This window comes from Cynocephalus volans, chromosome 2, assembly GCF_027409185.1.
Source record: "Cynocephalus volans isolate mCynVol1 chromosome 2, mCynVol1.pri, whole genome shotgun sequence".
NCBI lineage: Eukaryota > Metazoa > Chordata > Mammalia > Dermoptera > Cynocephalidae > Cynocephalus > Cynocephalus volans.
The window spans coordinates 91209401-91281489 of NC_084461.1; positions in this window are offsets into that span (position 1 = coordinate 91209401).

Genomic DNA, 72089 nt, shown 5'->3' on the forward strand with positions numbered 1-72089 from the left:
TGTTAGGAGAAACAGTCTACAGAGTCACATGATTTCTTCAAGGTCACACAGAGAATCGGTAAACTAAGCTAAGTTAGACAAGTTCATTGCCTGTAAAGTCACATTCACTGAGCTCCTTTTGTGTGCCAAGCCTTGTGTTTGGGGCTGTGACTAGATAGCTAAATAAGATGAAGCCTGCAATCCTCAAGGTATAGTTCTCAAGGTACATTTAAGGTATATTATTTGACAGAACAGGGCAGGATGAGGCCAAATGAGCAATGAGACGCAGAACGGCCTCAGCAGAGTGCACTTTATGAAAAGCATGTTCATAGCTCATGACTGCATTTGTAGTATTTAGTGATTGGTGCATTGAATATTTGATAAACCTACGTTTGTAACAGCAATTAATGATCAGTTGTAACTCCACAACTAGAACCACACCTGACTAATGATTGTTGGTTAATGAAGAGTTTTTGAATGATAAAAGGAATGAATAATCTGCTCTACATGGAACCTACACTAAGGAGACTTTTCAAACCCTAGGGCCCAAGCTTTCAAGTTTTGGCTTGGGTGGCAGAGTGACTTAGTGCCATTTTGTCCATTATATAATCACTTCAATTGATCTTGGCCTCTCCTCTTGCAAGTGTATCTTCCTGATGACTGATCTCAATGGCCTTCTCTGCAAAGTTAAAGAGTTTTCCTAGCAGGTCTTTTTGACTTATTATTCCCTCTGCTTTTTGTGAAATACTAGCTATACATCATTTTGCAATTATTGAGCCTCTATTCAAGGCTCATGGTAGGCTCTGGTAAGCAAGACAGGCATGAGTTCAATACTTCACTGGCCTCACATTCTAATGAGAAAAACAGACATGTGTTGGGAAAAGAAAAAATGCAGGCTTGTTGTATGGGAAAATATAATAAACCAAATTAAATTGATCGGACAATCTAGAGACAGTGTCTCTTAAGTGATGATAAAACAAATTAGTCCACACAAATTAATTCAGTTATATTTATCCTTGAGTTATCTTTAAAAATATAATACATTTTATTGTGCTGCTAAAAGTTATGTAAATTAAGATAGTCAGGGGAAATGTACCTATAAAGATACCTCCTTCTGACCACTTCTGACCACTTCTCATGTCAAATGCTAAATGATCCCTACTCTTAAAGCAAGTTGGTGAAATCAAGCATTTATATCCACAGTCTTTCATTCCTAAATAATTATAAGGACAAAATGAATCTGAATAATGATGATAATGATAATGATAATATGTTAGATTCAGCAAATATTTTTTGAAAATGCACTATGTTCTGGATATGGCACTCAAAAGCTGACTTTCTCTCAGTCCTCCTTAGTTTAGTAGCCTAGCAGAGCACATCGCTATTGACAAATAATAATTAACCTGGAGAGCAAGTGAGGGTACCTCTGAGGAGAAAGTAGCATTAAACAGAATGGAAGATTAGGAGTCAAGCTAAAAAACATTTCCTGCAGAGCACAGAGTGTGTAAAAATTGTCTAGCTGGAAGGAAATAAGTGGACATGGAAAAAGGCTCCAGGAACATCCTTAAGCCCTAAAAACAGTAATATTGTCCCAAATAACTTAGATCAAGCCTTTATTTATTTCTATTGGGCATGGTAATAGCAGTGCCCAATTGTCTAAAGACTTGAACATTCCTTTATTTTTTTTGCTAATTTTTGTTAAAGTGATGAAGCATCTCAAATGACATCACTCTGAGTAGTGATGTCACAAGATTACACTGAAGTTCATTGGTAAAAAAATTCTTACATATCTTAATTTTAATGGGTTGCTGGATGTTGAGATTCTATAACATTGAAACGCTAAGTACTGACACTCTTATAAACCCTGAATTCTGAACTTTAAAATATATAAGGTATTATTTAAATGTCCAATAAAAAGATATATATTTTTATAATATCTCTATATTCACTTAAATAACGTATATCTCTTCAGAATGCTTTTCTACAAAATCAGTTTTTCTGTAGTCATGCACTCAGATTTTATACGACAAGCAACTTTATTAGACTATCAAGCTTTGAAGTAGAACAGCATTGAAAAGAAACTGAACAGAATACAAAATGGAGAAAAAGCATCTTTTGTGACAGCTAAAACACAGGCTTTTCACAAGAATATTTTTGATATTGATTCTTGAAGGCAAAAATCATTTCCACAATGGGGAAATCCTATTGGCTATAGCATTTAACATCTTCCTTTTCTCCTCATTGTTAGACTCTAACAGAATGGTCTAATACAAGTATGAGGAGAAAAGCTCTCAAGGAGAAAAAACAAAAAACAAAACAAACAAACAAAAACCCAAAATGTAATTGCTTGAACTAGTTGTATGTTTTTAAATGATATTCAGTATTGCTAGAGGTCTTTTTTTTTTTTTCATTTAATCTCAAATTACTACATCAGAAGACAGTTGACATTTGCACACCACTTTTCCCTCAAAGAGATATTTTAAGTTGTTAAAGAAAATGGCAAGTATATATGAGTGTGCTAAGAACAGAGGCCTTTAAACAATCTCTCAACTGTTGTAAAACTGTAGAACATTAATATGCAGAAGGAATCAAGAGTAAGGCCGCCTTGAAGGAAAGATCTTTAGAGGACTGGCTGGGAAGAAGATACGGAGACACGAAAATGGAGCAGAGCTGATTCTGGGTAGAAACAAAAGATTTGATAAAAAGGAGAAAGAAAGTGGTAATACCCAAAAATTCAAGATTTCTTTCTACATCAAAACCAGAGAAGATTTTTTGCATGTTAATTTTGATTTTGAGGACTGACTAAAGGCATTTGAAAACTGGCAGCAATGTAGGCCTGTAGAACTCTGGAGTGCCAGGAGAGGAATTGAGGTCAGTGTGAGCACTGATAAACATCCCGCCTGTTGAAGTTTTATTGTCTCCAGATAACAAAAGCAAGATGACAACAATAGCAGGTTGGGGACATGATAGCATATTAAGAGGAAAAATGGGATTACCTACAGTGCTATTACCAACTTGAAATTTAACATAAAATTATGTTAATTGAATTATTGGTAGTATTTGTGATACGCACACATGATGATGGTTCCCATCTGGGTTATATAGGCAGTTACAATTTATAATGAGAAACATTGGGCTCATCACAGTGTGAAAACCTTATTTTATGTTTTTTTTTCTTTTCTATAAGATTCAGAAAGAGTCAAAGGAAATGTATGCTTTGGAATAAGATAGATCAAGGTGAAAACCTCACTTCGTTTTATCCTCCTTGTACAAGTCATAAAACTTCTCAATTTACTCATCTCTAATATGGAAACATGTATCATCATATAAACCAGTAAAGAATGGGAAAGTGCTAAGAAGAATTTTGCTCATATTAAATGTTAACTATATCTTTCCTTCTCTTTCTGTTCCACTCCATTCCCATTGCCTCATTGAGATTCTCATCTCTTCATTGTTAAATTACAAGTTACAATTTCTATGCTTCCCGATTATCTCTCAGAACAATTTTGTAACTATATTCATTACTAGTATATGCAAAATCAATCTCATTTTTGTATCAGTTCACTAAGCAACTATGACTTCCTAAGTGAGTTGAACTGCTCTGTATAGCTTGCAAGCCCTTCTTTAAATGTATTTTCTACATTCCCATCCATTTTTATTTCCAATTGTTAGCTCACGTGAATTTCAGCCAACTTTCTCTGTTATCCAAATTTTCTTTAACATTTTCCCTTTCATCTACCCTATACTTTCATACTTTAAAAATTCTTTGAGGCTCAATTCAAGTTCTAACTCTTCCATGAAGCTGAATTGGAGGCCCAAATAATTTTCTCCAACTTTGATCACATATTGCATTTATATTCAGAACCATAAAAAATCTTTCTCCACATTAAAAAAAAAATGAATTAATTTGTCCCAACAAAGAAAGAGATCTTAAGTTCCCAGAAGAGGGTATTTTTATACTACTTTTGTATCCGTCGTAGAGACCAGCAGAGTTCTTGATACATGATCATTAATTCAATAAATACTTACAGATTAGTTTCAGATAGCTTTCTTAATATCAGAACTGTACTACCCTTGAAAGACTGTTCAGCAGAAGATACTGATTAAAATAGTCTATTCATTTACAACAAGAGGAGGTTTCCAGCTGATAGATTTTTATTGCCTGTTATTTAGACAATGCAAACACTGTAACAGGGAATATGTTGTAAACAAAATTTGCCTTGACTATTGGGCATAACCAGCTTTAACTGCTACTTTCAATCTCCTGTAAAGGTTCAGAGAGGAATGGAAATGTGAAGTGTTTAGCAAGGAGATGGACCGAAAATCAAGTCAGCGCAGAAAATAACCCAAGTTAAAAACAGAGAAGCACAGAAATCATGCCAGCCATAGGAATTTAACCTGCTCTGTGCCCCTTCACATTTCCCATTCATTCATCTTTCTGAGCCACATGTCACTCTTTTTAATACCTGCAAGTCTAAGGGTAACATGTTACAAATCTTGTCTTGAAAGAGAGGTTTTTACATTTTACCCTTCCACTGACTTACACATTCCTAGTTCTTACTGTCTGAATAATCTAAACCTTCCCAACTGGTTCTTTTGTCCCATCAACCAATTTAACCATAAATTTTATTCATAATTTATGGGGTTAAGAGATTAAGCACCACCTCCCCGCCAAAAATAAACATAGCTCTATATTAACATACTGGCAAGAGTAAACAGGATTCACAAAGTGGAAAGGTCTCCAAAAGTGAACCATACAGTTATTGGTGACCTCAGAAATACGCTAAACTTTTATTTCTTTTCCAGATTATAAGAAACAGCAACAAGAGACAAACACATGGAGCCATGACTGGACAACTTGGAGATGCATATTATTTTAGAATAATATGTACATTGAAATCAAGGGGATATGGGGGACCTCTGTTGAGGATCATCTCAAATTTCCAAATAATAGAATTTTAGATTTAGAGTGAACTTTAGAAATAATCTCGTTGAAACTTTTCACAGTAGTGGGTATATCACTTAAATTATATGACTTAGTTTCGACAGCTATATAACATGTATAACTTTATTTGCTCCTTAATCTTTACGACGATCAATGAGTAAAATACATGAAAATGACTTGTCAATTAAACGTAAGCTTTATAAATAAATTATTATTTTTTTAAATGAAATACCCTGGTTCTTCAAAAAGTTAAACACAGAATTACCATATGATCCATTAATTCCACTGCTACATATGTACCCCAAATAATTTAAAGCTGGTGTTCAAACAAATATTTGTACACAAATATTATAGCCTGATATTATGTACAATAGCCAAAAGGTCAAAACAACCCAAATGTCCATTAACAGTCTGGATAAATAAAATGTGGTATATCCATTTGATGGAATATTATTCAGCAATAAAAAAGAATGAAAAACTGGTATATGTTACAATGTGGATATGGATGAACCTCAAAAGTGTTATGCTAAATGAAAGCCAGATACAAAGGGTTATGTGTTGCGTGATTCCATTTATATGAAATATTCAAAACAGATAAATCTATAGAGACAGAAAGCTGAGTAGTGGTTAAAAGGGACTGGTGAGAAATAAGCATGATACTGTGCTTACAGGGCACACACAGGGTCTTCTTTGTGGATGATGAAAATGTTTTGAAACTAGATACAGGTGATGGTTGCACAACATTTTATATGTATGAAAGGCCATTGAATTGTATACTTTAAAAGAGTTATCTTTATGTTGTGTAAATTTCACCTCAATTGAAAAAGAAAGAAAAAAATACCAGTTTGGAACACTTCCTTTTTTCACAAAGGTCATGTAGTGTATTGAATTATGTCCCCCCCAAACTCACTGAAGTTTGAATTGTGTCCCCCAAGTTTTATGTATTAGAAACTTAGCCCCACTGTGACTGTTAAGAGGGTGGGAAATCCTATTACGGTAATTGAAAGATGTGGTCTTGAAGAGGTGATTGGATTGTAGGACCATGCCACAGTGAATGGATTAATGAAAGTGGTCCTAAGTGTGGTTTAGAGGACTTTAAAAGGACAGTGCACAAGGAGGTTAGTGCTCTCTCTGTTCTCTCTCTGCTCTCCCTGCTCTGCCATCACTGTCACCACCACCAAGACCTTCACCAGCTGTGTTCCTTGGACTTTGGACTTCCTAGCCTCAGAAACTATAAGCAATAAATTTTATTTTTTTAATAAATCACCCAGTTCTGTGTACTTTGTTATAAGTCACAGATGCAGACTAATACAGGTCATGTTGCAACTGACAGCATTACCCAGTTTAAATGCTCTCACACCACTTTCTCTTCACAGTGCATATGAATTTGACTATAATTATAATTGGCAATTCACAGAGATTTACCCAACATAAATATCTGCTTTTGCTTTTAAGTATGGCCATGTTTTCTAGTTGATAATTAGTTGATTTTAAATAAGCAGTAGTGTACATAAATTTAAGATAACGTTTATAACTCTTCTGTGGTTTACATGTGTATGCAGTTCATGTTGAGTTTGCACATACTTTGAGGAAAAAAAACCTACATGTTTCAGTTTGTAATCTGCGATATCCACCACTTTAAATTTTTGGCAAGAAATAGCTATTTAGTATTAGTCATTTTGCACAAGTTATAACATAACTATTGTAATCCAACCCAAAGGACAGAATAGTATGTTGCTAAGTATGGAATCAGGCTCACATTTATATTTTGAGGAGAAATATGTTCTATTTTAAAAATCAGAAGGTAAAACAAAAACAAAAACAAAAACAAAAAAACAACAACCAGTAATAGAGGGTCAGAGTTGGCAGAATTTGTTATAGTCTAGCTCAGGCTTTGCTTTTTGACTGTTCAACACCTAGTGAATCACCTATGACAAATCTAATTAAAATAACCTCAGTTCTATAACTGGAATACTAAGCAGATGGTAGAAATAAAGATGTGCTGAACTAGCCATAAATAATTGAGATGGGTGAAAGTAGAAGATGAAGTGCAAGCTAGTCCCAGCAGTTTGTGTAAATATGCATAGTCTCCCAATATGTTAGTATACGTCTTTAGCATTGTACATTTGCAAATATACATGGTGAGATATATGACATTATCCTTGGAAGCTGAGCATTTTCGATGTTATAAAGATAATCACATCTTTATACTATATAGAGATAATCCATAAAATGTAGCTAAGGCTTATGATATAATAATCTGTTGAGTAATGATATAAAAAGGAAAGCATACAAATGAAATAGCAACATAAGGGTTCATTGTCCCTATGAGCAGTGAATTGACAGTAGTAATTTGATTATATTATTTCTCATCATAAAACTAGTATTCATTGGTATTGTGAAATCTGTTTTTCTTGTGCTGAGCCTTCCAACAGAATGGAATTTGGCTGTGATAGGGATTTGAAATATTAAAGGGGAGAGCATGCTTTTATGATTCTCCTCTCTAAACCATACAATAGTCAGGAACACTGCACGGCACAAGCATATGGTATTGTGTTCACAGAACACACATTCCCAGGGCAGGTTCCTTGGCCTACACTATTACCCATGACACTCAACCAAGCACAGCACTTCAAGGATTCCACAGGTAGGAGTGCATGAAATAAACCTCAGATCTTCTGCGAAAAAAAAAAAAAAGTTATCAGGCACTTGAAATACAAAGCATCAGATCTGTTATATATTCTTATTTTTTTTCAATACACACCACAAATAGCAGTGAAGTTTGAATATGTTAGGCCAAACAGGAGATTTTCATCTGCTCATGGATCTCCTGGCAATGGCTGATCTAAAGGTAGGGCTGGCTTGGGAGATACAATGTAAAAGTAGCAATGAGATGTCATGGAATTTCAGAGGAATATTCAGTGTTTTCTTTACTTCTTTCAGAATGTTTCCTGGATGAATGCACAGTCCATAAGGGGAAGTTACAATCTAAAGCAATGAGAGATAAGAGTTTGAAATATAGTACAGGGCACCATTTCTTTTACTTGATGCTTATCAACACCACCACAGGGATTACCTCCACCAAGTTGACTTCCCTTGAACCTTTATTGTTCTTTCCCATTATCATAATTAAAATGTCTTGAATGTATAAGAACTTTAGTTATCAAAGGAACTAAAAACAAAATAAAATATAGTGATACACAGTGCCATGAAATTAGCCCATGGACCCCTGAAATGGTTGCCTATAATGGTTATGCTCTAAAATAATGTGCAGTTCTTTAATATCTGCTGGTTAATAAGGGACTCCTGTAAAAAAAAAAAAAAAAAAAGTCATATACTATTTCTACTCTTGTTTATTGTGAAATAATCTTTTTCTGCTCTCTTAAGACTTCTAAAACACTTCCTTTAGGCAATGTTTAGTTAGTTTGATACAACTTAAGGAATATGTGATAATTCATAAACATAATAATTCGATTACCTGCAGGTTCATTAGTGAGCACTTTTGGGGAAGGTATATTTGATTCCTGTTCTGATTAAAAGTAATTAGGGAGCATCTGAGGTTTAGTTTAGGCAACTGAGCTAAATGTATAATGAGTGGAAGAATGACATTTAGCTAAATACACTTGAGTTTTCACAGAATATTAGAATAAAAGGTACTTAAAAGTTTGAAGTACTGTGTGATACTTCATAAGAGCACAGTTGTTAGAGAACCAAATAATAATGACAGAGCAAAACAATGATTTCAGAATAGTTGTAGTAAAAATTGAATTTATTTAAAAATTCTTGTTTCTGAATAACTCTTAAATACTTACTGAAGATTGTTTTTAGGTGAAGTTTTGGCTGTTTTTTGTTTGTTTGTTTGCTTTGTTTTGTTTTTTTTCTATTGACTTTTAGAGCCCTTGTGGGATTTTGACACTTTGACATTGCTTTTTTGGGAAAATGGCCTTAATATTACTCAGCTAGGTATGCTTCTAATATGCTTACATGTATTCACTGATTGCAAAATTATTTATTATTCTTCTTAAAATAATGACAGATTAAAAATGTCTTAAGCCCCTACTTCTAATAAATTCAGCTCAGTAAAAACTGGTTAATTTGAGAGAAACTTCAGTGGGGTGGAGGGAGGAACAGTGAAATAGTTGGAAGTGGTAAGTTTCTGAAAGTGAAAACAGAAAACAAACCAATGATGAAATGTAATTTTGCTTTCATGAATGCTTAGAGAATGATAGCCTTTATGAGGAACGATAAAATTAAATTTTTTGAAGCAAGGAATGTAGAGGTCTATAGAGGAAGACTTATCCCTTCTGTTAAAACTAAAAATGATAGCTCTACTTAAATCTCTTTTGGCACTAGAAAAATCTTGTGAAATTGAGTTTCATATTCCATTGACATGTCAAGATATCTTATTCACCCGAGAAACAGTTTCAGCTAAATATATGACTTGTTCTGCACCATCACGAGGCTTAATTTAAGCATAGCACTTCTGCTTTCAAGGAGCATCATGCTTGTACCAGCTTCATCAGGGTTACAAGGCAAGTGGAGAACTGCGGCCATCAATTTTAAGGCCATAGAGTTGAAAAGTCTAGTTTTTAGAAAGTAACTTAAAACATCATGTATGGGCTATATTTATTGGCTTGGTGCCACAGCATAACGAAATTTATGAAACAATTATTTTAAGTCTGAATTTATGGCTAAATTGCTCAGCCTAACTTGCCATTCATTTATAGGAAGATCTCATATAAGAATTCAGCAATAGAAAAGACAGAGAGCATTTAAAAATGCAACTGTAGTTCACTAGTTCTAAGCCTCTCATATAATAGGGGTGAGGACAGTCTGTGTTTTAAGTAGCGACAGCAGAAAAATGAAATATAAATGGATTTTTAAAACTACAGACAAGAAAACATTAGAGGATTCTCTCATGAAGGATAACATTTTTCTTTCAAGACTCAACTAGTTTCTCTTTATTGAAATCTCACATGAAATTAGAGGAAACTAAAAAAAAAAAAAAAAAAAAGCAACCAAAGCCAAATAACCAATATTTAACCACAGGTACCCTCAGAAGGAGTAGCACAAATACACTTTCTAGAAACATTTTAATAATAAGTAGATTCACTTGGGTAGCTTTGTCTCTGTCTCAAATATGTAGGTGAAAAAAAATACAGGTAATTTATACTTTGATAATTACCATGGCCAGGGAAATGTAACTTCTTTCTTCAAATTATGGTACAGAAGAGTATCCAGAAGGTAATATGGGTAACAGTAAGATGGTAGTAAAGGAGTATCTATTAGGAACTTTTGTTGTAAGAAAAATTATATGGGGCTAATACCTTTGAAATTGAAATATGAAGCAATCTATTTTCTTTTTTTTCTTTTTTTTCTTTTTTTTATTTTTTTATTTTTTTATTTTATTTTATTTTATTTTATTTATTTATTTTTTTTAAATTTTATTTTGTCGATATACATTGTGGCTGATTATTGCTCCCCATCACCAAGACCTCCCTCCCTTCTCCCTCCCCCCCTCCCCCCCAACAATGTCCTTTCTGTTTGCTTGTCATATCAACTTCAAATAATTGTGATTGTTATATCTTCTTCCCCCCCCCGGTTTGTATGTGTGTGTGTGTGTGTGTGTGTGTGTGTGTCTGTGTGTGTGTGTGTGTGTGTGTGTGAATTTATATATTAATTTTTAGCTCCCACCAATAAGTGAGAACATGTGGTATTTCTCTTTCTGTGCCTGACTTGTTTCACTTAATATAATTCTCTCAAGGTCCATCCATGTTGTTGCAAATGGCAGTATTTCATTCGTTTTTATAGCTGAGTAGTATTCCATTGTGTAGATGTACTACATTTTCCGTATCCACTCATCCGATGATGGGCATTTGGGCTGGTTCCAACTCTTGGCTATTGTAAAGAGTGCTGCGATAAACATTGGGAAACAGGTATACCTTCGACTTGATGATTTCCATTCCTCTGGGTATATACCCAACAGTGGGATAGCTGGGTCATATGGTAGATCTATCTGCAATTGTTTGAGGAACCTCCATACCATTTTCCATAGAGGCTGCACCATTTTGCAGTCCCACCAACAATGTATGAGAGTTCCTTTTTCTCCGCAGCCTCGCCAGCATTTATCGTTCATAGTCTTTTGGATTTTAGCCATCCTAACTGGGGTTAGATGGTATCTCAATGTGGTTTTGATTTGCATTTCCCGGATGCTGAGTGATGTTGAGCATTTTTTCATATGTCTGTTGGCCATTTGGATATCTTCCTTAGAGAAATGCCTACTTAGCTCTTTTGCCCATTTTTTAATTGGGTTGCTTGTTTTCTTCTTGTAAAGTTGTTTGAGTTCCTTATATATTCTGGATATTAATCCTTTGTCAGATATATATTTTGCAAATATTTTCTCCCACTCTGTTGGTTGTCTTTTAACTCTTTTAATTGTTTCTTTTGCTGTGCAGAAGCTTTTTAGTTTGATATAATCCCATTTGTTTATTTTTCCTTTGGTTGCCCGTGCTTTTGGGGTCGTATTCATGAAGTCTGTGCCCAGTCCTATTTCCTGAAGTGTTTCTCCTATGTTTTCTTTAAGAAGTTTTATTGTTTCAGGGTGTATATTTAAATCCTTAATCCATTTTGAGTTGATTTTAGTATATGGTGAGAGGTATGGATCTAGTTTCATTCTCCTGCATATGGATATCCAGTTATCCCAGCAGCATTTGCTGAAGAGGCAGTCCCTTCGCCACTGAATAGGCTTGGTGCCTTTGTCAAAGATCAGCTGACAGTAAGTGTGTGGGTTGATTTCTGGATTCTCTATTCTATTCCATTGGTCAGTATGTCTGTTTTGATGCCAGTACCATACTGTTTTGGTTATTATAGCTTTTTAGTATAGCTTAAAGTCAGGTAGTGTTATGCCTCCAGCTTTATTTTTTTTTGCTCAGCATTGCTTTGGCTATGCGTGGTCTTTTATTGTTCCATATAAATGTCTGGATAGTTTTTTCCATTTCTGAGAAAAATGTCTTTGGAATTTTGATGGGGATTGCATTGAATTTGTATATCACTTTGGGTAGTATGGACATTTTCACTATGTTGATTCTTCCAATCCAAGAGCATGGGAAATCTTTCCATCTTCTTGTATCCTCTCTAATTTCTCTCAGCAGTGGTTTGTAGTTCTCATTATAGAGATTTTTCACCTCCTTGGTTAACTCAATTCCTAAGTATTTTATTTTTTTGGTGGCTATTGTAAATGGGCAGGCTTTCTTGACTTCTCTTTCTGCATGTTCACTATTGGAGAAAAGAAATGCTACTGATTTTTGTGTGTTGATTTTGTATCCTGCTACTGTGCTGAAATCATTTATCAATTCCAGCAGTTTTTTTGTAGAGGTTTTAGGCTGTTCGATATATAGGAGCATGTCATCTGCAAACAGGGACAGTTTGACTTCATCTTTTCCAATCTGGATGCCCTTTATTTCCTTCTCTTCTCTGATTGCTCTGGCTAGTACTTCCAACACTATGTTGAATAAGAGTGGTGAGAGTGGGCATCCTTGTCTAGTTCCTGTTCTTAAAGGAAAAGCTTTCAGCTTTTCCCCATTCAGGATGATATTGGCTGTGGGTTTGGCATATATGCCTTTAATTATGTTGAGATACTTTCCCTCTATACCTAACTTATAGAGGGTCTTTGTCATGAATGAGTGCTGAACTTTATCAAATGCTTTTTCTGCATCTATAGAGATGATCATATGGTCCTTGTGTTTGAGTTTATTAATATGGTGTATCACATTTATTGATTTGCGTATGTTGAACCAACCTTGCATCCCTGGGATGAATCCCACTTGATCGTGATGAATAATTTTACGTATGTGTTGCTGTATTCTGTTTGCTAGTAATTTAGTGAGGATTTTTGCATCTATATTCATCAAGGATATTGGCCTGTAGTTTTCTTTTTTGGTTATATCTTTACCTGGTTTTGGTATCAGGATGATGTTTGCTTCATAGAATGAGTTTGGGAGATTTGCGTCCGTTTCAATCTTTTGGAATAGTTTGTAAAGAATCGGTGTCAATTCCTGTTTGAATGTTTGGTAAAATTCTGCTGTGAATCCATCTGGTCCTGGGCTTTTCTTTGTTGGGAGCCTTCTGATAACAGCTTCAATCTCCTTTATTGTTATTGGTCTGTTCAAATTTTCTACGTCTTCACGGTTCAGTTTTGGGAGCTTGTGTGTGTCCAGAAATTTATCCATTTCCTCCAGATTTTCAAATTTGTTGGCGTATAGTTGTTTATAGTAGTCTCGAATGATTCCTTGTATTTCAGATGAATCAGTTGTAATATCGCCTTTTTCATTTCTAATTTTTGTTATTTGAGTCTTCTCTCTTCTTTTTTTTGTTAGCCATGCTAATGGTTTGTCTATTTTATTTATCTTTTCAAAAAACCAACTTTTTGATTCGTTGATCTTTTGAATTGTTTTTTGGGTTTCAATTTTATTCAGTTCTGCTCTGATCTTAATGATTTCTTTCCGTCTGCTAACTTTAGGTTTGGATTGTTCTTGTTTTTCTAGTTCTTTAAGGTGAAGTGTTAGGTTGTTCACTTGCCATCTTTCTATTCTTCTGAAGTGAGCATTTAATGCGATAAATTTTCCCCTCAATACTGCTTTTGCAGTATCCCACAGGTTTTGGTATGATGTATCATTGTTTTCATTAGTTTCAATAAACTTTTTGATTTCCTGCTTGATTTCTTCTTGGACCCATATGTCATTAAGTAGAATGCTGTTTAATTTCCATGTGTTTGTATAGTTTCCAGAGTTTTGTTTGTTATTAATTTCTAGTTTTAATCCATTGTGGTCTGAGAAGATACATGGGATAATTCCAATTTTTTTGAATTTATTGAGACTTGATTTGTGACCTAATATGTGATCTATCCTGGAGAATGATCCATGTGCTGCTGAGAAGAATGATGAAGCAATCTATTTTCATATCAGTCTCTCCACTCAGTGCCAGGATCTATCTAGCTTGGAGTGCTGTCTTTTCATTACTTAATAGTCTTCACTCAATGGAAAAGGACACTCTCGAAAGAGAAGGGACATTCTTACTTCAATGATATTATTTAATTTTCTTTATTCAAAACCTATTTATTTGTCAGGCATTTACTCTGCCAACAAAAATTCTAAGCTCTGGCAATAAGCACAACTTTACAAATGTCTTTCACTTTGTGGAAGTGTTACTTATGCAGCTTACCTTGTACTAGATATATGAGTATATTAATTTCTCTGCTAGAACTTTTGCAGCAGTGAGAAACATCAGAAAGCCACTCCAGCCCATTTACACAATGAGTCATCACTATTAATTTAGTGGTTCATAACCTGTTTTCACTGTAGTATTTCTTATAAAGAGCAATAAGACACAAACCAACAATAATGAAACAGAAAAAGAAATATACAAGTACACATCCTTTTCACTCTTAAATCTGGATTAAATTTAATACAACATTTTTTGAAACATCAACCCATTGATTAATCAGCATAATTCGCTAATGTTTTTGAATACGGAATAACATGTTCAGCAAACAAACTCTGAGAATCCTGTTAGCAGTCTTTTCCAGCCGTCATCTTTCGGGCATGCTTATTAGTCAGTACCATCCTCTCAGACTAGCCGTGTGCTTGACGGTGATAAGGTGTAACTGTGACATTCTGATAAGGTTTGTGCACTCAAATTCTCTAAACACTACTACAGTAAATATAGACCCTTTGTCAAAACCAATAATTGTTAGCTACCCACGTGTTGCAAATAACTGCAACAGAGCTGTTTAGAGTTTGAAGTGTGAGCTAGAGTTAGAAGCACTTTCCATTACTTTGAAACAAAATCTATTACAATCAAGATACACTTTCTTTTAACTGGTGCAACTCTATCAAAATGTAATCTTGACCAAGATTTTTTTGGTCAGTTTTCATGAAAAATTAGGAGATTTTGTTTGGTGAGTATACCCATGTTGAAAATGTGTAATTTTAAAAGGATATTTGAATTTGAGTCTGAGCTAAATTCTCTCTCTTTCTTTCTTTCTCATGTTATATACCAACTGAAACCCTGCTTCATAACATATTTACTCTGAGACCCATTCTAATGAAGTGGTTTCCATCTGTAATATTGCCAATCCCTGTATTATAGGACAGAGATATCTCAAGCCAAGATCTGCCATTTAAAAATAATATTCTACTAGGAATAGACACACACCAAACCATGTCTCATGGCCAGGACTGACTTCAGCAAGGTAGGGACATCTAACCTTCCCACACAGAGGAGTACTACAGAAAAGAAAATCAGAATATGGAATGCATGATAGTTACATCTACTTTGGTGATAAAATTATGGAAATGAATATCATAACATCATGTGATATTTTATAGTCAATTTTTTATATGACAGTCCTGAGTAAACATCAGCAGTGAGAAAGAGAAGTTTATGTTTATTTTTAATAAAATAGTCATTCTGATGCTTGATCATCTATATATCATATGATCATGACTCTCTAAAATGTGCACTATACTTGAAAGCCCTAGAATTAGGAAAGAAGAATCGTCATCATCATGATGAAGGAAGACTAAACTGAAGTATTTTCTAAGGAACCTTAATAAATGATGGTACTAATCCATTACTAGCATAAGATTGTGCATCCACTGAGAAAAACAAAATGACATTCTGTGGGCAAGCACAGTGCTTTGGTAAGTGGACTACACTTTTGTGTACTCTTCCTTCCAGGTAAATACAGCCCTGCGCCATGGCACATAGCTTGGACAGACTTCAGTTTCCCTCACCCCCTCAACTAGACAACTTTGAGCAGTGCAAAAATAGTACAAATGTGGGAGGCCTTATGATTAGGCATGTATGGCAATTTAATTAAAGATTAGTCTTGATGAACTTAGCGAGAACAAGTTACACAAAGATTTTGCTCCAGGAGCAAGTGTTGTGTATAAGCATTACTTAAGTGTTAATTTCATATTCTTTTTCCACTTTCTGTGATGATCTGGCCTCTACCTGAACATCTCCTGGCTTAATCTCTGTCACTTCTAACCCCACTCAAAAGTTGCATTCCAATAATGCTAGCTCTATTTGTACCTAAATCATAACTTTGCTTTACATATCTATGCATTTGCAAGTTTCGATCCTTCATTTTGACAGTTTCCCATCCCATATTCCCCCTGGTATGGTTTCTGAAAACCCAGCACAAATTCTCATGCTTTCTATGGCAGCCATGAAACACAGCATAGAAATATTTTGCTGCAGGAAAAGTAATTGATGGGTGGTTCTGCTGCTGTTCTCTGAATCTACCACAACATTTATGCCAAGACCATGCTTCTCATGGCCTCATCCTGGCATTGATATGAGGGCAGGTTCATTCTTGCAAAATATGTCTCCTCTGACAGGTGATTTTGGTTCATGAACTACGCATTGGTGTGACTCTTAGAGATGCGCTACAGTCTGAGACTATAGCTACCTAATCCTACTTTCTTCCTACTGTCCTTCTTAGGAGTCAGACATGCATACTGCCTCCTCTGTTTTTTTCTCCCTTTCCCCTTAACATGTGTTTTGCCAATATATCTCTTGAACATATAAGTCCCTTTCAGCATCTTTTGTCAGAGGATCTGAGCTTACACAAATGGTAATGAGGAAAAAAATAGGTGTCAAGATGGGGATTGGAAACAGGATCAAACACTACCCCACTGGTGAAAAAATGCTATTCTAAGTGGCAGGTGAGGCATAGAGAGCCTCTGGCACAAGATGGAAGCCTAATTACTAATGATTTCCCCACTTGCAACCTGGAAATACAAACACGTTCTAATGGAATAAAATGCCTTTTCAAGCACAATGATACAGGCATTTGAAAGATGTGAGCATAGTGGCAGCATCAAAAAAGACAGTGGGCTTCTACATGATAATAGTGCCCTGCAGAGGGATAATGAGAAACTGACGAGTGTAAACAAGTGTTAACAGCTACATATGAGCACCAGAGGGTCCCTTTGGTAGCTTAAAAGGAAATCCTTAACTTCTTTTTTTTTTTTTTTTAATTTTGTTTTGTTGATATACATTGTAGCTGATTAATGCTCCCCATCACCAAAACCTCCCTCCCTTCTCCCTCCCCCCCTCCCCCCCAACAATGTCCTTTCTGTTTGCTTGTTGTATCAACTTCAAATAATTGTGGTTGTTATATCTTCTTCCCCCCCCCCCCGGTTTGTGTGTGTATGTGTGTATGTGTGTGTGTGAATTTATATATTAATTTTTAGCTCCCACCAATAAGTGAGAACATGTGGTATTTCTCTTTCTGTGCCTGACTTGTTTCACTTAATATAATTCTCTCGAGGTCCATCCATGTTGTTGCAAATGGCAGTATTTCATTCGTTTTTATAGCTGAGTAGTATTCCATTGTGTAGATGTACCACATTTTCCGTATCCACTCATCTGATGATGGGCATTTGGGCTGGTTCCAACTCTTGGCTATTGTAAAGAGTGCTGCGATGAACATTGGGGAACAGGTATACCTTCGACTTGATGATTTCCATTCCTCTGGGTATATTCCCAACAGTGGGATGGCTGGGTCGTATGGTAGATCTATTTGCAATTGTTTAAGGAACCTCCATACCATTTTCCATAGAGGCTGCACCATTTTGCAGTCCCACCAACAATGTATGAGAGTTCCTTTTTCTCCGCAGCCTCGCCAGCATTTATCGTTCAGAGTCTTTTGGATTTTAGCCATCCTAACTGGGGTTAGATGGTATCTCAATGTGGTTTTGATTTGCATTTCCCGGATGCTGAGTGATGTTGAGCATTTTTTCATATGTCTGTTGGCCATTTGGATATCTTCCTTAGAGAAATGCCTACTTAGCTCTTTTGCCCATTTTTTAATTGGGTTGCTTGTTTTCTTCTTGTAAAGTTGTTTGAGTTCCTTATATATTCTGGATATTAATCCTTTGTCAGATGTATATTTTGCAAATATTTTCTCCCACTCTGTTGGTTGTCTTTTAACTCTTTTAATTGTTTCTTTTGCTGTGCAGAAGCTTTTTAGTTTGATATAATCCCATTTGTTTATTTTTCCTTTGGTTGCCCGTGCTTTTGGGGTCGTATTCATGAAGTCTGTGCCCAGTCCTATTTCCTGAAGTGTTTCCCCTATGTTTTCTTTAAGAAGTTTTATTGTCTCAGGGTGTATATTTAAATCCTTAATCCATTTTGAGTTGATTTTAGTATACGGTGAGAGGTATGGATCTAGTTTCATTCTCCTGCATATCGATATCCAGTTATCCCAGCACCACTTGCTGAAGAGGCAGTCCCTTCCCCAGTGAATAGGCTTGGTGCCTTTGTCAAAGATCAGATGGCAGTAAGTGTGAGGGTTGATTTCTGGATTCTCTATTCTATTCCATTGGTCAGTGTGTCTGTTTTTATGCCAGTACCATACTGTTTTGGTTATTATAGCTTTGTAGTATAGCTTAAAGTCAGGTAGTGTTATGCCTCCAGCTTTATTTTTTTTGCTGAGCATTGCTTTGGCTATTCGTGGTCTTTTATTGTTCCATATAAATGTCTGAATAGTTTTTTCCATTTCTGAGAAAAATGTCTTTGGAATTTTGATGGGGATTGCATTGAATTTGTATATCACTTTGGGTAGTATGGACATTTTCACTATGTTGATTCTTCCAATCCAAGAGCATGGAATATCTTTCCATCTTCTTGTATCCTCTCTAATTTCTCTCAGCAGTGGTTTGTAGTTCTCATTATAGAGATTTTTCACCTCCTTGGTTAACTCAATTCCTAAGTATTTTATTTTTTTGGTGGCTATTGTAAATGGGCAGGCTTTCTTGATTTCTCCTTCTGCATGTTCACTATTGGAGAAAAGAAATGCTACTGATTTTTGTGTGTTGATTTTGTATCCTGCTACTGTGCTGAAATCATTTATCAATTCCAACAGTTTTTTTGTAGAGGTTTTAGGCTGTTCAATATATAGGATCATGTCATCTGCAAACAGGGACAGTTTGACTTCATCTTTTCCAATCTGGATGCCCTTTATTTCCTTCTCTTCTCTGATTGCTCTGGCTAGTACTTCCAACACTATGTTGAATAGGAGTGGTGAGAGTGGGCATCCTTGTCTAGTGCCTGTTCTTAAAGGAAAAGCTTTCAGCTTCTCCCCATTCAGGATGATATTGGCAGTGGGTTTGTCATATATGGCTTTAATTATGTTGAGATACTTTCCCTCTATACCTAACTTATAGAGGGTCTTTGTCATGAATGAGTGCTGAACTTTATCAAATGCTTTTTCAGCATCTATAGAGATGATCATATGGTCCTTGTGTTTGAGTTTATTAATATGGTGTATCACATTTATTGATTTGCGTATGTTGAACCAACCTTGCATCCCTGGGATGAATCCCACTTGATCGTGATGAATAATTTTTCGTATGTGTTGCTGTATTCTGTTTGCTAGTATTTTAGTGAGGATTTTTGCATCTATATTCATCAAGGATATCGGCCTGTAGTTTTCTTTTTTGGTTATATCTTTACCTGGTTTTGGTATCAGGATGATGTTTGCTTCATAGAATGAGTTTGGGAGATTTGCGTCCGTTTCAATCTTTTGGAATAGTTTGTAAAGAATCGGTGTCAATTCCTCTTTGAATGTTTGGTAAAATTCTGCTGTGAATCCATCTGGTCCTGGGCTTTTCTTTGTTGGGAGCCTTCTGATAACAGCTTCAATCTCCTTTATTGTTATTGGTCTGTTCAAATTTTCTACGTCTTCACGGTTCAGTTTTGGGAGCTTGTGTGTGTCCAGAAATTTATCCATTTCCTCCAGATTTTCAAATTTGTTGGCGTATAGTTGTTTATAGTAGTCTCGAATGATTCCTTGTATTTCAGATGAATCAGTTGTAATATCGCCTTTTTCATTTCTAATTTTTGTTATTTGAGTCTTCTCTCTTCTTTTTTTTGTTAGCCATGCTAATGGTTTGTCAATTTTATTTATCTTTTCAAAAAACCAACTTTTTGATTCGTTGATCTTTTGAATTGTTTTTTGGTTTTCAATTTCATTCAGTTCTGCTCTGATCTTAATGATTTCTTTCCGTCTGCTAACTTTAGGATTGGATTGTTCTTGTTTTTCTAGTTCTTTAAGGTGAAGTGTTAGGTTGTTCACTTGCCATCTTTCCATTCTTCTGAAGTGAGCATTTAATGCAATAAATTTTCCCCTCAATACTGCTTTTGCAGTATCCCACAGGTTTTGGTATGATGTATCATTGTTTTCATTAGTTTAACTTCTGAAATGGAAGAACAGACACTGCAGCAAATTGAAGATTTGATGGTTGTATTTGCATAGCTCCAGAGACATCTAAATGCTCTTCAAAGCATAGCTTCTGTGCTCAAATCTAGACCCCGTTTTAAAAAACCTGGGACCTTGAAGCATGGGATGAGCATGTCTAAAAGGATGCCTACATAGATGATGACTCTTACAGATGCCCCTGAATTGGCAGAACTTGAAGAGGTGGTCCACCCTTGCCCAGTAAGATTTAGTTCTAACACCCTGTTATAAGACACCTTATAGTCCTCTTTCCCACAAGGCAACAGATGCTACCTCAGGAGCTGATCCCACTTCTCCTCAGCTGGTAGGTTAATAATTTGAGTTAAATCCTACCATAACATAGGTTATGATGTGCTGGGCCTGATAAGGAAAGAAAGGCACAAAATAGCTAAAAAAAAAAAAAAAAAGTAATAATTAAGTAACATGTACTGACAGGAGCAGGCATGTATCACTGTGATTTGACTTTGACAGTACTTGATCAAAAAGATAAAATGTAAGACTGCAAAAACAAGAATTCATTGACACGGAGATCTCCAACTAAAATTGTGTTTAACACCTTGACAAAGACCCTAGGAAATGGGGAAAACTCTCTGCTAGGGTTGCTTTTAGAAACCCAGAGAAAGTGATGGCTAATAATAAGCAAAATGGAAATGTGAAATTATTTATCAGCTAGAAGAGTGTTTTAGTAGGGTCTTTAGGTTTTTCTATGTATAGGATCATGTCATCTGCAAACAGGGACAGATTGACTTCATCTTTTCCAATCTAGATGTCTTTACTTTCTTTTTCTTGACTGATTGCTCTGGCTAGCACTTTCACCACTATGTTAAATAGGTGTGGCTTGAGAAGGCATCCTTGTCTTTTTCCTGAAAAACCTTCAGCTTTTCCCCATTCCGAATGATATTGTCGGTGGGTTTGTCATATATGACTTTTATTGTTTGTAGATAATTATTTTCTATTCCTAATTTAATGAGAGTTTTTATCATGAAGGGATGTTGAATAATCATATGGTTTTACTCCTTGCTTTGGTTGATGTGGTGTATCACATTTATTGACTTGTGTATGTTGAACCAACCTTGCATCCCTGGGATAAATCCTACCTGATCATGGAGTATAATTTTTTTGATGTGTTGCTGTATTCTGATTGCTAACATTTTTTTGGAGATTTTTGCTTCTATGTTCATCAGAGGTATTGGCCTGTAGGGTTTTTTTAAACATCTTTTTCTGGTCTTGGTGTGAGGGTGATGCTGACCTCATAGAATGAGTTTGGGAGAATAGCCTCTGTTTCAACTTTTTAGAATAGTTTGAAGGAAATTAGTATTAATTCCTCTTAAAGATTTGGTGAATTCAGAAGTAAAGCCATCCAGTCCTGGGCTTTTCTTTGCTGAGGCAGTGCTGATTATTGCTTCAGTCTTGCTTGTTATTGGTCTGTTCATTTTTCCAGTTTTTCTTAGTTCAGTCTTGGTAGTTAGGATGTGTCCAGGAATTTATCCATTTCCTCTAGGTTTTGAACCTTGTTGGCATGTAATTTTATAGTAGCCTCTAATAATTCATTGTATTTGTGTCAAAGTATCTGTAATGTCTCCTTTTCCATTTCTGATTTTTGTTATTTGGGTCTTCTCTCTTCTTCTTCTTTTTTGTTAACGTTGCTAATGATTTGTCTGTTTTGTTTATCTAATCAAAAAACCCAGCATTTTGTTTCATTGATCATTTGTATTATTTTAGGGGTCTCTTTCATTTATTTGATGAAAAAGGTAACCTCAAGGGTAGGACATTAAGAATTTTGTATCTAACCCAATGATTTTATTCTAGCATTTCTTGATTAAATGCCCAGTTCTTAAAGTGTTCTTTGAAATGTTTCTGTGTGTTTTTAATACATTTTATTGATTCTCTTATTATTTAATTAGTTGAATAAAACATTAGACATCTGTTCATTTTGTATTTGTATGAGAGTTACAATATTATCTTTTTGGAAATTATACTTTAACTATGCCTCTCTTGGCAAAGGACAAAAAAAAAAAATCTAACAAGACAAATGTTATAAAACTAAAACTATTTGCCACATGAGTACAGAGGTCTTATTTGTTAATCAACTCTTAGGCTCTCCACTATTTTGAAGAATCCAGATTATTGTCAAATAAGAAAACTGGAAGAAGCCAGAAGGGCTAAATTGATGCCCATTAAAAAGAGCTGAGTCAGAGAGCTGACAGCTAAGACAACGGAGAGCTTCATAAACTGCATTCCATGGGAGGGTATTCATTTATTTATGGGATTGTTGAGGAGATTTTGGAGTAGTTGTGATATGGCAGAAATATAAAGATTGGTGTTAGTAGCCAAAAGAGGCTGTTATGGAATTCTGTTGTACTTGATGAGAATATATTTCTTTGTATTTTTGTGAAAAAGCTAACCACATAAAGACATATGTGGCTTTTGCTTTCTACTGTTTTCTCTGAACATGTTAAAGCAACTTCTCACCCCTAGTATTTGTAAGCACACATACAAAGTTTTATTTTAAATGTACTGCTAGGAAAATATGCTTCTAAAAGAGCTACTTCAAATATTTATATTTGGTAGAAGAATTTATAAGAAAAAAAGTTACTAAATTAAATTTTTAACATCAGTCCAAAAGGAAAAAGATTGCTAAAGATTATTAGGGTAGTAATTAGACTTGTTAAAGGATCTTGCCTCTTTAAACATCTGGTTTGAAGTTGTTAGACTGAGCACAACATTACAACTGCCCAGGTTATAATCTAAGCTCCAGGAGTTTCTCTTCATCACTTCTAACAATAACATTGGCCCAGATGATCTTCCAGAAAATCAGTTTTGTTTTTTTTTAAATGACTGAAAACTATATTGGCTTTTCTTTTTATATTGGGGAAAATGTATTTATTAACATGATAACTAGCTGTGCTTTATATGTGTTAAATAAGTTAAATATAGGTAAAGTGTCAATACACTGCTTGACAGTAAACATTTAAGAAACAAGAAAAAAACTTAATTCTTCCCTAAGGACCAAACATGAATATTAAATATGAGTACAAACAACAACAAAATTCGGAAACTATAAGTAAAAAAAAAAAAAAAAAAAAAAAAGGACAAACACACATATGCATTTTGCAATCTATCTATTCATCAGTAACTCTAAAGTCAAATACACAACTATTAGATGAGAAGTAATTTTTTTTAATTCCTCCTCCAAGCATTTCTAGGGGACTCTGGACAGCAGCAGTATTGATTTCTTGGCACCACAGTTTCCAAAGCTTTCCTAAGTTGATTACTACCCTGTTAGGTAAGATGCCCTCCCTTTCTTCTCTAGATCACTGTTTCTTAATTCCCCAACTCGACACAGTTTTCAACATCTATTTCACGTTCCAGAGTCTCAGTTAAGTGCTCCTTGATCCTCCAGCTTGAAGCAATTGCTCTGATGCTCCATGGCACCTTTTCTTACATTTTTTCTTTAGGGAAACATCACTTGCTACCATCTATTAAGTGTATTTACATCTTTCCTTCCCTATTGGACCATAACCTCCTGTTACACAACAGCATTTCATGCTCTGAACAATTGCGTTTTAATTTTGCTTCGTTTCCTGAATCAATACTTTACATGCGAGTGGTATAATTAAGATTTTGCATGACGTGCAATCAGATTTTGCATGACATGAAAAGCAATCAGATTTCCTCCATGCTCTGCTAAGAATGATGTGTGATGTTGATCGTCTATCTTCACCACAAAAGTGGCAGTTATAGCTCTGTTTGGTCTTCTTTCTGGATTACAGGGGAATACAGCCCTGGAAAGCTAAAGGTGACAATAGAAGGATAATGGTAGCAGTTGGATGTACTTGTAGTCCTAAAAATTCTTGATAGAATGTCCTTCTCCACAGGTCAGAAGGCTGAAAGTTAATTCCCTGTTAAAATCACATGCTCCTGAAGCATCCACAACTTTTCAAGCAAGCAGCAGTGTTTTTTCTTGCTGACAGATAACCTCTGCAGTTTCAAACACTCGGGCCAGAAGCACTACCTATGCCTCATTACCATTTAAATAGGCTGATCAATGAGAATTAGCATGTAATTTGAATTACAACACCTACCTCCTGCTTTTTAGAAGCCCTGGTGCTTCCAGCCTCTTCAAGTAGTCCCTGTATTTTCCAGTGAGGATTCCCCCCTCCTTCTGTTCAAATCTGAAAGCAGGTGTATGCCTGTGTTTTAGTGCAAGAACTTAAAAGGAGCCATTGATCCTTGGTTCTGCCTATACTTTATCTATATCCAGTATAATATTGTCCTGTTAAAACACCAAATGTGTAAGAGCAGCCACCTCAGTCAACTCACTCTGATGAATATTTTGATTCAATGTTATCCTTAGTTGTAAGTTTATAATTTCACTAAATCAATTTAACCAATAAATAATGTTTTCAGTGTGGGGCAGTGGACACACTATGCTGGCCAGGAAATCAAGGACTATAGTGGCTACTGACTAGCCATAAAAACTTGGACCAAAAAAAAAAGAAAACAGAAAAGCCGTTAATTTAAGTTTAAATTCTTCATCTTGCCCATCTTGCCAATGTTGTAAATCTTTATGAAAATTAATTATCTGATGATATGTGTGACAGAGCTTTATACATGTTAGAATGCCACACAAATGTACACCTATATTGTTATTACTCCACATACACAGATATATTGATATGACCTAATTAACTCTTATAATAAGATTATTTTACAGTTTGACACACTTAACTATCTTGATTTATACAGACCTCCACTTCATCAAATTTTCCTGTTTATATAGTTGAGCTAGTGAAAAAGTACTTTCTTGGATCCAGTTGTGATTGCCAGTCACTGGTATATACTCTGGAACTATAAGCAACTTCCAGCTGAGAGCTTACAGATTATTATTTAATGTTAAGATGATGAAAATTCTCTTCTGCTCACTAACCAGTAATTCTTTTGGTCCTCAAGTAACTTTTCAACTCTAGGGATGTATAATTTTGATGTAGTTGGAAAAAGACTTATAGTATTATGCAGTAATATGCAATTCTCTAGGGTCTGCGGTCATAAAATATTTCTATATCTGTACACTAATATTTTATTTTTGGTTCCATCATATCATTTTCATTTAAAAGTGCAATTTCTTATTGAATTTCCTTTCTTCCTCAAATATTCAATGTGTCTTTGAGGACATCGACCTCATCTTTTTCATTTGTTACTGAATCTTTAGTGTACTATTGCAGTCCCTGGATCACAATTAGCATTCAATACACATCTGTTGAATGGATGAACAACGGTGGCCTCAAGTGGTAACCTGAGTGGGTTTTAATTCCCTACTGAATTCCATCAGTTACCTAGGCTACCCCAGATAAATATACTATATACACAAAATTCGAGGTTGGTTAAAATATACTTCCTCAGGGAAATTGACATAGCCTACTTTCCCATCCAGATTGCTACTTGTAGACCCCTTCTATGCAGAAACAAATGAATAAATACATGAAAACAACATGCCAGGAGACAAACTAGAGAGGATTCTAATGATGTGTGAAAATGTATAGTGCTCTTTACAGCTATTTTTAATGATGATGGGACACTGGAATCTGAAGATTTCTTATTTAAAAATGTGTAGGTTATCTACTAGTCCTTAAGTAGATATCTGGAGAGTATTTTTTAACTTTTACTTTTTAAATAATTTATAGACTCACAGGAAATATATGTGGGATATAATACACAGAAGTTTTGGTCATCAAAATATGTTATGTTTCTCTTCTCATTAAGGAACTGATACACTATTAACTTCTGTAATAATCTTGTATTTGCAAAGATTTGGGATGACAGTCTATATGGGATCACTCAAGGAAGAAAAAAACGGCAATAAGAAATTAGGAAGATCTCTTTGGATTTTTCCACTAAAACTACTTTTTTATGGTAATATAGGCAATGTATTTTGTTAAATAAGAGTAGTAAATACCTTTTAATTTTATTTACTCGTTATTTTTTGTACACATTCATACGCCAAATTAAATTATTTGCTATTTCCTCTCTGCGCCCTAAGGTCTTCACCGTTGTTCCATGTTCAGGCAGGAATTACTGTCAAGAAATCTTTTCTTCAATATTTCCTGTAGATCCTATCTAACATTAGAAGACTAATTTGAGCATCACACGCTTGCTGTGGCCTTCTCTAATCCCATCACCTAGATGAACTTTCTTACTCCTATGAATTTCCCTTTTTTAAATATATATATTCTTGTTGGGGCTGAAATAACTATCTATCTCATGTAAGATTTATTTATAAGCATCATTATCTTCCCTTTTAGAACATCATTTCCCTGAGGGTAGGATGTATCAAAATAAAGTCACCGTTATTTTCCCAGCCTCTTGCTGACAATCCGTATTTTTGAAAGAGTTAATGAGAATTTAAATTTATGTCCCAAAATATCTTACTTCGTTTCCTAACATTTATGCTAACCTTTCAAAATGAAGAAAGGTGAGGGAGACAGAGAGAGAGAGGGTGGGTGATGGGGGAGAATCATATACTATATACTATACCTGTGACTTTGCCCAATTTAAATGCCTCATATTGTGTCTTGCTAGAAATAAAGTTCATGCCAGCAGGTTCAAAGTTTTAAATTATTAGTAATAGTTGTTATTCTAAGGAACTACTGTATAGAAGGTCAGAATGGTAAAATTATTTTTGTTAGAAATCACATTTAAATTAAAGTCATTTATTATAGATGTAGCCTATGCTCTGGAAGTGCTGAATATAGTACTTAGCTGGAGTTCTAACCCAGTTTATTTCTTTAAAAGCAATCATTCTGAAAGTAGCAGAATATCTGGGGACTCATTGCCTGAACCAAAAATAAAATTTGTTGCTTTTTTTTCTTAGCACAATACTAAAATACAGTCACTATTTTTATCATTCTTATTATCCCTATACATTTCTATAGCACATAGGAAATTATAGTAAATTATTAACTAATTACATCAAATAAATTATTAATTTAAAAGATTGTGAAAAATTACCTCCGATGTGAAGGGAAATCCATTAAGTGCAAACTGATATAGTCAAAGGGTTAGTATTTGTGTTTGTTTGTTTGTTTGCTTCTAAAATGTAGAACATTTTTATAATATCTGTAGCTAAAACTGAAAAAGCATGACATTTGCAACTTTATTATATTAAAAGTGTGATCAGAGCTTCTTATTTTTCAGGTAAATATCTTTTCTTTGATTTTCGTGGGTTTAATCCGAATAATTTCTACTGTTCTATTGTTAAAGTATTATGTTTGCTTTTTCAGAATTATTTCATCAATTTATCAGTAAGAATTATTGTAAATTTATGTAAACTGCAGTATATTTTAGAGACAGGTTGTGATTTGTTTACTTTTGGCCCATATAAAGTTTGAAATTGCTGGAGAGGGCAGAAGAATATGAAGAAAATGAGTTAAAAACAAATGAAGACAAATAAATTAAAATAATTCTCTTACGTAAAAATTTCACCAGATCAAAATAAAAATATACATTTATTAACCTATGCATTCTTTTTCTCTATAAATATATTGGAGTCTTTAACTATTACTGAGTCAAGAATGTAACTGATTTAACCACAAAACAGGATATAATCAGAATTCTATAATTGAAAGTACAATGACTTACCTTAATTTTTAAATCTGTATTTTAGAAAAATAACAGCAAACAAATAATGGCATAACAACGAACAAAGCAACCATATGGATATATACATATGCATTTTTTTCTCTCTACACATGAAAATCTAAGAGAAAATGCACAAAACCACAACTACATTGCTTCTGTGAGTTGTTTTTAAAGCAAGTAAAAATGTGTTAGTACAGTTGATGTTTATTAAATATGTGTAAAAGAGGCAGCATTATCTTCTTTTACTCATTAATTCATTAATATTCGGTGTCTCTCTGTTTTACAGAAGATAGCTCCATGAGGACATGTAAAACCTTATCTGTCTCCTTTCAGTGTCGCTCAAGTACTTGTACATGCATATTATTCTGTAATTGAGTTTAAATAAATAGCTTTCTTTCTAAACAAATCTTTATTAAAATAAATTTGAGTATTTTATTTATTTTTACTCAAATAATCTATGTTTGGTACAGATATAAGGAAATCAGGACAAGATTTTTAAAAACTTATTATTATCCTACTAAATGATGACTTCTGCTAACATTTTGGTGTTAATCTGTGCACATTTTTCAAAAACATTCAGACAAATGGGACTGTATACTTTCGTCATGTCCATTTCTCACTTATTACTTTATATATATGGTTTCTCATCTCTCATTCCTATAAATATGAATATGTATTAGCATTTTAAATCCAACTTTATCTACATTTTTGTCATTTTAATATTGTGATTAACAGTTGTATTAGTACATTTCTGTTGCTTTTACAGAATACTGTCAACTGGGTAATTTATAAAGAAAATAAATTTATTTCTTACAGTTTGGGAGGCTGGAAATTCCAAGATCCAGTGAATACATCTGATGAAGGTCTTCTTCTCTATAGGGTCACATGGTGAGATGGGCTGAGCAAGAGAGCTGACCTTCTCACTCACTCTCCTTATACAGCCGTCTGAACTATCCTCATGGTAACTCATTACTTCATGAATGGATTAATTCACTCACAAGGATCCAGTCCTCATGACCCAATCACCTCTCAAAGGCTGCACCTTTCAACTACTGTAATTGGATTTCCCACCCTCATAACACTGTTACAATGGAGATCAAGTTTCCAGTACAAGAACTTTTGGAGGACAGATTTCACCCATACAACACTATTTTTCTTATATCTGATGATACTTATTCAATTATTTCCTCATGATTCATTTATTAAAGTGGATTTAGGGTATGGCATGTAAGAAAGTCATCACTCATGTACTCACTAAAAGAAAAAAAGCAGAAGAAACTGAAAATTAACAACTTTATGAGATTTATCAGAGAATTGAGGTCACAGAGCAAGCTGCTGCCTCCCAAATTGGGGAGATAGATAAGCAGATAAAGAGGATCATAGTTTATCAGAGCAGAAGTACAGGAAGAGAAACCACAGCTGGAGCCAGACCAAAGTAGAAAAAAAACTGTAATTGAAGAATTGCTAGAGGCTCAGTGTAGACAAAATGGAATTAAACACTTCAGGGGAGCCACATCTTAGGGAAGTCTCCACATTTCTGTGCATTTTGCCTCAAAGAGCTCTACCAGTTTCTAACAGCAAAGATCAAAGAAAAATTTCTGAAAGGGGGAAGGGAAAAGTAGCCATCTTGAAATGAACTCAGAGTTTCTTCATAGAGCTAGGGCTGGGTCTGGAGCTCACAGACCTCTCAAGACCATTGTCCAGACTGGGTCACAAACCCTTCGCACACAGGTCTACAAGCTAGGTAACAGGGAAAGGTCCTTGGAGCTTTGGTTGATGAGAGAATAAGCTTTATTCAGCACATGCATGTCTAAGAGCTAGGCAGTCCAAAGAAAAACTGAGCAGGTACCAGTAAAGTAAACATGCTTTACTTTTAGATGTGAGCTCTGCCCAGGCACTGCTTTTACATACTGAAGAACTCACAAGAATAGCAACAAGACAAAATGACACACAGGTGTGCATGCACACTAACTCCACCCCCACACAACTTGTTTACAAAGAATGTGCTGCACCAGCCCCAACCGGACCTAAGGTGAGGGGGCCTGACTAAACTACTCTATTTTCCTCTCATTCTGTTTTCCTTATTAAATTTCACACTCAAGGAAGATAATTTTATCAGAGACTAACTAAGTAGGATTTTCCCAAGCCTAAGCAATTTGGGAGAAGAAAAATACCCAACCTTAGCCCACTCTTTCTATCCATGTGAGGAAAGATAAATACCCAACTCTATCCATCTCTAGTGTTCCTATTTCAAGTATGGAAAAATAAAACAGAAAATACAAAAACAAAACCAAGAAAGAAGTACAACTAAATAACTGAGAAGCACTCATGAAGGAATAGTCCCACTGAAAGACTAAGACCTAAGCACAGGACTACAGAACACTTCCCCTCAACCCATACCATAAGACCATATCAATAGGGCTTCTGTGTAATAGCAAAAGTTAAAACTGAAAAATTTGCAAGTCTCAGAAGATTTTAAGAAGTTTCCAAGGAAACTCAAAGACAAAAAGGGAGACAAAAACGAGGATACCATAGGAAATTTTAACCTCTGACACCTGTAGCTATAGCAAACAGTAAACACAGACTAACTCCCATCCAGATAAAAATAAAACCTCACACTAAACTCCTGCATACCACAGTTCCTTTCACTCAGTACATCATGTCCTGCTTTCAACACCAAAAAACTTACAAGACATACTGAAACATGAAAATACAGTTTGATGAGATAGAGCAAACATCGAGCAAGACTCAGAAATGGCAGACATTTTGGAATTGTTCAACTAGACATTTAAAACAACTATGATTAATATGCTATGCGCTCTAATAAAGAAGTAGATAACGTTCAAGAAAAGACGGGTAATGTAAGCAAAGTGATGGAAAGTCTAAGGAAGAGTCAATAGGAAATGCAAGAGACTTTAACAGAAATGAAGAATGCCTTTAATGGGCTCATCAACAGATGGACCATGGCTAAAGAAACATCAATTAACTTGAGGAAATGTCAATAGAAACTTTAAAAACTGAAATGCAAATAGAAAAAAGAATTTAAAAGGTACAGCATTCAAGAGCCATAGAACAATTACAAAAAGTGTAATATATGCATATAGGAATATCAGGAGAAGAGAGAAATAAAAGAAATACTTGAAGTAATAATAGCGTAGAATTTTCCAAAGTTAATGGAATCAAGCCACAGATCTAGGAAGCTCAGAGAACACAAAATGGGATAAATAACAAAAGATTTATACTGCATAAAATCAAAGGTAGAGAAGATCTTGAAAGAAGACAGAGGAAAAGAACACCTTAACTATACAGGATCATCAAGAATAAGAATTACATTGGATTTCTACTCAGAAACCATGCAAACAAGAAGAGAGTGCAGAAAATATTTATTGTGCTGACCTCATCAATGTCCACTTCATTTATCCAATTTCTTAATAACTGTTCAAAGATTTCTACCCTTTAGGGTGAGTTACATGTTTTTCTCCTTTGTTTTTCCCTCATTCTCTTGTGAATCACTTTGATTTTCTTAGCTATCATTGCTTCAAGTCCCTATCAGTTGACAGAGCAAGAAATATACATATTTATTTATATATATATATGTATATACACGCGCACACACACATACATACACACACAGACACATGTATTTCTTCATATCTTTCTATATTTCTTATGTAGCCAACTGTATCTATATTAAGTTAAGCCTGTGTTTACAATGATGTCTCTATGTCTAATCCATATAGATCACTATAGCTTCCTCCCTTGGTTAGTTGTAAACTCCCATTCCCAAAGTGAAAAACCTGGCCCTACTCTCCACCGTGCATTTACTTAACTGTTCACATTCAGTGTAATCACGTAGAAGTATGAGAGTCATAATTATGTATCCTTTAGGGAGACAATTTTACCAACTGGAGTACAGGTCTTATGTACAGGTACTTTTCTTTTTTAGTTTTACAGGCTGTACTCCTTTCCTAAGTTATATAGGTCAGCACCATTTCCATATTCTTTTGAACACCCCCTTCAGTAAGTTTATTTCATGTATTTCTAATATATTTAAATTTTCTCATATTTTCCATTCCAACTGGGATCTTCTAATTTGGGTGCATTAAGATTCACTCCTTGTGTTGTAAAGTTTTATGGGTTTTCACAAAAAATAATGTTATATATTAACCAATATAGTATCCCAAAGAATAATGTTACCACCCTAAAAATACCCTCTGCTACACCTTCTTGACTCTCTACCCCTCCCCTTGATTCCTTGGCAACCGCTGATCTATCACTTCCTTAGCTTTTCCTTTTTCAGAATGTCATGTAAGCAGAATGATACAATATGCAGTATTTTCAGACTGGCTATTTCATTAGAAATATGCATTTACAATTGCTTTAAGTCTTTTCATGGTTTAATAGTTCATTTAAAAAATTTTGCTGAATAATATTTCACTATATGTATATATCACTGTTTGTTAATCCATTTACCCATTGAAAGACATCTTGGTTTCTTCCAGTTTTTGGTGATCATGTATAAAGCCACTATAAACACTTGTGTGCAGGATTTTGAGTGGATATATAAGTCCTATGAATTCTTTTGCCACCAAACAGAATATTGATAATTGATTTGTATTCCTAAATATTAAAAGTGATTTAGAGAGGGCATGCAAAGTTAGTATTTTAAATACTGAATCTTTTGAAATGATTATTTTTATAGAAAATAATATAAAGTTTGTTGATGAAAAATAATCACTACTTAGAATCATTTGAATATAAATTTTACCAACTATATTTGTTTCCGAATTTTAAAAATGCTATCTTAACATTACTTATTCTTTTAAAAATCCCATCTGAAAGCCAGAATTAATATATGATTGAATTTATCATGGTGGACTCAAGGGAAATGATTGGGTCAGGCTTGTCCTAGGGCTGCCAGCATCAAACATATGAAGTTATTATAACCAAGGTCTACAAAAAGCCATAAAGAACAGACTTGAGAAAAATGAAAGGAGCCCATGGAAGTTACTATACTATTTGTTCACTGGGAAGAGGTTGGGGAATGATCACTGACCTCTAAGTAACAGAGAATGGAACTCATCTTTCACTTCTGAATGAGCTCCTCGCTGTAATTGATGGCATCTCCTGAAATGGCTGTGATCATTAGGGCTCCAGTGACTGAATTAAAAGAAAATGAAGGATGCAGATGGCTGTAATAAAGCAGGAAAATGCATTTCTTCCTGGTGACAGATACAACTGATCATTTTACAAGGAAGTGCTTTACTAAAAGTGTTTCAGCTATGTAGTTCTCAGGGAAAATGAAGAGTAATGTAAAAATTGGACAAGATGAAACTAGCTGTTTCATTCCAGATATTGACTGCACAAGTCACTTTCAATAAATCAGCTGCTTATTGTACCTACGACAGCAGTTTGTTAACATTATGAAGGCACTACAAAATATTCTTTCTGGTTAGGCAATCTTTGAGCAACAAATGATCAAACAAAGTTTTATTTAAATTTTTCGTTTCTGTATGTTTTCCAATTATTAATCCTTGAACTAAAACAACCAAGGGGTCAGCTATGATTTTCTGTAAATGGCCAGAAAGTTCATATTTTAGACCTTTGTGGCCATATAGTCTCTGTAATAACTGCTTAACTCTGTCCTTGCAGAGGGAAAGCATCCACAGAACAAGCATATAAGAATGGGTCTGACCGTGTTCCAATAAGACTTTATTTACAAGAAACAAAGCACAGCTGGATTTGCCCCTCATACTGTAATTTGTGGATCTCTAATCTGAAAGATCTACTCAGCATACCAGATGCTGTTGTGAATAGGAAGATTTAGAAATCTTAATGGCTTGCTACAGCAAAATAAATAAAATGGTAAAGTTAAATATTTTCGTTTTCTACTGGAAATGGGCATATCAGCATTTATACCATGTAAATAAATACAGAAAACTGTTTTAAAAGAACCACACGTCAATGGCAAGCTGTATTTTTTGACCATGAGGACAAAAAATCACTTTATAATAACTACGAAGCACATGGAGAGGCTTAGTGGACATATTTACTGAATAGTTTTGAGTCCTGTTGCACCTTTGTTTTTAGCTTCTAGTCTTCTACAAAATATCGTTCAACTATTTAATTATGTATTTGAAATCTTTTACAAATACCCATAAATAATTTTTAAGTCTCATTAATTCACCCTAAAACCAAACAGGGGGCTTCTATATCATTTATCAAAGCAGTTTTAATAACAAATTATTTGAAATATTCAAGAGATTTTGTTAAAAACTGAAATTACTGAGTCTCATGGAGCCATCACTTCAACCTATGTTTTAAGAACCACTGCTGATTTTTCCAACTTAGAAAGAAAAAAGAACTCTTCCACTGAAGGTACTCACCAGGGCAGGGGCTTTGGGATCATTTTAAATTTCCAATATATAGGAATACTTGTGTCATGACAATTATTCCTCCCTGCACAACTAGACAGTTACTTGGCATTGGCCAGAAAATAAGATTGTTGTCCTGTAGCTTAAAATCTTCCCCAGTATTCCTGGAGCCAATTAGGGCTTTGAAAGTCTATTTAATCAAGAAACTACCGATAATCATTCACCAAAGACATCTACCTTAGGCTTATTTTCCTGAAACTGCAGGAAAAAGAAGGTATTTTACTTTGATTTCTAACCCAGTCTCTATTTCATTCTTTTTTTCTGTGACCAGATCGGTGAAACACAAACAACTGAACAGGACCTTTTAAAAATGTAGTTTGTTTGTTTATTTTTTAACCTAGAAAAGATTCTGTGTGTCATACCCAGAGAGAAGATTTTTCCAAGCGTCGGAGGTGGTCATTTTATTCTTTCCTAGATGTTGACTTGTTACCTCCACACTCCATTTCCTCTTTCACTACCTATATTAAGAAAGGTGCTGCTATGAATTTGTCAGGTTCAAGAATAGTCATCAACTGTCTCAGTCTTGGGATTCAGTCTCTTGGAAGTCCTTTAGTTCCTCCCCAAGGCTAAGGTGATAACTGACTTTTGCTTTGATTATATAGTTCCTTATCTCTCAGGAATCTGCCTCATTTAGTTGAAATTCATAAAAAGCTGAGTTCTCCCACTTTCTCCATCACCACCTCATGAGTATGTGAAAAAGGATGGTGTGGCATTTTCAGCCTAGAAACCTTTCTTGGGCCAAAAGGTTAAAACACTTTTTCAAGAAGCTTGCTGGAAACCTATAAAATGCAATTTAAAAGTATTTCTGAAATGCTAGTTTGTCAAAAACTAATCATAAATACTGCTTTGGAAAAAATAAAGAATGAAAGTCTGGTTTTCATCTGTTTTAAATGTTAGATACTTCCATTAAGCATTGGTGTTTGCTTTGAAGAAAGGTATTTAACCTCCCACCTGGGTTCAAGGTTAACAGAGCTTAATTTAATCTTTTGAAATCATTATTGAATGTGAACTTAAAAAATTTTTTTTTTCTGTAGAACAGGCAGCAATTTTTGAATAAATTATTTTGTGAAAAATTTTTAAGAGCACAGAAATGATTCAAGATTATGGGGGTAGTAGCTAGACTATCAATGACTCTGTTAGCAAATATTCTCTCTACCTCTCCCAAATGCACAATGTGGAAATCCCAACCATCTTACTTCTGTTTTTATTAACCACCGAATACTAGTCATTATAAAATCTTTATGTGTTAATTGTAGAAATGACACAAGGAACATCATAAATTTTAGATTCTATTATTATTGTTGGAGAGTATAATAAATTTAATTGTAAAAGATGATAGAACGAAGTCCCTTTGGAACCAAAAAAATCATTAGGGATATATATTATGTACATATATAGGCATTTTGTCTATATCTAGTTACATGAAATCCTATGGGGTCAAATGACTTTGGAAATAAGAGGGAAAGTTCATGAGTTTAAAGAGTGGTTAATAGAAACAAGAAAATAAAATCTGGTTATAATTGTGTGTGTGTGTGTGTGTGTGTGTGTGTGTGTGTGTGTGTGTGTGTGTGTGTGTGTGTGTGTGTGTGTGTGTGTGTGTAGAGAGAGAGAGAAACAAAGACAGAGAAAGTCGTTAGGAGAGTGAGAAAAAAAGGTAAAAATTTAGCTATTAACAGGACCAACAGTAACTTCCAAAACAACTCCAAAGAAGCATTCAGCAAACTACAGCTCACAAGCTAAATTTAGCCTGCTGTATGTTTTTGTATAGCTAATACACTATAAATGTTTTTTTTATACCTTTTTAAATTGTTAGAGAAAAAGCAAAAAAAAAAAGTTTTTTGTGGCACATGAAAATTACATAAAATGCAAATTTCAGTGTTCATAAATAAAATTTGAATTTCATCAATAAAAAATGTGTAAAAAAAGTTTTTTCTTTTTATATAAGAACCTACTTAATAGCCTTGATTTTTGCTTCATGGCTCTCCAAGACTAAAATATTTATTACCTGTCCTTTAGGAAAAATAGTTTGCTGACTCCCACTCTTGAGTATATTTTCGGGGATGAAGGTGTTTCCACAATTTAAAATTTTTATTATAAATTTGTGTCACTCTCCCACTTCATAGAAAATTGAGGATATTTATTCTTTTACACCTATATTGTGTAGGGAAATCAAATAATGTTAAAAGTCATAGACAAACTTGTTTTTCAAAATTCTGTGCTTGTAAAACCATGATACATATTGAATTTTTTGCTTTAAAATAAAACTCCTCAAGTTTGAACCATTCATAAACATATTAAAAATAGAAACATGAGCCAAACTATTTGAACCATTATGACAATACTGTAGTAGGAAAAAAAAATTGGATAAGTTTCTTTACTTATGCATAATAGAGTTCCCACCTTCTGGATAATCCTGTCTGTCCTCTAAAAAATTGAAGCAAAAATAGGGTTAAACATGTATGGTGGGAAAATTCTAAGACGTCCTCAACATTTCCCTCCCCTGGTGTACATACCCCATATAATCCCATCTTCTCTAAAGTTGATGGCACCAGTGAATATGATGGGATTTCACTCTAGTGATTAGGTCATGTTATATGGCACAGTTGACTTTAAGAAAGAGAGGTTATCTGGATTACCTGGCTTAATCATATAAACCTTTTAAATCTGGGTCTACATGTCAGATGGAGAGTAAGTCAGAGATTCAAAGTAACAAAAGGAGTGGAGAATAGCCCCCAATCAACAGCCAACCAGAAAATAGTGACATCAGTCCTATAACCTTAAGGAACTGAACTCTGCTAATGACCTGAATGATCTTTGAAGAGGACCCCAAGTCTTAGATGAGATAGCAGCCCTGGCTGACACCTTGATTTGATTTGTGAGACCATAACCACAGGAACCATGTAGTGACAGATTGTTGACTCACAGAAACTGTGAAATAATGTGTTATTTTAAGCTGCTAAGTTTGTAGAAAGTTGTTACATGGTAAAAGAAAATTCATACACACTCAATCCATTTCAATGGGAAATAGACTCCTTCCCCATCTTTACTGAGATAATTCCAGAATTTCTGCTTCATCATCATTTACCTCTGTTGACCTTTTTCAAAGAAATGTCTGTTTACCAGTATGCTTAGTGCCTCCTACCTTTGGCGTCCCTTTCTTAGTTAGATACTACAGCTATGGAACTTTTGATTTTGGAATTATCTGAAGTAATTCAAGGAGCAGGGAAAAGCAGAGATGTTACCAAAACAACATGAAGTTCACAGTAGACACTCCTCTAATAATTATCCTTTGATCCTGTGATCATGAGGAATTTTGGTGTATTTTCTACTTGGATTCCAGTCTCTCCCTCATTGCTGAGTTTTCTCCCTTGTCAATTTGTAACTTATTCTCAAATTCCTGATTATATATTATAAAGACGAGTTCATCTGGTATTAGTTCTTTTAAGTTTTCTCCCAAGCACCTCCTTTTCATAATCAAATATGCACATATCTGTTTGGAACAAAAGAAGAATGTTCTTCCTCGAAATAAATCAGTTTATCTACTTATATATTCACTATTTGGGTGGATGAAGGGGGATATAAAATATTATAAGTTTGTAAAATGTAAGTGAAATCTTTAACATAAAGTAGTTAAATGCATAATAGATTTGTGATGATAGTGAAATTAAGTAAAAATGATATGAACTTTGAAGAGAAGCTTTAAAAATTGCTGTATCCTTTTCTAGTGATTTTATTGTTTATTAAAAGAGAAAAATATTTAAAAATCTAAACACATAAAAACAAAATTGGCTTGCTTTCCTACCAACTTAGTGTGAATATCAAATGTCTAGATACATATTCTAAGAGATTTGTTTTACCTGTGAATAACGTTTCAAATGTTGGACTACAAAATTTTGGGAGATAACTTTACAAAAGCTTATATTTTAATTTCATCTCAATTAGAGATTTTCTTTCTGTGTTTTTCACCTCTAATTACTCATCTGTTTTTATATTTCCTACTTTGTATTCTATAATGCAGCAACAATAGCATTTTGCTTCTTTCATTTCCTGGGATGTTCTATCCAAGTCAACCAATTTAGATTTTTTTTTACATAATAGAAATGACTCTCCATTTCTCTTTTTTAATACTATACAATGTGACTCCTCTTATATGTTTCTGCAGAATTGCTCAAAAAATTACATCAAATGTTTATTTTTTAATCAAATATCTTTAGCACTGGTCATTTCAATCCTTTCAATCAATTATAAATTGTTAGTATACTGATAAAACTAGTTTTGCATGCAACAAAAGGACAGGCATTGGCTTCTCTATTGATTCTTTTCTCTTTAAAGAATTATGGCTTCCTTCCAGGTCTAAATATGTTGCCTTTATGTTTTTTGCAGCAAAACAAAAAACAAAGAAAGAAATAAAGACACAGAGATGATCTGACTCTGACTATATAGATAAGGATACTAAGGTTATAATTGAATTTAATTCCCATGCCAAATAATGTATTCCACATTCTTATTCTGCTATATAATTAGTAGCAAGAGTGGAATGGGCTTTAGTATTAGTAATTTTTTTATATACTACTATTAAAACATTTTTCAAACTTTCTTTGAGGGCACTGTTTTCCTAAACTTATTGATTACTGTCAGATTGCTTTTATAATGTTACTCTGTACATCTTCCAAATTGACAAGTGTATACCTACATAATAACTGTTCAGTTTAGCAATTCACCAATTGAATGACTTAATGATCTAATAAAGGTTACACTATTCATCCTCTATGAGGAATAACATACCAAGGTATATATCAGTAGCATCTCTGTGAAGCTTTTTAAAGTTCCTCTCTGACTCTTTCATTACTCCTTTTTATGTATTACTGTAGTATCTTGTCTATATTTATCTTGAATTAAAAATTTTTATTTACTTAAGTCAATTACAATATGATCCTTAATCAACTCTATTGCCTAGTACTGCCACAATATATGTGCTTAATTCCAATTAACTTTCTTCTGTGATTGGATAAACAAGAGACAACTTCCTGAAAGATTGTGGACACGTGGTAGAGCTCCTGTAGTCTAGTTACGTATGCTACTAGGATTCATGCCCTCTCTTCCACATTTCATAGGGAGCATACTCATAAATTCCACAGGATTGGAAACCAGTCATTTTTATGTCTACCATTAACACTATATTTTTTCTCTTAGTTCTCCATTATACTCATCTGATCAAATTAATGTTGAGTAGCTAATGTGCAGCTCATGAGTTTATAAACTTCCATACGTGCAGGTTTCACTATAATGGGCAAACTAACATCCATGAAATCATGATGCATATAGAATATGCTTTCTACCCAATGATCCAGATTATATTCATATTTTTTATGTAATTGTTTGCTAAATATATTTTCATAGTAACTTAAAAATTTTTTTGATATGCAGAATAATTCAAAGGACTGAATTACTCAGTTAAACATTCTGTTTTAATTACATTGAAATGCCGGCTAGACTCTCCACAAAATTGTCATGTGGACATTTAGGAGATACTCCATGCTGTAGGTGACCTTGTATCTCTTCTGGCTATTAAATTTTACATATTGCTTTATCACCAATTTGATGTAACATCTGCATTTAATAAGCAAAGTTAACAGCATAACATAATGGAATTGTGTTCTCTGTGCTATTTTTAAAAGAAATCGTTTAAAAGAATTTTTTTTCATTACTTTGGCAGTAAGATTTTTTTAAAAATACATTAAACTTTCATATGGGCAATGTGATGTTTATTTTCCTAAGTATAATGGATTAGATAAATATTCTTGTTAAATGTTTCGTCAGTTCCCCAATGTATCTAAAGTGTCCATCATGTGCCATTCAGAAATATGCACTACTAGTAGTCAGCACTGACATACAGGATAAATGATAGGAATAACAGTGATAGAGATATCATTTTAATATCTTCTACTCTTCATTGTATTTGAAAACATGTAAGACTTGTTGGTATCGTACAGTTTCCACCCCAGTGGATGGTTCCAAACAAGCATTTCCTCTGCAATACAAAAATTTGCTCATTTTGCCAAGCACCAGGTAAACACTGTGAAGTATATGAACAGAGCTCTGAAGACAGGAGAAATGTTTATCAAAAATGGCAACCTAAAAGAGGCAGAAGAAACAAATTTCCAAAGAATGAACACATATCAAAGGAATAAAGAGATTCCCTGGAGTTCCTCAATATTTCATTAAAAATAGAGAGAGGAAGAAAGTGATAATGACTATTTTCTCATGGTTTTCTCAATTATTTTAAATTGGCAGATGTGAGAGGTGGCAGCATTGTTTATACATAAGCTATTGGTGAGAAATTATGAATTAGACATTAAGGATACTGATTGTGAGAATGCTTGTGGATTTTATTGAAATTCCTCTGCGTATTACCTTAAAATAATCTTTTTTTGAAATTGAAACTTAATTGCTTATGCATGTTTGTGGGGTACCGAGCTGACTATCAATACTTGTGTATAATATATGATGGTCAAATCAGGATAATTAGCTTATTCATCATTGTAACATGTAATCATTCTTTATGTCTGTTAATCATTTTTTTGCTGATCCCCCCACTCAGCCTCCTTTCCCTCTTCTAATAACCCCAGTTCTGTTTTCTCCTTCTGAAAGTTCAACGTATTATTGTGATTATTGTATTTTTTCCCCTCTTTCTCTCTCTCTTTCTTCCTTTTTCTCCTTCCTTTCTATTTCTTTACTTAATTTTTAGCTCCTACTTATGAGTGAAGACGTGGTATTTCTCTTCCTGTGCCTGGCTTATTTCACTTAACATAATGTAGTAAATTGAATTATCTCCCCCCAAAACTCCCTGAAGCTTGAGTTGTGTCCGCAAGTTTTATGTATCACAAACTTAGTCCCCACTGTGACTGTTAAGAGGGTGGGAGATCCTATTACAGTCATTGAAAGGTGGAGCCTTGAAGAGGTGGTTGTATTGTAAGACCCTGCAGTAGTGAATGGATTAAAAATGGTGGTCAGAGACATGGTTCCGAGGGCTTTAAAAGAAGAGAAAAAGAGTCTACCTTTTTCTCTCTCTGCTTCCACTATCTTGCAATGTGAGACCCCTGGGTCACTGTCAACACCACCAAATGGACTTTGGACTTCCTAGCCTCAGAAACTGTGAGCAATAAATGTTGTTTTTCTTTATAAATCACCCAGCTCCAGGTGTTCTGTTATAGCAACAAAAATGGGCTAATACACATAATTTTCTCTAAACTCATCCATGTTGCTGCAAATGGCAGAATTTCATTCTTTTTTATGGCTGAGTAGTATTCCATTGTGTATACATACCACATTTTCTTTATCTAGTTGTCTGTTGATGGACACTTAGGTTGGTTTCATATTTTGGCTATTGTAAATAGAGCTGCAGTGAACATGGAAGTTCAGGTATCCTTTTCATGTGATGATTTCCATTCCTTTGGGTATATACACAGTAGTGGGATTGCTGGGTCATATGGTAGCTCTATCTGTAGTTGTTTGAGAAACCGCCATATTGTTTGCCGTAATGGCGGCACTAATTTACAGTCCTGTCAACAGTGTGTAAGAGGGTTCCACATTCTCCACACCCTTGCCAGTATTTGTTATTCTCTGTCTTTTTGATAAAAGCCAGTATAACTGGGGTGAGATGATATCTCAAATATGTTTTTATTTGCATTTCCATGGTAATTAGTGATGTTGAGCATTTTTTCATGTCTGTTGTCTATTTGTGTGTCATTTTTTTGGAAATATCTATTTAGCTCTTTTTCCCATTTTTAAATCAGATTCTTTGGTTTTTTTTTACTGTGAAGTTGTTTGAGTTCCTTATATATTCTAAATATTAATCCCTTGTCAGATTAATAGTTTGCAGATATTTTCTCCCATTCTGTAGGTTGCCTTTTCAATCTGTTGATTGTTTTCCTTGCTGTGCAGTAGCTTTTTAGTTTGATATAATCCCATTTTTAAACTTTTTCTTTTGTTGTCTGTGCTTCTGAGGTCTCATTCATGAAGCCTTTGCCCACTCCTACATCCTGATGTGTTTCTCCTATGTTTTCCTTTAGGAATTTTATTGTTTCAGGTCTTTTATTTAAGTCTTTAATCCATTTTGAGTTGATTTTGGTATGGGGCAAGAGGTATGGATCTAGTTTCATTCTTCTATAAATAGATATCCAGTTTTCCCAGCACCATTTATTGAAGAGACTTTCCTTTCCCCACTGTATGTTTTTGGTACCGTTTTTGAAGAGCAGTTGGCTATAAGTACATGGATTGATTTCTGCATTCTGTATTCTGTTCCTTTGGTCCAAGTGTCTGCTTTTCTGCCAGTTTCATGCTGTTTTGGTTACTATAGCTTCGTAGTATAATTTGAAGTCAGCAAATGTAATGTCTCGAGCTTTTTTTCTTTGGTCAAGATTGCATTGTCTATTCAGGGTCTTTTGTTGTTTCATATGAATGTTAGGATTGTTTTTCTATGTCTGTGAAGAAAGTCACTGGTATTTTGATGGGGAACACATTGAATCTGTAGATCACTGTGGGTAGTATGGATATTTGCACAACTTTAGTTCTTCCAGTACATGCGCATGGAATGTCTTTCTATCATTTGGTGTCCTGTCCTCTTTAATTTCTTTCAGCAGTAATTTGTAGTTCTCATTGTAGAGATATTTTCCCATTTTTGGTTACATTGATTCCTAGGTTTCTTTTTCTTTCTTTCTTTTTTTTTTTTTTTGGTTATTGTAAATGGGCTTGTTTTCTTGATTTCTTTTTCAGCTAGTTCATTATTGGACTATAAAAACACTACTGATTTTTCTAGATTGATTTTATATCCTACAAGAGTACTGACTTCATTTATCAGCTCTAGGAGACTTTTGGTAGAGTGTTTAGGGTTTTCTATACGTAAAATCATTCTATCTGCAAACTGAGATAATTTGATTTCATCTTTACCAGTTTGGATGCCCTTTATGTATTACTCTTGCCTGATTGCTCTGGCAAGCCCTTCTGACAACTATGTTAAATAGGATTGGTGAGAATGGGCATCCTTGTCTTGTTCCTGTTCTTAGAAGAAAAGCTTTCTGCTTTTCCCCATTCAGGATGATATTGGAGGTGGTTTTGTCATATACAGCATTTATTCTGTTGAGATACTTTCCTTCTACAGTTAATTTATTGAGAGTCTTTATCATGAAACTATGTTGAATTTTGTCAAATGCTTTTCCTATATCTATTGAGGTGATCACATGGTTTTTGTCCTTGATTTTGTTGATGTGGTATATCATTTTTATTTATTTACATATGAGGAATCATCATTTTATCCCTGAGATAAATCCCACTTGATTGTGATGTATAATATTTTTAATGTGATGCTGTATTTTGTTCACTAATATTTTGTTGGGGATTTTTGCATCTATGTTCATCAAGGATATTAGGCTTTAGTTTTACTTCTTTTTCGTATCTTTGTCTGATTTTGGTATCAGGGTGATGCTGGCTTCATAGAATTAGCTTGAGAGAATGGCCTCCATTTCAATTTTCTGGAATAGTTTGAAAATAATTGGTATTAATTCCTCTTTAAACGTTTGGTAACATTCAGCCATGAAGACATCTGCTCCTGGGCTTTTCTTTGTTGGAAGACTTCTGATTACTGTTTCAATCCTGTTGCTTGTTATTCATCTGTTCAGGTTTTCTATTTCTTCCTGATTCAGTCTTGGTATTATTTCTTTCTATCCACTAATTGTGGGATTGGGTTGTCTTTGTTTTTCTAGTTCTTTGAGGTGTAACATTAGGTTGTTTATTTGACATTTCTCTATTATTCTGATGTAAATATTTTTTGCAATAAACTTCTCTCTTGGTACTGCTTTTGAAGTAGCCCATAGGTTTTGGTATCATGTGTCTTTGTTATCATTAATTTCCTGTTTAATTTCTTCTTTGGCCCATAGGTCATTCAGGATTTGTTGTTTATTTTACACGTATTCTTATGGTTTCCAAAATTTCCAATGTTATGGATTTATAGTTTTAATCCATTGTGGTCTGAGAAAATACTTGATATGCTTTCAGATTTTGTAAATTTGTTGAGACTTGATTTGTTACCTAACATGTGGTTTTAACATGCAGAGAATGTACCATGTGCTGATGAGAAGTTTGTATATTCTGTAGTTGTTTGATGCAATATTCTGTAGATGTCTGCTAAGTCCAATTGGTCTAAAGTATAGTTTGAATCTTGTGTTTCTCTGTTGATTTGTTGCCTAGGTGATCTGTCCAGTGTTAACAAAGGGGCATTGAGTTCCCCAACTATTATTATATTGTCATGTATCTCTGTCTTTATGTCTAATAGTGTTTACTTTATATATCTGAGTGCTCTGTTATTGGGTGAGTATATATATTTATGATTATTGTGTCTTCTTGGTAGATAGATACCTTTATCATTATATAATGCCCTTCTTTGTCTCTTTTTACAGGTTTTGGTTTAAAGCCTATATTTTCCAATATAAGAATAGCTACTCCTGCCCATTTTGGGTTTCCATTTGTGTGGTATATCTTTTTCCATCCCTTTACTATTAGTCTGTGTGAGTCTTTTTGGGTGAGCTGGGATTCATTTAGGCAGCATATGGTTGGGTCTAGTATTTTAATCCATTTGACCAGTCTATGTCTTTTGAGAGGGGAATTCAATCCATTTACATTTAGGGTTGTTATTGAATGGTACTGTCTTACTCCTGGCATTTACCTCAATTTAGACATTTAAAGTGAAGGAGGGATTCCAGGGACTGAAATATGAAAATTTGCATTTTGGCAAGTTGATTACTTGTTTGTACTCAAACAATGACAGCATTTCAATCTTGTTATCATGAGTTGTTTCTTCCATATAATATTTACTTTGGAAAGAATTATTCTTCTTTAAAAATGTATTTTAGTTTTCAAGATGGCAGTGGCTGCGGTGGTTGGCGCGGAGTAGCTGAGGTGGAAAAGGCGGCCACTGGGCCTCAGGCAGCCGGGAAACTTGTGGACCTTCCTCTCGCCATCTCTTAAGGGAGGACTGCTGCTGCTGGCCGGTCGTGGGGGGTGACTGCCAATTTGCCCCCTGCAGGAGAGGCTGCCTCACTTACAGCAACAGCTTTGAAGTGTGGAGCAGGAAAGGAACTGTTTCTTGGCTGCAAGGGCGAGTCTCTAGGCGGGGAGCGCAGCGTCAGGGCTGCTGTGGATGCAGACAGGATCCCGGAGGCCAGGGCTGCGCTGGGGGCGGCTGGCAACCCTATTCAGGATTTGAGGTTTCGGGCTGGCATTAAAGAGGACTCCTGGGAGCACCCGAGCCGCACCGCGACTGAACAGCCCGAGGTGGCAGCGGCCGAGAACGGGGAAGGCAACAAACCAGAGACAGAGAGCGAGCACCCGACCTGGCACAACCCTGTGAGTGACCCTTGGCCCAGTTCTGTTCTGGGGGCGCATGCCCACCTGGCTCCCGCCTGCACCACCAGGCCACTCACCACCCCGGTGCTGCCTCCATTTTCCCAGGTGCGGGCAGCTCTGCCCAGCTCGGCCATCACTGAGCCTTCCCACTTGCTAGGCCCGGCGCGGGGCTTTCCGGAGCCTGCGGGCCGGCCTCCCCTCCCACTCCCTCTGCAGTTCTCTGGCGGGTTGGTGGCGTGGGGCGTCCCTGGCCAGTGTCGGGAGGGCAAGGAAGTACGGGCGGGCCGACTGTCACACCACCACACCCTGGACTCTGGCCCCCGGTAAACTTCCTGTTACTGAGAGGCAGATACCATCTCTGCGGCCACCAGTTTGGAAAAAAGCCTAACCAATTTCTGGTTGGGAATAGTGTGGTAGGAGAGTTCCCAAGTCCGCTTGAACCTGCCAGAGAGCAGGCTGCAGGCGGGCGCTAGACTTGGTTTATACCGGGGGGATACAAAGGTGAACAAGACCCGAGAAAGATCTACATAGTGCTACAAAGGCACCCAAAGCGACCGGTCATCTGTGCCTAGCAGAAACCTGGTAGACTTCCTGGGCGAGGCGGTGCCGAGCAGGGTCTTGAAGACCCAGCTGATAGACGAGGGGTGCAGAAGACATGTCCCAGCCCAGCACAGTGCACACAGAGTGGGGAGACATGCGACCAGGGAGGCGAAGACTCGACAGAAACCACACACCCGGTGGGGTCGCCACTGCACAATCTAACAGCCTGGGCCAGAGCACACGGAACGGGGAGAAGTCCTGCACAGGAAGTGAAAGCTCAACAGAGATCACACAACCTGTGGTACGTGATCCACCAGCCCAGCAGAGTCCAAGCTGACCAGAAAGGTGGCTCCCCAGAGAAGCCCAAGACCTGAGGCAACCACACACACAAGGCACTAGAGGCCAACTGAGCAGTCACGGAGGGAGCCATACGAAATTGGCAACCACAGCAACATCCTAGTTAGTCATTAGTCTCAAACAGGTGGACTGTGAAACCCCCTGCCACAATGAATAAACACCAAAAAAAAGATACCAGAAATACAAAAAATTAAGAAAGTACACCACCAAAAGTTAATAAATCTCAAACTCTAAACCCTATAGAACAAGAAGCCCTTGAAATAACTGACAAGGAATTTCGAGTGATAATTCTAAGGAAACTGAATGAGATACAAGAAAACTCAGCTAGACATCATGATGAAATGAGGAAAAATATACAGGATCTGAAAGAGGAAATGTACAAGGAAATCAATGTCCTGAAAAAAAATGTAGCAGAACTTGCTGAACTGAAGAAGTTATTCAGCGAAATAAAAAACACAACAGAGAGTTTAACCAGCAGGCTTGTCGAAGTTGAAGAGAGAACCTCTGAACTTGAAGATGGGCTGTTTGAAATAACACAAGCAGACAAAAAGAAAGAAAAAAGAATCAAGGACATGGAAGAAAATCTGAGAGAGATATCAGACAACCTTAAGCGATCAAATATCCGAGTCATGGGTATTCCAGAAGGGGAGGAAAATGGAGATTCCATTGAAAACATATTCAACAAAATAGTGGCAGAAAACTTCCCAGGTATAGGAAAAATCACAGATCTTCAGATCCAAGAAGCTCAACGATCTCCAAATGTATTCAACCCAAAAAGACCTTCTCCAAGACATGTCATAGTCAAATTGGCAAAACTCAGAGACAAAGAGAGAATCTTAAAAGCTGCAAGAGAGAAGCGTCAAATCACCTATAAGGGAGCCCCAATCAGGTTAACATCAGACTTTTCATCACAAACCCTAAAAGTTAGAAAGGAATGGGATGATATTTTCAAAATACTAAAAGACAAAGATTGCCGGCCAAGAATACTCTACCCTGCAAAGCTATCCTTCTGAAATGAGGGGCAAATAGTATATTTCTCAGACAAACAAAAACTGCGGGAGTTCACTACCACACGACCACCCTTACAAGAAATCCTCAAGGGAGTACTGGGTTTGGTTCCTGAAAAATAACTACCACTGCCATAAAAACCCAAGAAAAATCTAAACCCGCTAGTATAATAAAAATGGCATTCATGAAGAGAAAACAAGCTAACAAAAACACTATCTACAACCTAAGGAACCAACAAACACAGAAAACAAACAGTAAATCAGAAAGCAAGGAACAAAAGACACCTAAGCCAACAAAACAACCAATGAAATGCTAGGAATACATCAACACCTTTCAATAACAACTCTTAATGTAAAAGGCTTAAATTCCCCAATTAAAAGACACAGACTGGCTGACTGGATCAAAAAGCAGGACCCAACTATATGCTGCCTACAAGAGACCCACCTCACCCATAAAGATTCACATAGACTAAGAGTGAAAGGATGGAAAAAGATTTACCATACAAACAGAAAAGAAAAACGAGCTGGAGTAGCTATTCTTATATCTGACAAAATAGACTTTAAACTAAAAACCATAAAAAGAGACAATGAGGGACACTACTTAATGATAAAAGGACCGATCCATCAAGAAGACATAACAATCATAAATATGTACGCACCCAATGTTGGAGCAGCCAGATTTATAAAACAAACTCTATTAGACCTAAAGAAGGAAATAGACACTAATACCATAATAGCAGGGGACCTGAACACCCCACTGTCAATATTAAACAGATCATCTAGGCAAAGAATCAGTAGAGAAACACAAGATCTAAACAAGTCTCTAGACCAATTGAAATTGGCAGATATCTACAGAACATTCCACCCAACAACCTCAGAATATTCATTCTTCTCATCAGCACATGGATCATTCTCCAGGATAGATCACATATTAAGTCACAAATCAAGTCTCAATAAATTCAAAAAAATTGGAATTATCCCATGTATCTTCTCAGACCACAATGGATTAAAACTAGAAATTAATAACAAATGAAACTCTGGAAACTATACAAACACATGGAAATTAAAAAGCATTCTACTTAATGACATATAGGTCCAAGAAGAAATCAAGCAGGAAATCAAAAAATTTATTGAAACTAATGAAAACAATGATACATCATACCAAAACCTGTGGGATACTGCAAAAGCAGTACTGAGGGGAAAATTTATTGCATTAAACGCTCACTTCAGAAGAATAGAAAGATGGCAAGTGAACAACCTAACACTTCACCTTAAAGAACTAGAAAAACAAGAACAATCCAAACCTAAAGTTAGCAGACGGAAAAAAATCATTAAGATCAGAGCAGAACTGAATGAAATTGAAAACCTAAAAACAATTCAAAAGATCAACAAATCAAAAAGTTGGTTTTTTGAAAAGAAAAATAAAATTGACAAACCATTAGCATGGCTAACAAAAAAAAGAAGAGAGAAGACTCAAATAACAAAAATTAGAAATGAAAAAGGCGATATTACAACTGATTCATCTGAAATACAAGGAATCATTCGAGACTACTATAAACAACTATACGCCAACAAATTTGAAAATCTGGAGGAAATGGATAAATTTCTGGACACACACAAGCTCCCAAAACTGAACCGTGAAGATGTAGAAAATTTAAACAGACCAATAACAATAAAGGAGATTGAAGCTGTTATCAGAAGGCTCCCAACAAAGACAAGCCCAGGACCAGATGGATTCACAGCAGAATTTTAGCAAACATTCAAAGAGGAATTGACACCGATTCTTTACAAACTATTCCAAAAGATTGAAATGGACGCAAATCTCCCAAACTCATTCTATGAAGCAAACATCATCCTGATACCAAAACCAGGTAAAGATATAACCAAAAAAGAAAACTACAGGCTGATATCCTTGATGAATATAGATGCAAAAATCCTCACTAAAATACTAGCAAACAGAATACAGCAACACATATGTAAAATTATTCATCACGATCAAGTGGGATTCATCCCAGGGATGCAAGGTTGGTTCAACATACGCAAATCAATAAATGTGATATACCCTATTAATAAACTCAAACACAAGGACCATATGATCATCTCTATAGATGCTGAAAAAGCATTTGATAAAGTTCAGCACTCATTCATGACAAAGATCCTCTATAAGTTAGATATAGAGGGAAAGTATCTCAACATAATTAAAGCCATATATGCCAAACCCACTGCCAATATCATCCTGAATGGGGAAAAGCTGAAACTTTTCCTTTAAGAACAGGAACTAGACAAGGATGCCCACTCTCACCACTCCTATTCAACATAGTGTTGGAAGTACTAGCCAGAGCAATCAGAGAAGAGAAGGAAATAAAGGGCATCCAGATTGGAAAAGATGAAGTCAAACTGTCCCTGTTTGCAGATGACATGATCCTATATATCGAACAGCGTAAAACCTCTACAAAAAAACTGCTGGAATTGATAAATGATTTCAGCACAGTAGCAGGATACAAAATCAACACACAAAAATCAGTAGCATTTCTTTTCTCCAATAGTGAACATGCAGAATGAGAAATCAAGAAAGCCTGCCCATTTACAATAGCCACCAAAAAAATAAAATACTTAGGAACTAAGTTAACCAAGGAGGTGAAAAATCTCTATAATGAGAACTACAAACCACTGCTGAGAGAAATTAGAGAGGATACAAGAAGATGGAAAGATATCCCATGCTCTTGGATTGGAAGAATCAACATAGTGAAAATGTACATACTACCCAAAGTGATATACAAATTCAATGCAATCCCCATCAAAATTCCAAAGACATTTTTCTCAGAAATGGAAAAAACTATTCAGACATTTATATGGAACAATAAAAGACCACGCATAGCCAAAGCAATGCTGAGCAAAAAATATAAAGCTGGAGGCATAACACTACCTGACTTTAAGCTATACTACAAAGCTATAATAACCAAAACAGTATGGTACTGGCATAAAAACAGACACACTGACCAATGGAATAGAATAGAGAATCCAGAAATCAACCCACACACTTACTGCCATCTGATATTTGACAAAGGCACCAAGCCTATTCACTGGGGAAGGGACTGCCTCTTCAGCAAATGGTGCTGGGAGAACTGGATATCCATATGCAGGAGAATGAAACTAGATCCATACCTCTCACCGTATACTAAAATCAACTCAAAATGGATTAAGGATTTAAATATACACCCTGAAACAATAAAACTTCTTAAAGAAAACATAGGAGAAACACTTCAGGAAATAGGACTGGACACAGACTTCATGAATACGACCCCAAAAGCACGGGCAACCAAAGGAAAAATAAACAAATGGGATTATATCAAACTAAAAAGCTTCTGCACAGCAAAAGAAACAATTAAAAGAGTTAAAAGACAACCAACAGAGTGGGAGAAAATATTTGCAAAATATATATCTGACAAAGGATTAATATCCAGAATATATAAGGAACTCAAACAACTTTCCAAGAAGAAAACAAGCAACCCAATTAAAAAATGGGCAAAAGTGCTAAGTAGGCATTTCTCTAAGGAAGATATACAAATGGCCAACAGACATATGAAAAAATGCTCAACATCACTCAGCATCCGGGAAATGCAAATCAAAACCACATTGAGATACCATCTCACCCCAGTTAGGATGGCTAAAATCCAAAAGACTATGAACGATAAATGCTGGCGAGGCTGCGGAGAAAAAGGAACTCTCATACATTGTTGGTGGGACTGCAAAATGGTGCAACCTCTGTGGAAAATGGTATGGAGATTCCTCAAACAATTGCAGATAGATCTACCATATGACCCAACTATCCCACTGTTGGGAATATACCCAGAGGAATGGAAATCATCAAGTCGAAGGTATACCTGTTCCCCAATGTTTATCGCAGCACTCTTTACAATAGCCAAGAGTTGGAACCAGCCCAAATGCCCATCATCAGATGAGTGGATACGGAAAATGTGGTACAACTACACAATGGAATACTACTCAGCTATAAAAACGAATGAAATACTGCCATTTGCAACAACATGGATGGACCTTGAGAGAATTATATTAAGTGAAACAAGTCAGGCACAGAAAGAGAAATACCACATGTTCTCACTTATTGGTGGGAGCTAAAAATTAATATATAAATTCCCCCCCCACACACACACACCGGGGGGGGGGGAAGAAGATATAACAACCACAATTATTTGAAGTTGATACAACAAGCAAACAGAAAGGACATTGTTGGGGAGGAGGGGGGAGGGAGAAGGGAGTGAGGTTTTGGTGATGGGGAGCAATAATCAGCCACAATGTATATCGACAAAATAAAATTAAAAAAGAAAAAAAAAAATACGTAAGAATCCAGATTTCATGAACGCTCAAATAAAGTAAAAGACAATGTAAAAAATTATAATAATAAAAAAAATAAAAATGTATTTTAAAAAGTAGATATTCTAATATGCTTTGCAAAGGAGGAAGAATCAATTATTATACAATTCCTTTCTCACATTTTGGAATTTATGGTTTTACTCCACTTAACACAGTCTGGCAAATAACAGTCAGTGAGGAATTTTTTAAATGATATATATATATATATATACACACATATATATATAATTTACATAAAGTAAAAGGCACATATTTTAAGTGTAAAGTTCCATGAGTATTCACAATTGTATACACTAATATAATCCAAGCATCTGTTTAAGTATAGAACATTTTCATCAGCATGATCCCTTATGCCACTTTCCAGTCAATTTACACTCTGGATTCCCAGGCAACCATAGTTCTGGTTTCATTTACCATGAACTACTTTTGTTTGTTCTATAATATCATATAAACTGAATAATATAATATGTACTCATTTCTATCTTCTTCCAAATAGCACTATATTTTTGAGATTTGTTCATTTTGTGTTTATCAGTAGTTTTTTTTTCTTTTTATTGCTGAGAGTATTCCATTGAATTTTTACCCATTTTGGTGTAGATGAACATTTGGGTTCGCAGTTTTTAACTATTATGAATAAAGCTGTGATGAGCATTCTTGCCTGAGTTTTGTGTATGTGTATTTTCCTTTCTCTTGGATAAATTCCTAGAAGTGAAATTGTTGGATGATAGGCTAGGTGTATGCTTAACTTATCAGTGAAATTCAAATTCCTTTCCAATGTGATTGTATCCTTTTACAATCACACCAGTGAGGTATAAAATTTCAAATTGCCTCTTTTTCATTCTCACCAGCAGTTTATATTCTCAGTATTTTAAATTTTATGTATTCTGATAGGAATGCAATAATATATCTGTTTTATTTAATACACATATTTTTGTGATTTAATGATGTTGTGTGTTTTCTTGGGGTTTATTGGCCATTCCTAAATCTTTATTTGTGAAGTAACTCTTTATCATTTTTTTGCCTGTACTTTTTTAATTGGGCTGTTTGCAATTGTATTATTGGCTTATAAGAAAAAAGAAATATATATGTGTGTGTATATATATAAAACTTCTGTTTATCTTAAGATGTTTAATAAAAATAGATGGTATATGTGTCAAAAGATTTGATATACACGTGCATATATAGCATATGTATTTGATACACATAGATACACATGCATATATACAAATATAAAAATTTTGTACAATGTATAATAATCAAATTAGGGTAATTGACATATTCAAAAAAATTATCATTTTTTTGTGGTGAAGACATTTAAAATCATCTTGTGTTATTTTGACATATACAATATATCATTGTTAACTGTAGTCACTCTATTCTGTAATGAGACCTTAGAACTTATGCTTCTTATCTAATTGTAACTTTGCACCCATTGATCTATCTCTTTCCACCCTCCTATCCTTCCCAGTCTCTGGTAACCACTATTCTCTCTACTTTTATGAGATCTACTTTCTTAGATTCTACAAATAAGTGAATTTCTACAAATTATGTGCTTGGTTCATTTCATTTACATAATGTTTTCCAGGCTCATTCATGTTGCTACAAATGACAGGATCTTACTCTTTTTTAATGGTTGAATAGTATTCCATTGTGTAAATATGCCACATTTTCTTTATCCATTCATCTATTGATGGACACTTTGGTTGATTCTGTATGTTGGCTATTGTGAATAGTTCTGCAATAAACGTGGGTGAGCAGATATGTCTTTGACAAACTGATTTAATTTCCTTTGGCTATATACCCAGTAATGGGATTGCTGGATCATATGGTAGTTCTATTTTTAATTTTTTGAGGAAAATTAAACCTCCATACTGTTTTCCATAGTGACTATACTAATTAAAGACTAAAAATAACAAATGCTGGTGAGGATGTGGGAGAAAGGAGAGCTCTTATGCACTGTTAGAACTCTCTGTTTTTTAATTGTGGTAATAACACTTAACATGGATTTGCCATCTTAACAAATTTTTAAATGCAGAATATAGCATTGCTATCTAAACACAATGTTGTACAGCAGATCTCTGGAACTTATTAATCTTGCATACTGAAATTTTATACCCACTGATTAGAAACTCCCTATTTCCTTCTCACAGTACCTGGAAATGACAATTCTATTATTTTTTCCCATGAGTTTGACTGTTTTCGATACTTCATATAAGTGGAATCATGAAGTATTTTTCCTTCTGTGACTGATTTATTTCTCTTAGCATAACGTCATCCAGGTTCCTCAATGTTGTCATACATTGCAGGATTTTCTCCTTCTTTAAGATGGAATATTTCCTTGTAAGTATATACTGCCTATATTTTATTCATTCATCCATAAATGACCATGTCCACATCTTGATTGTGAATAGTGATGCAATAAAAATAGGAATGCTGATATCTTTTTGAGATCTTAATTTCAATTCTTTTGGTTACCAAGAATTGGGATTGCTGGATCATATGGAAGTTCTCTTTTTAATATGTTGAGGAACATCCATACTATTTTCCATCATGGCTGCACCATTTTGCATTTTCACAAAAAGTGTACAAGGGCTTCAATTTATCCACAATCTGTTGAACATGTTTTTTTTTTTTTTGTAACAACTATCATAAAAGGTGCGATATGATATCTCATTGTGGTTTTGATTTGTATTGCCTTGATGATTAGTGACATTGAGCATATTTTCATATATTCGTAGGCCATTTGTATATCTTTTTTGGAGAAAGGTCTACTCAACTCCTTTTGCACATTTTTAAATCAGATTTCAATTTTATTTATTTATTTATTTATTTATTGCTATTTAGTTATAATAGTTCCTTATATTTTTTGGAAATTCACCGTCTATCAAATATGTGGCTTGCAAGTATTTTCTTCCATTCATACGTTGCTTTTTTACTCTATTTATTGTTCCTTTGCTATGCAGAAACATTTTGCTTTGATGTAGACCCATTCATCTGTGTTTGCTTTTGTTGTCTGTGCCTTTTGGGTTATATTCATGAAATCATTGCCAAGATAAATGTCATAAAGGTTTTTCACTGTATTTTCTTCTAGGAATTTTCCATTTTTAAGTTTTATTTATTTATTTATTTTTCAGTGCCCTAAAATTTATTTATTTATTTATTTTTATTATTTTTAAAAATTTTATTTTACTTCTCAATATACATTGTAGTTGGTTTTCATGACCGTTTACCCATTCACCTCCTCCCCCCCCATGACATATCTGTTCACTTGACTTAAAAAGTTCAAGGAATTTTTGTGATTGTTGTGTCTTCACCCCTCCCCCAGCCTTTGTTTGTGTGTTTATTTATTTATTTATTTTTAGCTCCCACAAATAAATGAGAACATGTATTTCTCATTCTGTGCCTGACTTGTTTCAGTTAATATAATTTTCACTAAGTCCACCCATTTTGTTGTGAATGGTAGTATTTCATTCTTTTTTAGATTATAGTACTCCATTGTATAGATATACCAGGTTTTCCTTATCCACTCATCTGATGATGGATATTTGGGCTGGTTCCAACTCTTGCCTATTGTAAATAGTGCTGCAATGAACATTGGAGTACAGGTATCCCTTCGGCATGATGATTTCCATTCCTCTGGGTATATTCCCAACAGTGGAATAGCTGGGTCATATGGTACATCTATATGTAGTTTTTGAGGAAACTCCACAACATTTTCCATAAAGGCTACACCATTTTGCAGCCCCACCAACAGTGCTTATCATTCTCAGTCTTTTTGATATTAGCCATCCTAACTGGAGTGAGATGGTATCTCAAAGTGGTCTTGATTTGTATTTCCTGGATGCTGAGTGAAGTTGAACATTTTTCCATCTGTCTGTTGGTCATTCATATATCTTTCTTTGAGAAATGCCGATTCAGCTCCTTTGCCCATTTCTTCATTGGGTTACTTGTTTTTTTTTTTTTTGCTGTGAAGTTCCTTGTATATTCTGGGTATTAATCCTTTGTCAGATGTATATTTTGCAAATATTTTCTCCCACTCTGTTGGTTGTCTGTTTACTCTGTTGATTGTTTCTTTTGCTGTGCAGAAGCTTTTTAGTTTGATATAATCCCATTTGTTTATTTTTCCTTTAGTTGCCTGTACTTTTGAGTCCTATCCATAAAGTCTGTATCCAGTCCTACATCCTGGAGTGTATCCCCCATGTTTTCTTTAAGGAGTTTTATTGTTTCAGGATGTATATTTAATTCTTTAATCCATTTTGAGTTGATTTTGGTATATGGTGAGATGTATGGGTCTAGTTTCATACTCCTACATATGAGTATCAGGTTTTCCCAGCACCATTTGTTGAAAAGGCAGTCTCTTCCCCAGTATGTAGACTTGCTGCCTTTGTCAAAGATCAGATGGCTGTAGGCATATGGGTTAATTTCTGAGTTCTCTATCTATTCTGTTGATCCGTGTGTCTACTTTTATGCCAGTACCATGCTGTTTTGGTAATTATAGCTTTGTAACATAGTTTAAAGTCAGGTAGTGTTGTGCCACCAGCTTTATTTTTTTTGCTCAGGATTGTTTTGGCTATGTGTGTTCTTTTGTTATTCCATATAAATTTCTGGATAGCTTTTTTGATCACAGAGAAAAATGTCATTGGAATTTTGATGGGGATTGCATTGAATTTGTAGATTACTTTGGGTAATGTGGACATTTCACAATGTTGATTCTTCCAATCCAAGAGCATGGGATATCTTTCCGTCTTCTTGTGTCCTCTTTAGTTTCTCTCAACAGTGGTTTGTAGTTCTCATTATATTTTTTTATATCCTTGGTTAACTCTATTCCTAAGTATTTTATTTTTTTGGTGGCTATTGTAAATGGGAAAGCTTTCTTGATTTCTCTTTCTGCAAATTCACTATTAGAGAATAGAAATGCTACTTATTTTTGTGTGTTGAGTTTGTATCCTTAAACTTTGCTGAAATCATTTATCAACTCCAAGAGTTTTTTTTTTTTATAGAGGCTTTAGTCTCCTCAATATATAGGATCGTATCATCCACAAACAGGGACAGTTTGACTTCATCTTTTCCAATTAGATGCCCTTTATTTCCTTCTCTTCTCTGATTACTCTGGATAGTACTTCCAACAGTATGTTGAATAGGAGTAGTGAGAGTGGGCATCCTTGTCTAGTTCCTGTTCTTAGTCTCTCCCTGCTGTGGGGCAAGCCTAGGCTGGAGGTCCCACCCTGTGTGCCTTCTTCCGGAGTGGCTGGCTCAGGGCATGGGGGCCCTAAGGCTCTTAAGTCTCTCCCGGCTGTGGGGACCAGCCCAGTCTGGAGGTCCCACCTGCCTTCCTTCTTCCAGTATGGCTGGCTTGAGGTGTGGGGGCCCCGAGTCTCTTAAGTCTCTCCCAGCAGTGGGGACTGGCCTGGGCTATAGGTTCCACCCTGCCTGCCTTCTCCGGTATGGCTGGCTCAGGGTGTGGGGGCCCCAAGGCTCTTAAGTCTCTCACAGTCGTGGGACTGGCCTGCACTCGCAGTCCTGCACTGCTTGCCTTTTACAGCACAGCTGACTTGGGGCATGGGGGCCCAGAAGCTCTAAAGTCTCTCTAAGAGGTGGGGAGCAACCTGGACTGTGGTCCCACAGTGCATGGTTCTGGCAAGTTCTGGTGCAGATCTTGATCCTTCTGTCATTGCTCCTTAATAGTTGCAAATTGGTCACTCTGTGGGAGTGAGAGACAACAGGAGCCAACTCCTCCACCATCTTGACTGGAACTAAACATTTTTAAGTTTTATGTTTAAATCCTTAATCCATTTTAAGTAGATTTTATGTATAGTATAATATAGGGGTCCAATTTCATTCATTTGCATGCAGATATACAATTTTTTCAATACCATGAGTCTGCCATGGTATTGGTAGATCTGTGTTGAAGAGACTGCCCTTTTCACATTATGTGTTCTTGGTATCCTTGTCAAAGATGAGTTGTCCATATACATGTGGATTTATTTCTGGGCTATCTATTCTGTTCAATTTGGCTATACATCTCTCTTCAAAGTAAAGTGTAGTAATTTAAAAATATCATACTGTTTTAACTACTGTAGTTTTGTAATATATACTGAAATCAGTAAGTGAAATGCCTCCAGCTTTGTTATTCCTTTTAAAATTTTTCTAACATATTTTTTTTTTAAAAAATTTATTTCTTATTTTAACTTACAATATACACTGCAGTTAGTTTTTGTGTCCCTTTACCAGTTCCTCTTTCCCTCCTTCCTCATTCCTTTTGAAGATTGTTTTGGCTATTCAAGGTCTTTTGCTATTCTGTATGAATTCTAGAATATTTTATATTTTTCTACAAAATGCCATTGAAGTTTAGACAGGGATTACACTGAATCTGCAGAGCATTTTGGGTAGTACAAACTTCCTAACAGTATTAAGCCATTCAGTCCATAAGCACAGAATGTCTTTCCATTTATTTGTGTCTTTAATTTAATAAATGTTTTACAATTTTTAATGTAGAAATTTTTCACTTCCTTAGTTAAGTTTATTTTTAAGTATTTTATTCTTTCTAGTACTATTGTTAAGTGATATTGTTTTCCTGGTTTCCTTTCAAGATAGTTTGTTATTGATGTATAGAAACACAACTGATTTTTGAATGCTGATTTTTGTATTCTGCAATTTTACCAAATTCATTTATTAGATCTAACAATTTTTTTTATAATGAAGTCTTCAGGATTTTCTATATGTAAGATCACGTTGTCTAAAAACATGGACAATTTTACTTTATTTATTTTTTTCTTTTTCTAACTTGGATGCCTTTTTTTTTTTTTCTTTTTCTTGCCTAATGGTTCTGGCTTGAACGTCCTAGGATGTGTGTGTGTGTGTGTGTGTGTGTGTGTGTGTGTGTGTGTGTGTGTGTGTGTGTGTGTACACCACACACTATTTTTTATCGATTCATCTATTGGTGGGCATTTAGGTTGATTCTGTTTCTTTGCTATTATGAATAGTGTTGCTATAAACATAGAAGTGTGATTATCTTTTTGATATATTTATGTCATTTCCTTTGAGTATATACCCAGTATCCAGTAATGGGATATCTGGGTCATAAGGTAGATCTATTTTTATTTCTCTGAGGAACCTCCAAACTGTTTTCCACAATGACTGTACCAATTTACACTTCCACCATCAATGTAGGAGAGTTCCCTTTTCTCCACACCTTCACCAGCATTTTTTATTTTATGCATTGTTGATTAGAGCCTAATAGAGATTGGCTGTATTGTCTCCACGAAACTTATGTAGAAATCTGATCCCCAGTGTGGCAGTGTTGGGAGCTTTTTGAGTCATGGTGATGGATCCCTCATGAATGGATTAATGCTCTCCCTGGGGGGTGAGGGTAGTGAGTGAGTCCTTAACTCTATTAGTTCCCATGAGGGCTGGTTGTTTAAAAGACCCTGGCACCTCCCCCTCTCACTCTCTCTCGATTCCTCTCACCATGTGATCAGCATGCACCTTCCAGTTGTCTGCCACTTTCTGTCATGAGTAGGAGCACCCTGAAGCCTGCACCAGATGCAGCTTTCCCAGAATTGGAAGCTAAATAAACCTCTATTCTTTATTGATTACCCAGTCTCAGGTATTCTATTATAACAACACAAAAATGGACTAATACACAGCCATTCTAACTAGGATGAGATGAAACCACATTCTTACTGTGGTTTTAATTTGCATTTCCCTAATAAGTAGTGATGTTGAGCATTTTTTTTATGTGTCTGTTGGTCATTTGTATATCTTCTTTTGAGAAATGTCTGTTCAGGTCTTTTGCTCACTTTTAATTGTTTGTTTGTTTTACTGTTGAATTGTTTGAATTCCTTACACATTCTGGATATTAGACCCTTTGATGTGTAGTTTGTAAGCACTTTCTCTCATTCTGTAGGTTGTTTCTTCACTGTATTGATAGTGCCCCTTACTGTGCAGAAGCGTTTTAGTTTTAAAAATATATTTATTTTTAATTAATTTATTGTTGTTGTTGTTGTTATTATTATTATTATTATTATTATTAACATTCTAAGATGTTGTTGCAGAGCAGTTGGGTGGGGAGAGGGGAAGGGAAAGAGAGATAGGGTGTGAGAAGGAGGAAGGAGGGGGGGTTTGATTGAGGCTTGTGGTACCGCACTCATTCCAGCAGGGGATCCCAGGGGGCTTCCAGTGGCAGCTCAGTCAATACTGGGCTGGATATGGATGTCGGGGGGACATGGTTGAGTCCCTCAGCCTTGCAATGCCCAGCTTAGCAGCCTGGGGTGAGAAGCTTTTTAGTCCCATTTGTGCATTTTTGCTTTAATTGCCATTGCCTTTGTTCTCTTGTCCAAAAAAGCACTGCCCACTCCCATTTTGTGTAGGATTTCTACTACGTATTCTTCTAGTAGTTTCATAGTTTGGGGCCTTAAATTTAAGTCTTTAATCCTTTTTGAGTTGATTTTTCTGTATGGTGAAAGATAAGGGTCTAGTTACAATCTTCTCCATGTGGATATCAAGTTTTCCCAGCACCATTTATTGAAGAGGCTATCCTTTCCTTAGTGTGTACGCTCGTCAAAAATCAGTTGGCTGTAATTTTGTGGGTTTATTTCTTGGTGCTCTATTCTATTCCATTGATCTATATGTCTGTCTTTATGCCAGTACCATGCTGTTTTGATAACTATATCTTTTAGTATATTTTGAAAGCAGGTAGTGGGATGCCTCCAACTTTTTGTTCTTTTTGTTCAAGATTGCTTTAGCTATATGGGGTCTTTTGTAGTTCCATACAAATTTTAAGATCATGTTTTCCATTCTGTGAAGAATATCATAGGCATTTTAATAGGGATTGCATTTAATCTGTAGATTGCTTTTAATATGGACATTTTGATGATGTTAGTTCTCCCAATCCATGTACATGGGATATCTTTCCATTTGTTTGTATCCTCTTCCATTTCCTTCACTGATGTTTTATGTAGAGGTCTTTCACCTCCTTGGTTAAATTTATTCCTAGGTATTTCATATTTTTAGGTTATCCAGTTTTGGGGGGGTGAAATTGTTCATAGTAGTTTTATGTGATCCCTCTTATTTCTGTAGTATCAGTTGCAATGTTTTCTCTTTCATTTCTAATATTCTTTACTTAAGTCTTCCCTTTTTTATGGTCTGCTTGCTAAAGGTTTGTGAATTTTGTTTATTTTTTTAAAAAAAACAACATTTAGTTTTATTTTTCCTACTGTCTTTCTATCCTCTATTTTATTTTTGCTCTTATCTTTATTATTTTCTTCACTCTGCTAACATGGGGTTTGTTTCGTTCTTTTTTTTAGTTCCTTGATGTGTAAGGTTTGGCTCTTTATTTAGTTGAGACCTTTTGTTGTTGTTGTTGTTCATGTAGATGCCACAGTACCGTTTTTGCTGTATCCTTTAAGTTTTGGTATGTTGTGCTTTTGTTCAACATATTTCTAATTTGTCTTTTGATTTCTTCTCTGACTCGTTGCTCAGAAGTTTCTTGTTTATATATAGAACGCTAATGCCTAGCTCCCTCCTATCCTGTACTTTGCTCCTGAAATTCCAGCCACCTTGACCAATCTGAACACAGAAAGGCTGTTCTAGTCTCTCTCTTTTCCCACTTCCTGCATCACAATTTGAGAATTGCCTCCAGAAAGATAGCTCGGTTTATTTAAGACTCAGCTTAGTTTCTTTTTCTTAGGAACCGCAGTCACCTGCTGCCTGATTTCCATTGTCAGAAAATAATTGTTTTGTATATTTTTGTCCTCTTTTCCTTTTCTTGATTGTAGTTAATCCATGGCCAATACTCCATCATATTAGAAGGTAATATTCTCAAATCTCTATAATCCTAATTTTTAAGCATGTCTACAACATTCCTGTTTTTTCTCTCCTTGAGATGCTCTGATTTGTTTCTGTAACTCTATTTTTGAATGTGGTAAATCCATCTGGTCTTTCTTGTAGTCTATCTAGTGTTTTCTTTAAAGACAACATTTTTTTTAAGTATAATGCTTCTATTTTGTTCTTGGGATTTCCTTTACTTATAAAGTCCCTTATTATTTTACAGATCCTATTTCTTTTTTTTTTTTTAAGTTGTAAGCATAAAGTCTTTATCATCTTTGAGTTTGCAGCTGTTCTCATTGTTCGTGTTATGTCAATGTCATGCTGATAGATTGTCTCATATGCTTTAAAATTTTTGCCTATGGATGTGAAATCAGTAGAAGTTTTCTTCCATGAAAATCTCAGATATACCTGTATCTTGGATTAAGTGGTTGTCCTTAAAGAATAAATTTTGTAAGATTTAGGTAGGGTCATGTGCACTTCTCTCAGTTTGGGTGTGATTTTCTGAATGATTGCCTTCATTTGGGGCCCAATATGTCTGCATGTACAGTGCTTGGTTTTCTTTTGAAGTACTTTATTTTCCCCAGCCATGATTTGGACTGTTAACTTACTTTTTGAATGTGCCCAGTCTGTATCTATGACAGGAGGGACAAATTATTTGTTTCTCTTTTTGGATGGGACTGCTCAAGTTCTTTCTTTTTTCTACATTACGTTTGTCCAGGCTTTCTGATTTGAGCAAAAAAAAAAAAAAAAAATTCAGTTATAGTTTTTCACCAAAGACAGATCAACCACCTCCAAGTCATTCCCAACATAGGTGCTTAAACCCCAGATTGTATGTCTATGTATGTAGAAGGTTAGAAATCTTGATTGTCATTGGATTTTTAGAATAGGGTATTTAGGTAATGCATGTATGAACCAACAGTTGCCAGCCAGGGGACAAAAGCCCACAGCTAGCATGGCAAAAGCCCATTTAATCAATTTTTATTAAGTATATGTTGATTCTCATTTGATTTTTAGAATAGGGTTTTTAGGTAATGCATGTATGAGGTAAAAGTCTCTGGCCAGGGGGCAATAGCCAACAGGTAGCGTGGCAACAGCCTATCTAATCAATTCTAATCACTGCTTCGGTATGGGATTGCATACTTTAATGATTTTAGAGCTAACAGGTGGTTGTCATACTGATCCTAAGAGATTTAAAGAAATGCTGAAGGAAATAATGTGAAAAATGTTTGCTAAGGGCAAGCTGTCTGTTGGTGGAAACTTAGAGACAATTATACTTAGATTTAATTATAAGAATGTAACTTTTGCTTAAATCATTTAAGGACAGGTTATATTTTAGATAATGATCATAGATTGACCAACTTAGCTTTTCACAAATTGTACTTTGGAATGTCACATTGTTAATTTTACTGATTTTACTAGTTTCCATTCTTTAAGCTATACTTAGTGGTCGATAACTTTTGTCACACTGCCTATGTCTTTATGTCCTTTTGAAGTGATTGAGTCAACTGATTTTTCTTGTGAAACTTCCTTGTTTTTACAATAAAAAACAGAAGCTAACTTTGAATCGGGGCTGTACCCAGTTTTCTCCTTCTAACAGAGGAGCTGCTGAGGTGCAGTCCCTTCGGGCTTCTTATGGCATTCATGTTGCTTTGAGTAATCCTTTTTTGCATCTCTGTTAAACAGAGAAAAGAGTAACATATATATATATTGCAGTATTTCTGTGTGTTAGAATCAAGAAGAAAGTCTTCTTATCTGAGTTTAGTCTGACATCCTGAGCAGTTGTGATGTGATTTTGATATCTTACCTGTTCTTTGTCAGAGCAACTTATATATGTGGATTCTGTTTGATAATCAACCAAATATGAGGTTTTCTTTGGTTATGGAGGTAATATTATTTTTACATTATTGACATATCAAAAGTTACTCTTGTTTATGACATTGATCTATTTAGAAGTTTTTTCATCTTTTATTACATGCCAGAAATTATCCTAGGTACTTATATTCATTAAATTGTTTAAATGCTCTCTTATATTTCTGAAAAATTCTATGAATTCCATTAAGATTCTTGAAATTCATTAGATGACATTTACAATGATATCATGGGCTATAAATTTATAGATTTTATAATATGATTTATGAGTATTGTTTCAAAATAATATAGTAGTAGAAGTTAGTGGAGTATAGATTTTAATTGATTCAATAGGAATTGGTCATTTTGAGTCTAGGTGATGGCTACATAAGGGTTTATTATACTATTCTCTTTACTTCCTAAAGAATTAAAATTTTCCACTACAAAAATGTTTGAAAAATAAATATTATATTTTCAGGTAATATGTTAATTGTCACAAGCAATCAGGAAGTTATGACATTCCCATAAATCTTTTTTTTTTTTTTTAAAGATGACCGGTAAGGAGATCTTAACCCTTGACTTGGTGTTGTCAGCACCACGTGCTCCCAAGTGAGCTAATCAGCCATTCCTACATAGGGCCTAACCTGTGGCCTTGGTGTTATCAGCACCACCCTCTCCCAAGTCAGCCATAGGCTGGCCCTTCCCATAATTATTTTATGACAGTTAAAAATATGTACTTTGTATTCAAAATTTAAACTCGTCATTTATTGCTGAAGTCTTGTAACACGTTTATGCTTTTTAAAGCAGAAAATTTTGAAAATTGCTTCTAATCAACTCAAAATGGATTAAAGACTTAAGTATAAGACCCGAACATTACACAGGGAAATTTAGGTGAAACACTCCAGAAACTAGGTCTGGGCACAGACTTTACAAATAGGAGCTTGAAAGCAGAAAGCAGCAAAAGAAAAAAATAAACAAATGGGACTATATCAAATTCAAAAGCTCTGCACAGCAAAAGAAACAATCAACAGAGTGAAACGACAACCTACAGAGAGGGAGAAAATTTTTTCTAACTATGTATAAAGCTAGGGCTGGGTCTGGTGCTCACAAACCCTTCACAGGCAGGTCTATGAGTTAGGTAACAGGAAAAGGTCCCTGGAGCCATGGGTGAAGAAACAATAGGCTATTTTTAGACATGAGCTCTGCAGACCAGCAGTTCAGAGCTGCTGCCTCACACACTGAAGAGCACACATAAATAGCAATAAGCCAAAGGATACATGAGCATGCATACAAACTAATTCTACTCCCACACAACTTGTTTACAAAGGATGTGCTGCACCACACCCAGCCAGACCTGAGGCAAGAGCACCTGACTACTCTATTTTCCTCACACTATGCATCTGACAAGGGATTAATATCCATAATATACAAGAAACTCAAGCAATTATATAGTAAAAAACCAAATAACCCAATTAAAAAATGGGCAAAGGAACTGAATAGACATTTGTCAAAGTAACACTACAAATGGCCAACAGGTACATGAAAAAATTCTCTACATCACTAGTCATCAGGGAAATGCAAATTAAAATTACATTGAGATACCCCCTCACCCCAGTTAGACTGGTTATAATCAAAAAGATGAATAACAAATGCTGGTGAGGTTGTGGAGAGAAGGCAACACTCCTGCACTGTTGATGGGACTGTAAATTAGTCCAACCACTATGGAAAAGAGTATGGAGGTTTCTCAAACAACTACAGATAGATCTTCCATATGATCCAACAATCCCACTTCTGGGTATATACTCAGAGGAATAGAAATCATCATGTCAAAGGGACCCCTGCACTTCCATGTTCATCACAGCTCTGTTTACAATAGCCAAGACATGGAACCAACCTAAAAGTCCATTGATGGATGATTGGATAAGGAAACTGTGGTATATATACACTATGGAATACTACTCTGCCATAAAAAAGAATGAAATACTCCCATTTGCAACAACATTCATGAGCCTGGAGAAACTTATGGTGAGTGAAATAAGCAAAGAATAGAGGGATAAATACCATGTGTACTCACTCACATGTGGAGGTAAGACAGAAAGAAGGAAGGAAAGAAAGACCACAGTAGTGCATTGGACTTTCAGAGAGAGAGAACATTCCTTGGGCTACAAAGTGGAGTGGGGGTGAAAGGGCAGTGGAGGGAGGTTGGGGATAATTGGGTGGGGGACATGGGGTACAAATGAAATTTTGGGTAATGGGTACATAGATAGTATGAACCTGGCCCCCACATCATGCTGCATGAGGGGTGACAATCAGCTTTGTATTTCATGAATATTTATAACCAATAAAAAAAAAGATTTTAAAGACTATTGCAGCAACTGGTAATCACCATTTGGATAGTTAATTATTTACTCTGTGTATTCGGTGTGAAATGCAGGTAGTGCTTGTATCAACAGATTTTCAGACGTAAAAAATAAAGTGTACATGGATTAAAATAAAAATAAAAAAAGAAAGAAAATTGTTTCTAAATACAAAGCAAATCTTTTGGAAAGTGAATAACCCCCAAGCAGGAGCCTGATGACAGAACAGGACCTTGCTGTCAATTTAATTTATTGTTAATGACATACATATGGGGAAATGATCCTAACTGAAGCTTAATTTGAAGACAACAGCAAATTATTTATTTATTTTTTCTTTTTCTATGACTCACTCAGTCTTTATATTCTTGAACAATCTCATAGACTTTTTCTGAATTAATAACAGGAGAACAGGACTCCAAATATTGATAATAATTATTTGGCCATACGTACAGAGGTTTTTAAAAAAAATAATAAATTTTATTTATTTACTATTAGCATATCCATTCTAGCAAATCGTGATATTTCTTTATGTCCTTTACCTGACCTATCAATTCCCAACCCCCCTCCCTCCCTCCCCCACAACAGCAAATTTCTAAAGCCTTTTTTTTTTTCTTTTTTAGAGAGTTTATGTGAAATTTGGAGAAAATGCAGACTATTTTATTGTCGGAAACTAGTTTTCACCAGAAATATATCCTTCTTGAAAGAACAATCTAGAAAGATAATTAGGAAGAAAGAAAAAGGTGTGTGAAGATACATGTGTACAGTCTCCCGAATGTAGCTTGGACTAAATCCAAATTTCACTGATATTGAAAACATAACGTCATTTGATACTTTCTGAATGCCTTTTGGCATGCAGTGCAAGGACCACAGCTGGGGCTTCTAGCTTGTTGATTGATAACATTTAATGAAGCCATTCCCATGTATTGTTATTTGTCCTTTTAAAAACAAAAGTGTTTTCCCTGAATAGCTTGATCATCCCTTTGATATTTTTCCTCTTCTTCAAGCAATTATTTTCTAGGCAATATCAATCAAGCAGAAAGAGAGCATTTTTGAAGCATTTGACAGTCACCTTCTGTAGCCTTATTTTGACCTACAAAGTGTGATATTTTATTCTTATTCTCTTATGGTTCAGCAGCTTAATTTGAGGGTATGCTAGACTACAGTTTAAAGAATCCTGCCTTCTTTATAGCACCTGTGGTTGAAAGTACTTTTAATCTATTGTGGAACCAGTTTGAGTAATTGAAGAGGGTTATACAACTTAGCCATTTTTAAGGTCTGTTCAGGTGTGTTCCTCCAAACATCTACTGCAATTTGAAGGATGTCAAAGCCTGGCTTCTTTCCTTTAATAGAGTATATTTCTAATACATTATTGAAATTACTAAACAACAATAAGCCTTTGGATATTAAAATATCTCTTATATCTAACTGGAGATAAGATATGGGCTACTACATTTTTAAAGTCTAATCACTTGACCTGAAAATAATACATACTTTTTTCTTCATTTCTTTCTGACAGGATGATGTCTGCCCTGTTTGATTTATAGTTCTCAAAGGAAAGCAATATATTTCATGATTAGTTTTAGTCCCAAATCATTTGCATACTAAATAAGAGATTCAGAAAAGATTATGAGAAAATGTATATCTTTATTTACATGTCGTAATCCATATGGCTTATGCATTCATTGTTATATCATGGCTTTTATTTTAAATGAATCTCATGAAAATATACTGACAAGATAACTACCACTTAGATCATCTTTTTTAAGTTTAAAGGCAATTTATAGCCTCGTTTCTGCCTATACTTCATTTCAAGACCCTTCCACCTGGAAAAGTTGACCAGATGAACATAGGCTTTAGTTTTGTTCAAATGCAGCCTTACCTTGTCTTGTCTAGGGCTGGTTTCATGTACCTCTGCAATTTGTGATGCCCAAGGGAAACCACTGGGACTCATTTATGAGCCACCCAGAAGAGAGGGGACTGGCAGTGAGGCTGGGAGCCAGTGGATAAAATGTCTTCCCCTTTCTTCCAAGGAAAGGCGATCTGCTTGGACTACCACATCAATTCCAGACACCTTCAGAGATAGCTAACCCAGTAATGCACTGTACTGGCTTTTCCTCCTTTCCTATTTCACAGTGCTATAGCCCCACTACCATCTCACTATTTTGTCCCCTGGGACGATATTCCCCAAAAACCTCCATCTAATGCTCTGCTAAACCAGGCTTTTAATCTGGAGCAAAACTGCCTTGTTCAAATCCTGTCTCTACATCATAGCAGAAGTTACCTTGAAGAGTTATTGTCTCTGTGCCTCTATTTTCTCATATGTAAAATAGGGGTTATTGGACATACCACTAGTAATATTATAATGACTGGAAATATATATGTAAATTACTTAGAATAAGAATTGTCCAATAGTGAGCACGATATAAGCATGTGATTTTATTTTACCTCATACATGTTATCTAATCAAAAAGTAACTGTATTTTAGGAATTCCCATGGTCACAAAAATCATATATGGCAGTCTCCTTTATGATTTTTTAACACTTAATGTAAATGCCTCTATATTCTCCAGTCTCACTGTCTTTCATAAAATAATTTACCTTTCCTTAAAATTCATTTTCTTAAAATTCACTTATGTTGTCTGTTTTCACTTTTCTTCCTTCTGAAAATTTTCTACTAAATAAATTTATCTGCAAACTAATGTATGTTGTACAAAAGTGTCTTATTTTTCTGAAATGCCTCAGAAAATGTAAGTAAAAGCTCTTAATTTGGACTATTTGAACAAGTTATTTGCTGACACTGACTAAATTTATTAAACTACCCAAGTTCTAGAGTTTATTTTGTAGCCTTTGAATTATAACTTGTCAAGTTTGCATGTTTGTGTATGTGTGTGTGCTTATATATTATATATATCTTCTTTGTGAAGAAATGACAGGAAACACTAAAAGCTGAAGTAATAGAATACATTCTTATGACATATTCACTCACTCTGTAAACTCCAAAAATAACTTTATTTCCCATAATGAGTCAGATTATATCTCCTCTTCTTGAATTTGTGCTCAGCTTTGTAATTTACTGTAGTCAATACAATGGAGTAGGATTGATGGTATGTCAGATCCAAGTCTAGACTCCACACACCCAAGACTTCTCCAGTCTCTCTGGAAACCCTGAGAAAGTCATGTGAACCATACCGCTGTGAATGAGAAAACACCTGGAGAAAAGCCATCCCAGGCAATGTCGTCTAAACCAATCAGTCCTGCCTGTCCCCGTATATATACTTAGCATGCTGATCTCAGACACATTAGTTAGACCTGCCATGATCAAACTACACCAATCGATCTCAAAAGAATCTTCTAGGTAAAATGTAGGAATATGAATAATAATAATTATTATCTTGAAGCAATTTTATAAATTTTGTAATTTTCTCAGGTTTATTGAGTGTGCAAAGAATAAAATTCACCTATTTTAGGTGTACAGGTCTATGTACTTTGATAAACTTAATAATCACATAACCACCATCACAATGATGCTATGGACTATTTCCATCATCCCAAAGAGTTTCCCTGGGTTCATTTGTACTTAAATCCCCCCCCCCCCCCCCCCCGCCATCATTGCTTTAGCCCCTGGAAACTATTGATCTATTTCTGTCCCTATAGTTTTACCTTTCAGGAATGTCTTATAATGGAATCATGTATAATGTAACATTTTGAGGCTGTTTCTAAGTTCACTTAGGATATTGCTTTTCAGATTACCTACATTATAGTGTAAATAATTGTTCACTCCTTTTTATGCTGAGTAGTATGGATATACAAGTATTTATTTATCCATTAAGCAGTTGATGGACATTTAGGTTTTAATGTTGATAAATAAAACTGCCTTTGTGCGAACATATGTCTTCACTTCTTTTGTATGTTATGTATTACTATATGCTTAGCTTTATAAAAAACTACTAAACTGTGTTCCAAATTGGCTCTACTACTTCATATTCGCAGCAGTGATGTATTAGAGTTCTAGTTGCTTTGCATACTTATAAGCATTTGCTGTTGTTAGGTTTTTTCCTTGTTTGTTTCTTTTCTTTTTTTTTTTTATGTTGTCTTGTTTTTGTTTTTAGTGGAGTGACTTGATATGTAAAATCTCATGGAAGGCTGGGAACTGGGGCGGGGTAGGAGGCCGATCATTTGGGAGAGGAGGGAGGGAGGACAGGACAGGGCAGCTGCAGAAAGATTTGTACATTCAGTGTCTGACTCTCACTTTGGTTTTAATTTGCATTTCTCCAATGACTAATAATAGTGAGCATCTTTACATGTACTTATTTTAAATTCATATCTCTTATGTTTTAAATTATCTTCTCATATCCTTTTTATTGGATTATTTATTTCTTACTTGTGATTTTTCGTATTTTTTTGTTTGTTTGTTTATTTTGGTTACTAGTACCTTTATTAAAGGTTTTGCAAATATTTTCAGATGCAATGGTTTGCCTCTTCTTTTTTAACACTGTTCTTTAAATAAAAAGTAGAAAGTTTTTTTATGTTATATGTAAAATATTATTGCCTTATTTCTGATCACAGAGATTTTAGCCTATGTTTTCTTCTAGATAGAACTTTTCAATTTTAGGTTTTCCTTTAACACTATTATTTTCCTTGTACATGGATATGTAATCGTTTCATCACTACTTGTTGAAATGACCGTACTTGCTCTATTAAATTACATTGCAAACTTTATCAAAAACTATTTGCTCATATATCTGTGGATCTATTGCTATATGTTTTACTCTGTTGCATTGACATGTGACTGTCATATCAACAATACCATACTATCCTGATTACTGTGGCTTTATAGAAAATGTTGATATCAGGCAGTGTCTCTCAACTTTGTTTTTCATTCTAAAATTGTTTTTGGAAATTTATATATTTTGCTTCTCCATATAAAGTTTAGAATCAGCTGTAGATTTCTTCAAAGTAGCCTTGTAGGATTTTCTTTTGAATTGTCTTTAATGTATAGATCACTTTCAGAAGCATTTATATCTTGATTTTGTGTCTTCCAATCAATAAATATATCTCTCCTTTTACTTGGGTCTTTGATATATCTCAACAATATATTTTATTTTTTATTATACATGTTTACTTAGGTTTGTCCCTAATTATTTTGTGTTTCAGTGTTATTGCAAATAGTATTTTTAACATTTTAATATCCAATTGTGTTTTGATAGTACATTTAAAGAAATTTGATTTTATATGCTGACCTTATTTCCTGTAACCTGCTAAACTCACTTATTTTAGTAGATTCTTTGGAATTTTCTATACAGACAATCATGGCCTCTGTGAATAAAGACAGTTTTATTTCTTACTTTCCAGTCCGTATACCTTGTATTTCTTTCCTTGCCTCATTGCACTAGAATACATGTTGTAGGATAGAAATGGTGTGAGTAGACTTTTTTGTTTTGGTCCTAATAACAGTTTTAACAATAAAACATGATATTAGTTACAATTATTAATAGATAGCCTTTGTAAAGTTGAAAAACTTAACTTTTGTTCATAATTTGTGGAAAGATTTTTGTCATAAATGAACATTAAATTTTGTCAAATGTTTTTCAAATGTGTATCAAATGGATTTTTTATTTTTCTCTTTTAAAATTTTGGTATAAGTGAATCACATTGATTGATATTTGAGTGTTGTATTAGTCTTTCATTCCTAAGATAAACCTCATTTACTCATGGTATAGTACCTGTTTATGTATAGTGAACTTAGTTTCCTAATATTTTTAGAGATTTCTTCATTCATGTTCATGAGGGACATTGGTCTTTAGTTTTCTTTTCTCATAGTACCATTGTTTGGTTTTATTATCACTGCAATGATGGCTACATAAAAAGAGTTAGGAGGTATTCTCTCTTATTTTTTGTAAAATTGTGGTTTTTTTCTTTAAATATTTTGTAGAATTCACTCATAAAGCTATTTGAATCATTAGTTTCCCTAGTTGGAAGTTTTAACTATTAATATAATTTCTTAATATATATAGGACTGTTTGGACTCTTTATTTCTTCCTTAGTGACCATTGGTTA